This window comes from Tachysurus fulvidraco, chromosome 3, assembly GCF_022655615.1.
Source record: "Tachysurus fulvidraco isolate hzauxx_2018 chromosome 3, HZAU_PFXX_2.0, whole genome shotgun sequence".
NCBI lineage: Eukaryota > Metazoa > Chordata > Actinopteri > Siluriformes > Bagridae > Tachysurus > Tachysurus fulvidraco.
Genome location: NC_062520.1, coordinates 9,499,849 through 9,571,937, shown reverse-complemented (window position 1 = coordinate 9,571,937; position 72,089 = coordinate 9,499,849). Strand labels below are relative to the sequence as shown.

Below are 72,089 nucleotides of genomic sequence, written 5' to 3'. Positions count from 1 at the left end.
AGGTCCGGATGAGGACATAAGGTTATCACGCAAAACTTGAACAAGAACGCAGTAAGAGTGAGCAATACTTAACAACCATGCACATTTTATCACCCTAAATTATTACAGAGTCTGTTTTTTTTTTGTGTTTGACAAGGTTCATGATTACCATAATGTGACAATGAAGTGTCAAGTACACAAAGCTACAAAGCCAGCTGTCATCATATTCTAATTTAAATCTGCCCAGAATCTGTAACAAGACAACCTTATATCAAAAATAAATAAATAAATAAATAAATAAATCCATGACACCAAATTTGACAAATGCAATCTTCATGTCAGCCATCACTGGCTTTTATACATGTATACATACTACCAGTCATCATGACATGCATACGAAGGTATTATGCAGCAAACAACAAATACTTCCCTTAAATGTCTTACTAACTCTTTAGTTAAAAGCTGTCACTGTTCCACCTTTCCCTAAAAATCTAGCCCATTGATAAAAGCATAGATTCAGTTACGAAATGGTTCTACAAGAGCTTTTTTTTCCCCTATTATACAGATACAAGTACAATCCACACATTTGATCACCTTTTAAGTTTCTGCCATGCACAAGCTTTCCACTAGCAAACAAGTAGGTGGACAATGATAGCCTCTTGTATATTAAAGATTATAGTGATTATATGTTGTGAAAGTGTTTACAATTTAACTTTGTTTTACATTACAAAATCACAGCCTTCCTGCAAACCCCTCTGTTTGTCTGAGTAATAGCATAAAGTCAGTGCATGTGTTTATAGACAATGCAGTTCAAATGTTCTCAAATCCTTTTATGTTCCATCTGGATATATTCATATTTCAAATGCAGTCATCATTAAAACATTTTTTTTTAAATTAAAAAACAAGAAAAAAACTGCCTGTTGAAAATTCATTTCTTTTTTTAGGTAACAGATGAAGCACTTCTGTAAAGCTATTTTATGCAGATTTTCATAGATTCAAAGATTAACTTTAAGACTTTTTCTTGATAATCGCATAAGCATCGACATAGCTTACATGCTCAGCACTGTGCAGGTAAAACAAGTTTCTGTTTCTGGTCTGTATTATAATGCCACAGTACACAAGGAAAATACGATCCTATGTGCTTTTGGTGTTCTGTTGATGTTTTTATTACAGATTCTCAGAAATGTCTCAATATACCTTATGTTTCATGTTCATTTCTGAGGCTTGTGTAGAACTCAGATAAAGGACAGCAAAGCCCTCACAATGATGGCACCTTCCGAACTGAAATGACCCATAATTTGCACTCCTGTCTACCTTATCTCCAATCGTGGTTGCTTAGATATGAATATCTAGGGAAGGCTTTATAGAAACATACAGCATGTTAGACACTATACCACCTTGGCTAATGTTGCAAAAAAAATAAAAATAAATAAATAAATAAAATACAAATACAACCAAGTAAATAGGAAAACATCTAATAGTAATGTTAATAGCATATATATATATATATATATATATATATATATATATATATATATATATATATATATATATATATATAAAATAAAAAAATAAAAAAAAAACTGCATGAGATTCTCTACAAGGACTTTGAAAGTGTAAAAAAGTCTCCATAAAGTTTTAAAGTAAAAGATTCAGTTAAGGTTAAGGGAGAAGAGTTTCTCAGACGATTACTTAAACACTGAATACAATCAGACAAAATTAATAATGGAAAGGTTTAAAATGATTTGGAAACCTTTTTCTCCTCCTCATCTAGCAATTTGAAATCAGCAACTGAAAATATTTTGGGCAGACCGTTTCCAGAAGATATCACAAAGTCTACACATAGGCCAGATGAACTATATAGCCAAATGCACAAGGACACTGAAGTATTGGGTATCCTGTTCCAAAAAATGGGCATTAAAAATGAGAATGTCCCATTGTATTGGTGTATCGGTTTGTATTGGTTTCAACGACATCAAATCAGAGTGAACAACCGGTTAGGTCACTTAGTTCTAGTGAAATTCTAGTGAAAAACCTTATTGCTAAAGCAAAAGACATTGTAGACAATTGTCTGCTTCCTACTTTGTGATAACAGTTTGGGGAAGAGCCACATATGATGTCCTGGTCAGATGTCCACATACTTTTAGCCATGTAGTGTGTTATCTTGGTGCCTGAAACATCAAGATACTGTAGGTAGGGGAAAAGGGACAGAGATGCTTAGTGACCATAATAGACTTTTTATGGCCTTGGGTTATTTTCTGTGTGAAACAAGTTTTGAACACACATCCTCTACCCCTTACATATCCTATACCCCTATACATCCTATACCCCCTACACATTTAAAAGGTTTTTGGGGCAATTTGCTAAAAGGTAACAGAGGTCAGGGTAAATATGAAATTAAAAGTTCATGTGAAAGACCTAATCATATCCAAATAACCATATATTAGAGAAGAGAACAAATCTAAAGTCCTGAACATCTACTGTACACTCAAGCTTACCCAGAACTGCACATCCCAGGCTTCCTTCACTTCCTGTGCCTAAAGTCATTTTAAGTTATTTTGTGATCAGTGTGTGAACATCAGTATTAGTTGTCAAAGCATTTTTAACATTGTACTGTAAGTTGCAGCTGATGGCACTGTCAGTATTTCATAGAAGAAAAGGTACTGTAACAAACACTATCTATATATGCAACAGGTGCAATATAAGTATTCCCACACTGTTCTCTTTATCCAGTGTTATTTCAAAAGGATGTAATTTATTTTTTGTAAGCATAAATGAACAAAAAAACTTTTTTTTTAAATCTTGCATTTTTGGCAAAGTCAATAGTATCAATATAAAAAGATTGTTTTAATATAAAAAATGTTACACATTTGTTGATTATGTTGATTCATTGCTCAAAAGCTGCTACTGCGAGGCTTTGGAGCAAGGCCCTTGACCCCATACTGCTCAGGCATATAAATGAGACACTATGGAAAAGGTAAAATATCATTAATGTAAACATCACCCTAAAAAAGATGACTAGCATAGGAACATTTCAAATATAATTCATAGTCTATAATTCATCAGTCTTGTTTATAAGTGTTGACCATATAAACACTGAAATTATTTTATTCTCTGTGGTGTTTTTAACCCTTGGTTATTTCCAAAGGATTTTTTTCCCTCAGAATGACCAGTCAATGGAAGCAGAAAGTCAAATCTGCACAAGGGTTAATCATTTTAATAACAGTACCACATTGGCCTAATAATGCTCACAGTTGAATAGATTATGTTAGCCTTACCTTTTCCCTAGAAACATCCTACACTATTTTCAGTAGATTCTACAGAAAGATTCTACCTACACATCAAAGTCAGTAGAAGCTTAGATGGGAACAGTACAGACTTTCCAAAGTTATTATTCTGTTGGTGAAAAGCCTTATCTGTAGATACTCCTAACTCACAAATAAACATTCTGAATAAAGTATCTAAAGATCAACCCAACCTATTTATTTTTCCTGAATTTCTAGCAGAGTGCTTCTTGGAAGCAAGCATGGCAGGGGTGAGTGTGTAAAGTTGACATGAACAGGTGTGTTTTTTAACAGTTCTAAAGTGCTCTGTACCAACACATGGATTAACCACTAAACTAAGGTTCTCAAAAAAATAAGTTGAACTTAGAAAACATTACAAAATATAATGGGTCGAAGTATCTGAACCCAATGTTCTTGGTTATTTTAGTGTTTGGGCATTTAATGTTTTAGTCATGACTCATGTGTGCTCTGTGCTTGACGTCAGCATTGAAATACCAAGAGGAAAAAGGTTTCTGCTTATTAGAGCTAATTTTAAAATAGGAACAAGCGGTGAGAATATAGAAACATGCAATGAAATGTGACTTTGTTAGTGAACGATGAAGGAGTGACTTAGTGAGTGGATAAAGGTGAACTGCATGAACCATTGACTGCTTTAGATAAAGGTACATGTGAGCAGACTGTTCTCTCTGTGATATCATTCATTCATTCATTCATTCATTTTCTACCGCTAATCCGAACTTCTCGGGTCACGGGGAGCATGTGCCTATCTCAGCCGTCATCGTGCATCAAGGCAGGATACACCCTGGACGGAGTGCCAACCCATCGCAGGGCTCACTGTGATGTGTTAATTCTATATCAATCTTTTTGCTATTTGCAAGCACACACCATTCACTTATGCATCTTGCTTTAGTCTAGGTGACTGATAACCTGTACAGCTACATGTATAAAAGAAAATCAAATCAGAAATCAGACTAATTACATGTCATTGGTGATTCCATATTATAACCTCAACTGCTTAAACCCATTGAGTCTTATTACCTTTATGACTATAAGATAAAGATATGAAGATAAGTCTTATCTTCTGCCTGATCTGTGTTAAATACTTAATCTCAAATAAAGTTAAGTATTCAAACAAACAATGCTAGATCCAAAGTCACCATAGTAACATTTAACACTTTACGGTACATCATTTCCATCAGACTGTCGAAATGTCTACTATATCATGTGTAGGAGATCAGAAATAAGTGTGGGCTTGGGTGGGTGCGTGTGTGTACACATTTTCAGTCAAGAGAATGTCTCAGAATTTGTGGTGACCATTGATTTTTCTTGATGATTCCTGAGTTCTGACAGCGTGAACACTATCTGCAGCTGTGCTCTGGGAAAACGGTCGCCAATGTCTCTGGCAGTGCCATGTTCTATCAGAAATATCATTGCAATCAAAAACAGAGCTCTCAGAGTTGCCCACAGAATTTTAACCATCAGCAAGAGCTGTATTACCTCTGGTGCTTGTTGGGTTATAGGAAATGAGAGTCATTGTTTTACAGTAGCCTATTTTTTGAGCATTTTCACTTAAGCTTCCAACATTACGGTTGCTACCAATGCCAATAGTACCAACTGCTATACAGAAGTAAATGAATGAATCCATTTCCTGGACATTTGGCTGAATTTAAGACACTGGCGATATAGTGTATCACTGTTTGATGCACACAAACAGATACAAAACATGGAAATAAAGCTTAGACTATAAATAAGAACAAGTCTACTCTACTGTTTTTAATAAAACCTGAGACATACTGTGATATCAAGTGTAAGGATTTCAATTTGAATACATGAATGCTGAACATTTATGTACTTTCAAAACCAGATTACTTGATAGTTTATCATATGATGTATTCACCACAATGGGCCTCATTTATCAAGCCGGTTATGAGCGGATTTATTAAATCATAAATCTTTCACTCGAGCATTTACACAAGAAATTTGCTATTCATGAAAATCCTATAAATTCGGACATTACAAAAAACCTTTTGCATACTAGACATGCTCCCGAGTGAGTAAATTTAGACACAATACAAACTCATCTTGATCGATTAATGCATTTTTATACATAGAATATACTATTTAGGTTAAGTTGCTTATTTTATCACATTTACAGCATTTAGCAGACACACTTATCCCAAGCAAATTGTGGAACTGCTTTGACATCTCCAAGGCATTATCCACGTCACAGTTCACTAGGTCAGGGACAACCATTAGGAATTTTGTGTTTTTATTTATTTATTTATTTATTTATTTATTTATTTATTTATTTATTTATTTATTTTACTACAACTAAGTGCAGTTTTTTTACTATCAGCATTAACTAAGCAATATTAAAAAATATATAGAAATCAAGTCACCACAAACTGAATAAATAAGACTAATTAAACCGGACATTTAATTTTAACAAAAATTTCACCAAATAAACAGAGGACAGGTCAGTCTTTATGCTTATAACAGAAACCTATAGTTTAAAGGAGGGTTAAGCATTTACATAATTAATATTACAGTGTACATGATGAAAAAATTGTGCTAACGGATATAATCAAAATAACTTCCACTTCTGCCTTTTAGTCTTTACTCTTATCATTTATTTTGTGCCCCTAGCTGTCTGTGCACTTGAACCTAAATGGAGAATGGAGTTTTGGGTATCACTATTAATGTTATACTAAAATGGTATGGTTCTTTGGAACTTTGCCTTTAACGTGTGCCTGTAAAGATCATGCTGACCGAGGAGTTAGTTTAACACCAGTATTCTCCAAGCGTGCTTCACACATACAATAAATGCTATGATTCAGTAAATTATTGAATAAATAACTCACTCTGGGATCACTTTCTACTGAAATGACTTTTTACAACTATTTTACACTATTATATTTTAACACCATTTTAAAAAAAAGGCTATAGGTCTTTCACAGCTGGACTGCAGTTATTAGGAAGCTAAGCTCCAAGATCAGCTTCATGGACAGCTGCACCTTTAAATACAGCAGCACATCAGTAAATCAGCACCGTGGATGGGCTCTCCAGCTGTCCTCCTGCAGCCAACATCTGTCTCACCAGCTGAACACAAGCAGCAATTAAAAACATCTGATACTGTATGCCTACATTTAAAGAAAACTTTTTAAAAAGGCCAGTGTGCATTTTAAAGTCACCAGAATGATAGATATTACTATATACATTTTACCCTATAAAGGAAAAAACAGGTCAAAAACAAAACAATATATATTTGTTTTTGTCCGAAGCGCTTTGTTCATGTTCCCTCTAGTAAAGCTACTAATTATCGTCACTAGACATGGTACAACAGAAAAGCTAATTTTATAAACCTCAAAGATAAATGGTGGCTGTATGTAAAATCATTATAATTAGACATCTAAACAAAGCATGAAAGTAGCCACTACCACAATTGAGGTAGTGTGTCAATCATTGAAATCTATGATGCAGAAATGTCAGAATCATACTGGCCTCGCGAACCTGCAAGAATGCTGGAAAGATGAAATGGCTGGCAAATTGATGGAACAGAAAAAAAAAAAACAATGACAAGGAAATGTGCTGAAAACCTACTGAAAGGGAAAGATTTTGAAAACGTATTGAAATTCGGTGTCATTACAGTATTGAAGTCAGTTTGCATACTGACTCGCATGTTAGGCTAAGCAACATACAAAAATTAATAGGGAAATATTTTAACTAACGAATGAATTTGTAGTGGTGACTAACAGATTTGAGGTTAAAAAATTTGATTCTTGCTCATATACGTGAATTTCAGGTGTTTTTTCAGTCATGCTGAAAAGTGTTCAAATATTTGATTTTCTACACTTAATATGATTTTTCTTTTAGTAAAAAAAAAAATTACAAGAACTGAATGTCAAAATCAGGTCACATTACTGCTGCTCTATTCTACAGCACATGTTCTCATTGTAATACTATAGCTACAGTTCTCATCAACATGAACATTCTTACAAGATTTTAAAATGTTATTGGTTTATGTTTGGAGTTTTTCCAGGCAATCGTAGCTCAGTGGTTGAGACATTGGACCATTGATCGAAATTTTGCGAGTATGAATCCACCTAAAGCCCCAACTACTCAGTATAAATGATATAAACGAAAGTGAATCTGGATAAGGCATCAGTCAAATGCCAAACGCAAATGTTAACTGTGTGAATTGATTACTCACTCTATACAATACAACCTAGAAGATGGATATAGTTATGTATAAGAAATTAAATCATGTTTAGAAAAAAACAAATTTTTTGGTCAACTAAAAACAATATATTCCCATAAATCTGACCAGCCACATACTGTACCCCTTCCCTGCCACCACAGCCGACTGTGGGGTACTCTCATTAGTGCATTCTTACTGTCTCTCAATGTGGACTTTCCTCTCAAGGACATTGAGACATACCCAAAAGCCTCTTCAGTCTTGTATTAGCGTTGTGCTTCAATTTGTTTTAATGATCAGCAATTTCTTTTTCCACCCTAGTCTGTTGTCCCTTACACACTAAGTTTCTTTTTTTTAAGGCCTTTCTGTATTTTGCTCTGTTCATTATTCCTGCAATCCTGAGTTGTCTCCCAGCACTTGCCTCAAAGAATTTGGCAGTATTTTTTTTGCCCCTCTTTTCCAAGGCACGTCTGTCTTGGGCACCAAGTCTGAAGACTAAATACCATTGAATCCTGGCTAAATCAAAAATCCTTCTAACACAGTACAAGAATTTAAACATCAGCTTTTAGTGATGGGGCAGAGAACTAGAACTGTGGTCTCCTTGAGACAAGTAAGGAAAGACAAGCTGACAGGAATGGCTGGAAAGCTTATAATAAAACACTTTGCACTGAGGCTTCAGGCAGAGGGAGAGTAAGAGCAGTTTGTGGGGGTCTGGATGAAGCCACAGAGCATCCAATGTGCGTTTTGTACTGGACATGTCTCTCACAGTGAATCAAATTCTTATCTTTACCCATCAGTCCCTGCAGATTTCCAGAGTTCAGCACCGGTTCTGCCAGGCATGTTTTTTTAGGCGAACCTGAATAGACACACACGTTATTATCCTTCCACTGGCATAATTATTAGCACAGCTAATTAGGACTACAAGACTATACACCTAACCTATTCCTAACCTTAAACTTGAACTAAAATGACTTTTTTTAATTAATTTCTGGTAAAAATGAAGGCTATAATCACACCAAAATCACAAATCAAACTATAACAAGTAGAAACAAATATATAAAATAATATTTAAAAAACAAAACAAAAGATACATAACCAGACTGTTAGTGTTTCTCTGTCTGTTGGAAAAATATCTGAGATAATAAGGCTCTTTGGACACTAACCAATTATCACCAAGTTAATTCCTATCAAAAGTCACATTTGCTTGGATGTCACATGAGAAAAGTAGCCTATCTTAAATATAAGAGTACGACAGCAACGTGGGCTACTGTAAAAAAGCAAACGATTCAGACAAGAAAAAGACAAAGGGAACAACGTTGCAATCACAAACAAACCACTATCCATTTCGTTTTGTCTCTTTGACTCACTCATCTCTACATATACACATTATTATAACTGTACACTTTCTGTTAAAATGTCAAAGATTGCTTTTAATTTGTTTAACAGGCAATGCTTCATGTGAGAGACCACAATCAGGAAACCATTTCACTGGGGTTAAGCAAGGCCAAAGAAATAAACAAACCAAACACTATCACCCTAAACAAAAGTACCTTCACTAAACATAAAACAAAAACACATCTGTCCCACAAAACCTTTCCTAATCCAACACCCAGAGAAACGTTATAAAGAAATTGACACGTGCCGCCTTCAAGCAGAGTTGAGACGAGATTATTCACAATTCATACAAACAGCATACACACAAAAAAGCAAAAGGATTCAGTGTGTTCTCCTCTCATTTATACTCCATGCACAGGAAGTTCCCCACCTGTAGCAATCAACAGCCAAGCATGGTGATGGCTTCCCCCTAGGGTGAGGGAGGACTGATACAAACTGACAAGAGAATACACAAAAAAGCACATGCACAAAATACATTCAAAGCGTTCAGTAACATCGACTAGTATGTGGTTTGAATCTTGGCTATCCCTATCCTTTACATTTTTGTGATGACAAATCATATATTCCTAACACAGTAAAATTCCAATCTGAGATTACTATTTTGAAGCAATAAGTAATTATGTTGAGGGCACGGTGGCTTAGTGGTTAGCACATTCGCCTCACACCTCCAGGGTCGGGGTTCAATTCCCGCCTTCGCCTTGTGTTCGTGGAGTTCTCCCCATGCCTTGGGGGTTTCCTCCGGTTACTCCGGTTTCCTCCCCCGGTCCAAAGACATGCATGGTAGGTTGATTGGCATCTCTGGAAAATTGTCTGTAGTGTGAGTGAATGAGAGTGTGTGTATGTGCCCTGTGATGGGTTGGCACTCTGTCCAGGGTGTATCCTGCCTCGATGACGCCTGAGATAGGCACAGGCTCCCCGTGACCTGAGAAGTTCGGATAAGCGGTAGAAAATGAATGAAGTTATTATGTTTTGGGTTTTTTTGGTTGGTTGGTGGTTTTGTTTTTTGAGTGGTCTTATAAGACTTTCTCCACAGAGAATGATGCAATGAAATTATATATAATGCAGTAAATGGCATCCAAGAAACCACTAACAGTAATTATCTCCAACAGGAAATTTAGCACTGAAATTAAGCCAACACTTCAATTTGTACTTAAGTATATTGCTTCCAAATGGAACATGAGTCAATAAAAATAGGAAACAATCAGAGCCAAGTAATCGGCAATCAAATGCACTTTATTAGTAACAATAAGACCCTATTTACAACTAAATTAATCCCCATGGAAGCAATTAAACACACACTAGCTGCTAATATAAATGATTGGCATTGACCTCAGTGTTTGCATTTAGACCAAACATTTGGACACATTAATGTGACTTTATAGATTTCAAAACTAGGAAGTAATTATGAAATATTACAAAAGCTTTTCATCTCCGTTTACCCGAGATCGAGAAAACTACGTCTTGCTTTGTTCATCTTCTACCAGTGCACATATGAGGGATTTCATGATCTCTTTTGTTCTTTGAAATATCAGCCTCTTTATTAAGTAACAAAGTTGGAATTAATTTATAGAATCTGCTATGACTTCAAGAAATGCAGAGGCCAAATTTAAAAATAAAACAAAATTAAATGAGCAGTGGGATATGCTGACATCGAGTGTTCATTTAGAGAGAGTCTGAGGAAAAGAAGATTAAAGCTTAAGGCAGAAGTGGCTTGGATCAGGACTTGGAATATGCAAATTAAAGGAAGAGTGAAACTAGATTACTACAAAACATTTTATGCTCCATGACATCATTAGGGACATACCCACACTCCCTGTGCCATGCAAAGAAGGCAGATTAGTTAAAAGCTAAATGGGCTGTGTTAAAAAAATAAATGGACTGCTAATGTATTAATGTGCAATGTTTATTTCTGCAGGCACAAGTATATATACTCATTACAGTCAATATATATTTGCAGTTTGAAATGTTTTGCATACTCTGTGTATGCATGTAGTGTATATACTCCTTGCTGTGTGAATCACTGAACAGTGATCATGGTCAGTGTATGCAGTGTTATATTTACTGTTTATTTTGTTAGTATATACTGTATCTGTTTATTGTACTTTTATCCAGTTAGACTGAAAGAAAATACGTTTTCTAAAACATACAGACAGGTAAAAAAAATAACTACAGTATTTGGTGATGCATTTCTGTGTAATTTGGCAGATTTAATGTTTCTGTAGAATTCATTCAGCTACAACCATCATGAGTTTCATCATCAATAGAGATTAGTTAGCCTGTTCCAGAAGCAGCCATGCAATCACAAACCATGATTCTACCTCCACCGTGGTTGACTGATAAGCTTGTGTGTTTTGGAGCAAGAACACAGCCTTTCCATCACTTTATTAGAGGTTCATCTTGGTTCCAGAACTTCATCTTGGTTCCAGGCTCATTTCCCTATTTCTTTGCAAATTCTTATCTAGCTTTCCATTTCTTACAACTGATGAGTGGTTGGTGTCTTGCGGTATGGACTTATATTTTTGCTCTTAAAGTCTCAAATTAAAAATGAGATTCAAATTCAGATTGTGGAACTATCATACCGTCAACCCTTCCCTTTGAGGTTGTTGCTGATGTCACTGGCTGCTGTTTCTTTTATTTATTTATTTATTTATTTATTTATTTATTTATTTATTTATTTATTTATTTATTTATTTATTTATTTCAGATTGTTTTTCTGTCTTGCTTTTCCTAATATTACTGTGAAACCATGGATATAACTAGACATCGGGTTTCTTCCCTAGTCAGACTCTACCAGGCCTTTACTGCAACTGTTTGTGGACCAATAAGGCTTCTGTTTTGCCTTCAGCAAGTGAATGCATGCTCAATTTGATTCAGGTCAGGTGATCGACCTGGCCATTACAGAACATTAGTCCTGCTTTTGAATTATGTACTCTGAAGCACAGCTGAGCACAAAATGAAGTCTAAAGCATTTGGCAGAATCTGAGCAGATATTTTAGCCATAATATATTCAAGTTGCTATTTGTCTTATTTGTCTCACCTGTCATTGGTTCACTGATTGTCCTTCTTTGGACCACATTTGGTAACTGATTCACTTTATAACTGATCCTTTGGATATTCCCTGACCCAGTCATGTAGCCATCACTATCTAAAGGAGTGCAGATCCTTAAACTTGCCCATTTTTCCTGCTTCCAACACATCAGCTTTGAGAACTGTCTGTTCACTTGATATCTAACCCACCCTTTGACAGGTGCTGCAGAAATGAGATAATCAATTTTATTCACTTCACCTACCAATAATTTTAATGTCACAGCTGATTTGTGTTTGTGTGTGCATGTGTGTGTGTGTGTGTGTGTGTCTGTGTGTCTGTGTGTGTCTGTGTGTGTCTGTGTGTGTGTGTGTGTGTGTGTATGTGTGTGTGGTAACTAAATGTGAACTTATGATGATGATAAATGGTGAAAACTATTTATACTTTCATAACTATATATATAGTATATTCATTAAAAAATATTTTTGTGGCTTTATGTTATCTGATAAATTGATTTCTTACTAAAGACCAAGAACAACTATATTTTATTTAACTTCTACGGACGTTCATCCCATCAATAATCTGTAATAATAATATAATAATAATAATAATAAATAAAAAAAAAAAAAAAAAAAAAAAAAATAATAATAATAATAATAATAATAATAATAATAATAATAATAATAATAATAATAGAAAACATCATCTACTTTATTAAACACCTATATTCCAGGTTTTACTATGATGCACAGGATTTATCTCTTTTCCTCTCTTTTTTATTAAAATATTATGGACTCAGCTGGCAGTTATATGAAATATATGATAGAAATGTTTCATCATACAATAACGGTGATCAAGCAGAAGAATGTTATATTGATTTGCAGCGACTCTACTCTCTAAGGGTACAAGTGGCGCCAAACCATGTCACCGCAATTTTTCACAGAGCATAACAGGCTCACCATTTTTGCTTTAATTTGTCACCCAGCTGTAGTATTCATACATGAATTACACAGACAGGGTATTGAAACCAACAGTGGTAACATATTGCAAGGAGCATTTTAATTAGGAAAAGCAAAGAAAACAAATCAAGTTTTCATCGTATATTCCTGCCAGGGTCTATTAAAGTTCCCCTAGAATCTGTTGGGGCAAAAGCTATTCTATTGCACTACATCTACATTGTCCTGCCTGCTGATCAATGCTTCTAATTGCTCCCCGTTTAAGCTTTAGTTGTAACATAGCAATTGACTTAATGAAAAATGAGTAGCAGCTATCATGAATAAAGGAAATGGTGATGCATTAGATCTATTGCATCTGATTAACCTGCGGTCAATCAACTGGAAGGTCTTTCGTGTGGCTGAAGTTGCAGTGCAGACCTCCCCTGCTATTTTCCCTCATTGCAAGAGTTATGATCGTCTGCCACTTGTGAAATGTCAAAGCCTCATTAAGCTTCCAGCACTCTGAGACACTTTTCATGAGGAAGAGACAAAAACAGCAATATGATAATGAAGTAAAACATGCAGATGAGCAAGAAAGTGGAGTAGAGCTAGCTGGAATAGGAGACAAAAAAAAAGGAAGAAAAAAATGTCTGTGTGCTCTTCTTTTCAGTTGTGAGGAGTCCTGCAGAGCTAATTTAATACCCTATGTTTAACAGTGTGTCAGTCTGTTTACAATTCGCTCTCTGCATAATACAGCCCACTTCAAAGCGGTCGCCTTCTGGAACAAATGGTGCATGTGTGCATGCATGGATGCTTTCAGAAAGATAAATCAAAAGATGTAGGGCTCACCCTGTCAAATTTTGCGCCGTGCATGTACATGTTGTGGTTAGTCAACGGTGTCATACAGTACAAGTGAATGTTTGAAGACTATGGTTTGGGCTCAAAATGTGCACACAAGTGTTGGCCTAAATGGTGAGGCAATTTTACAGAGCCTAGATCTCTGTCTCTTTTGATTACCCAAAAAGGTATGACTAAAAGAAAACGAAGCACACATACACACACTCACAGGATGAGAGAGAGAGAGAGAGAGAGAGAGAGAGAGAGAGAGGTGGGTAGGTGGGTGGGCAAAGGTAAAAAAAAAAAAAAAAAACACACTTGGCATAAATGGAACAGATTTTTCAAGGACATTCCAAAACAATTAAATTGTGCTTTGGCTAACTTTCCCATCAGTCCTTAAAATTCAGAAATCAAAGATTGATTTTGGATGACAGCCAATTTCATTTGATCAGAAGTGCATTATATGGTAGGGAAGAAAGCAGATTGAATTCAACGTTCAATTATTTGTGATGTTATATTAGTTATATAGCCCTATGAAAGCAAGGCAGAAAGAAAAACACTTGTCATGCTGCTCAGTGTTTCTGTTTAATAAAGGAACATTTTAATGTTTTCGAATGTAAACTGACATACAGTCTTGTCTGTATCTCTTTGTCCTGTGTCACTTTAGGCTGCTAATTGTATATATTTATATAATAAATTGTACTCATATATTAATATAAAATGCCCACAGAGGTCACAGAATTTCAATTTGAAATTCAGGGGATGACATGACTTCATTATCCGTGCCATAAATGGCTGAATATTTATAACCTGCAAGAATCTCAGTTTCCTAAATTTGCTGAAATGAGATTAATTATGCTTCATTTTAGAGCTTTTATATGCGATAAAATGAGAGCAGCTGTCATTAAAATGCAGTCTTTAATTTCTTGCCCCTTCTTTAAATCGATAATTATATACATTGATCTGATTAAGTGTATATTTGGAAATTTTTCATGAAACTTTTTTGACTCTTTGCAAAAACAAACAGTAGTCTATCCATACCAATCAAAAACCGGCATATTTACACTTAGTAGGATTCTGGGCTTGTTTGAGGGAGTGGTTCAGAATCACAGTTTTATGTGCTTTCAATACACATTGGGATGTGGTAGCCTAGTGGTTAAGGTGCTGGACTACCAATCAGAAGGTTGTGAGTTTGATTCCCAAGGCCCATAAAATGAGACAAAAATGTAAGTTGCTCTAGATAATTGAGTCTGCTAAATAATGTAGAAAAATTCTTTCCAAGCCAATGATGGATAGAGCAAATACACATGTCATTGTGCTGTTGGGTTTGCAAAATAGAAGGTCACAGGTCCATCTATTTCCTTTTATTACTTTGGTACACTCAAGCAGTAAAGAACAGCACTTTGTGGATGTGTGGCATGTCATCATGCAGGAATATCTCCTGCAAAAGAAGACCTAATCTAGAGTCAAAATGATTTTTAGCCATGGTCTGGTTTTATATATCAATAAAGTGTTTCCTATCCTCTGCTGACCACAAAAATCCTTTCCCTACCATTGTGAAACTTAAAATAGGAAATAACATGAGAAGCTGAACCACTCACAGCACAGAGAGTGGACAGCTTCTACACCTGATGCCACCCACACAGGAGTTCAGTGAAAACTCCATACCATTGTTTTCAAAAGAATCCATGAATCAGTTCCCAAGATTGTTTTTTGGTTCGAAAACTCTTTTTTTTTCCCACTGAAATGGAAAAAAAGTCCAGAAAAAAAAGGGTGTAAAATGACCTTAATCACATTAAGCATCACATCTTTACCTAATACATATACATTCACAGTGACATGCCCTCACTTTCTTTTGTGTTCCCATACACGTTTCACCAATTTCAGGACCTACTCAAGGTCCCCAATACACCGTGTGTCCCAGTTCTGTCTGTTCTTTCCCTGTTGTGTATGCTAGAATATGTATCAGGGGACAGATGCATACACAGTCAGAAAAAAAAAATCACCTGCAGGCTGCCCTTTCACTGTACTCAAATGTACAGGCAGAGGCTTGTGAGAAAGACTACTCTCAGTGGAAGTGTGGTACTGCCATACGATCAGTGCAGAATAATCAATGAAAAGAAATATATGGGACACAGCTCACAAGTAAGTGGATGTTCATAATAAAAGCTTCATGCAGACTGGCTGCTTTTATTTGGGTCTTGTTATTTTTATGTAACCTAGATGCAGAGTGGATGTGTTTAAATGCCCGGGTCTTTTTTTTTTTTTTCAAAGTGTATTCATTCGTCTGTTTGTTTGTTTGTTTAATCGCAGTGTAATTTCAGTGCATTGTGACGATTTTTATCATTTTATGAACACAAGATGTCTTTAATGTACTGTTCCATGTAATATAATGTTCCATCAAGCAAAAGGAAAATACCATATATAGAATATGGTTTTGTCTATAGAATAATGTTTGCTAAATTATCTTGCATTATACATTGTTGTTGTTTGTGGTGGTGCTGGTTTAGTTGTGGAACCTTGGTTGGTCTCTGGCTAATACACACAAGTCATATTCTTGCATGGGCAAGTCATGGTTAGAGATTCTGACGCGTAATCCTAAGGTTGTGGGTTCGAGTCGCGGGCCAGCCACGACTGAGGTGCCCTTGAGCAAGGCACTGAACCCCCAACTGCTCCCCGGGCACTACAGCATAAAATAGCTGCCCGCTGCTCCGTGTGTGTGTGTGTGTGTGTGTGTACACTATGGATGGGTTAAATGCAGAGAACGAATTCTGAGTATGGGTCACCATACTTACTGTAGCTGTATGTCACATCACTTTAAAAAATAAGTTTCACCCCAACTGTATAATATGATTTAAGATTGATAACTAAATAATTAGTTAATACTTCGGTGTTTAGTTCAGACTACTCCATACACAGGACTGGGTTTACGATATTCCATGATGAAGTAGAAACCGTGCGAATTGTTAAAAGATGTAAATACAGTAGATTATATACTATTGTGTTTATAGACTGTGATTACTTCATATGCACATTGTAAACAACGGTTTGTGCTGATAATAAAAATACCTTAAATTGCCTTAGCAATGTCATCTTTATTGATTGTAAATTTAAAACATACAGTACAGGAAACTATTACATGCTAATTTCTTTAATCATCCCCATGTCTGAACACAAATTAATGAATCCAAGTTTACCAGAATCACTAGTAAAATGTGTATAATAATAAATAACTGACTCTTTGCTATCTGTTTTAACCTGGTACTGGTGGTGATGAACCTGAAGCCAAATCCTCAAGGTAGGAGAACTCACTGGCATCCTCATACGGGACATTGTACACTTACACGTTACACTTATTCACACCTAAGGGCAATTTAGCATAGCCAATCCACGTTTGTATTGGGAAGTCATGGCCTAATGGTTAGAGAGTTTGATTCCTAACCCTAAGGTTGTGGGTTTGAGTCTCGGGCTGGAAATACCTTGAGCAATACCAGCATAAATGCTCCAGGTGCAGAGAACGAATTCTGAGTATGGGTCACATGTATGTATGTATGTCAAATCACTTATTTGGACGGTGAAAGAAAATCAGAGAACTTGTAGGAAACCCATGATTACATGCAAAACTTATATAACTAAGCAATAACTGGGGAGCCACTATACCCACTGTACCACCATACACCCATAAGATTTCAGATCATTTTATAATAATAATAAGAAAATAATAACAATTTCCATTTTGAATACTTGATAAGTGATAAGTAATAAGTGATAAGTAATTATATTTTAATTAGCTGAGTTACTGCATTTAATTATGAGAAATTGTTGTCTTTGTCACCCAGAACATATGCCATTTAATAACAAATATTAAATGAACGTAATTGAACCAAGCAAGCTGTTATTCATTGATGGATTATCCTGGTCAGGGTCTTGATGCCTGGAGCCTATCTAGGAAACACTCTGAAACTCAAGCAGAAATACACTCTAGACTATAATACACGGCAGTAGCTGTTACTATATTCCTTATAATTATATAGACTTTTACTGTCGTTGATCTATCTGTAATACCACCAGGCAATAAATCCCCGAGAATGTCTTTATGCTAAGAAAAAGTTCTTGTGTTAAAAGAAAAACTGCTTTAATTTTCACACATATAATTACTATGTGTCAAATCAGTTTAACAGGCATTGAAAAATAATGGACCTGCTTAATAGCTATAATAATGTGACGTTCTTGAAACTAGGTGTATACTGTATGAAGCATATTCCACAATGTTATAATAGCTCTGAAACCATGATAAATTTAAACATAATAATAATAATAAATAAATTAATAACAGAAGTGGAAAATTGTTGGACCCATAAAATAGAGAGTAATACATGAATTGAATTCACTATGATAGTCAGTATTCAATCCTTCCTATCTGACAGGTTCCAGACATGAAAAGAATCTTTTGCTCTCACTTAACACAATAAAATATGTTGGTGGAACGAAAGAATTTCCACATGAGACAGGTATCTAATAAAAGAAAGGTCAAAATCAGCAGCTCCTGCAAACAGAGGTGGACGCTGACAGGTCTGGTATTTACTCTGCAGGAGTTCCCATTGAGCGGGTGAGCAAACTGAAGAGGAGAAACACGTGCTTTAGTAAGGGAGAGCTCACTGTATTTGCATTCTGCTACTCACTGACAGCCTTAGGAGGCAGGACGTGAGGGGGAACACGGTTTAGGTAAGAACTTCATGCTGCACATATTCTACAAATCCAGTGCGCTATTAGAATTTATGGCCAACACACCGTAAAAAAGACCTAGGTTTGACCTGAACTAAACCCTCTAAGGTAAATTCAATATTTATTTTTGACACGGTTTCCTAAGCAGTGTTTACTGCTGTGTCAACAGCATCACCAAAGATAAGAGGCTATGTTTAATTAATTAATTAATTAATTAATTAATGGGTTCCTGATCCTAAGCTCATTTTACTGTTTGTGCAGAGTTTCAAGATTGGACTTCCCTATCTTTCTAATTGATAATAGATCTAACTTTTTATTAATAAAGTGTAAGACATGGTATATTGGACAATAACTAATCTTGAACAAATTTCTGTCTTTTGATATTTCTGACTTTTATTTATCTTTTTAATTTAATTTTTGATTTTATTACTTTAAACATATTCATTTCGAGTGCATAATATCAAATCATTTTTGCTTATACACAAGAATTCGAAATATTTCTGAAGTATGTTTTTTAGTGTTTGGACATTTCAAAATGGACATTTCAATGGAGGTTCTTCATGAAGCAATTAGATAACCACACACATTAACAAAAAAGGTAAATACCTAGGAGGAGGTACAATCCACTTAAATCTACAAATACAGATATTAGAAGCTTATTACTTTGCGAATCTAAATGGCAGGTCATTTAATGTGTTTGTAAAAATCCCTTTCGAATATTGGACATCTGCTCTGGGGGTTTATTATAATCAGATTCTCCACAGACAGGCTGGAATTAGTGTAACTCAATAGCCATGACTTAAAAGTAGGAGTAATTCCTCTGTAAATGGAACCTCCCTGAGCTAAATCCAATACAAAACAATAAGCATCCGGACTTTGTTCTATTTATGGAGGTTTATGCTTTTTCCTTCATTAATAAATTCACCCTTATTAATCAAAGTTGTATAGAAATGAAAATAAATTTGTGTGCCTGGAATAGAGTGTGTCTGAGTCAAGATAATTTGGTTTGATATTTAATTATAAATCTGATGATGATGAACTGTGATGATAGACACCTGAAAATAAAAAAAAGAATATATATATATATATATATATATATATATATATATATATATATATAAATATATATATATATATATATATATATATATACACACAGTGGTGCTGGACTTTATTCTGATGAAACATAATAGGTTTAAGTTCCGTGTAATAAAACTTGTATATCTCTGATGTGGTCACATTGCCACCCTACATGCATAACTCTCATGTAACATTTCAATGTATGATAAGGGAAAAAAATATGACTTGGTCTTTTTTCCAGTCTTCAACTGGCCAGTTTTGGGGTTGTAGCCAGTTCACCTCAAGGTTTGACATCCATTCTGAGATGCGTTTTGCTGACAATAGTGCAATGAATGCATATTTGGGTTACTATAGACTTAATTTCATATCATATTTCATTTTAATTTCAGTTTCATATTAGCAGACCCTAAATTCCCAAGGTGTATTTTGTTTTTCACACAATTTTATGTCAACTGTAAATGCTAGAAGATCAACCAGCTCACCTAAGGTACATTAAATTACCCCATTCACTGCTTCTGATGTTTAATGTAAGCAGTAACTGCAACCACAACATTAACTGCCCATCTCTTTACTTTGATAGCATGTTGTGAATCCTTTGATTTTCAGAGGAGAATAAATTTACCCTGGCTTGCATTCTACAAGACATTGAATGCATCATGTTGTGTAGTAATATTTCACCATGCTGAAATGATCGTATTGTGTCCGTATTCTACCTCATCTCAAAGAAACTTGACAGAGCTGACATCTTGCTATGCACCTGAGACCAATAATTATTTCACACAAAGAAAGAAAGAAAGAAAGAAAGAAAGAAAAGAAAAATGAATTATTTTAATTATTATACAAATATAAAAATATTACTATAATTCTAAAAAATGAAAATAGCCCTGAAATTGAAAAAGTGTCCTAATATTATTTCTATAATCTTCATCTTTCTATTATCTTTGCTAAAACACAAAATGTACACCTTATAGAGCATTACAGATTGAATCCAGGTTCATGTGAATCATATATATTCATTTTGATCTTGAAAGGCAAATAATAAATAAATACATTGTAGATAAGTCTGCATAATGCATGACAAGGTGTTATTCCTGAGTAGTATTGGAACTAAAGTAAACACACTCTCAGGCTTCTCACCTTTAGAACATCAAATGCACCATGTAAAACGTCTGTGGATTTAATGATTCAATGTTACTCACATCTGTAAAAGCATTGCAAAATATGGCATTTTTATGCGGCCCAGAACCCCTAACTGCCAACATTTTGTCCCCAGAATACTGATGCAAGCTCTAAGTATGTATGCATGCTGGAAATATTAATTTGCAAAATCTTGCTAAACGTTGTGGTTGTATATGTGCATGAATTTTGTTTGGACTGTGGCTCCAATTAGTATGTTTTTCCAGATATTTTTCATAACTGTGTTTAATTTAATGCTTTGCCTGATGTTTGGATTATTCTTTTGTATTGTCCTTTGGATTGTGCCACGACTACCCATGCTATTTAGACAATTGTCTGGGTTGTAAGCCATGGATCCTTAATCTCTCAAGGTCTGCTACTAAAACCACACGTTCAACAACTCTAGCAGATCATCTCCAAGTTCCAAGCACAAGCTTCAAAAATCTTTTCCACATATTATTTCTCCGAGAGTAATCAACTCACCATGGTGTTGTAACTGTTTACAGGAAGAGCAGGTGTTGTACTAAAGTACCATCATCTATGACAAGCAAGAACTAGTCTTGCAAATCTATCATCAATTTGTACTTGAATATTGAAAAGTATTCTATGACCAGGAAAAGGAACGTGAAGTGCTCTAGACTACCACTACAGTATGGAAAACTGTGGAATAAACACTAATTGCTTAGAATGCATTTGATTGAAGCCATTCAATAACAGGTACCAAATCCTCAAACTACAGTACCCCTGTCCTGTTTATTTCAATGTTTTCTCTGAACAAACATACCCACTTGGAAGGGTGACTAAATTACTGATTAATTGCGCCAGACATGTTGGAGGCAGAGAAAAATATAAAGCATCTGTAAGAAATTAGGAACTTGTGATCTACAGCAATCAAATGATCAAAACCATGGGAATGGAAACTGTGTGTGTAATAAGAATTAAACACAGGTCACAACAAAGTTCATTGTTGAAGGGAAGATTTGTGCTGTGGAGGAAAGAGCCATTTCTGGGAAGGATGTCAAGCATGTCCCAAGTGGCACTGCCCCCGGTGGGAATTGCTGTCACAAACTTGTTAGAATGTACACTCACTGGATACTTAATTAGGAAAACCTGTACACCTACAAATTCATGCAAATAGCTTATCAACCATTTATGTGTCAGTAGTGCAGTGCATAAAATCATAAAGATATGGGCCAGCAGCTTTGGGTAATGTTCACTTCAACCATCAGAATTTGGAACAAATATGGTCTCATTGATTTTGACCATTGCAGACAGGTTGTGTATTTCTGTAACTGTGGATCCTGAGATTTTCAGGAACAACTGTCTACACCCATAATTCCAAGAAAACATACTTCATAACTGATTTGGAGTTTTCAAGAAACCACCACCATAATCATCATCATCATTAACCGTTTCTCTAAGATAGGATATAATATTCCAGAGATTACAGAATGAACAATTAGTTTAAGTATGGATAGCATTTCATCCCACTATCTTTAATTACAACTTGGTTATGTTAATTGCAAAAATGAAGAAATATGAAGAACATCTTGTCCTAAAATACTTAAAAACAGGCAAGGGTTAGGGTTAAGCTAACCCTAACCCTAACACTAACCCCTAGGGACATGGCTCGCTAGGAGGATGTTTTTCAATTCTCCATTCATAATTCCCATGACCCATTTCAGGATTGCTGGGATACCTGTAACATTATAATTTTCATTTTAGGGTAAACACTTAAGGGAATAACTCGAAGATAAAACAGGAACCTGGCCAAGTGACTCAAGGTATAAAAACATGGATTCTTTTGGGATACAGCTTATATGCATGTAGCATTAAGTGAACATGAGATGGTCTCAGATGGCAAAATTCTAGATTTAGCACTGCGGTAACTGATACCAGCATTCTCTCTCTCTCTCTCTCTCTCTCTCTCTCTCTCTGCCTTTCAGATGCTGTTATGCTGTTTAATAATACATATGTTTTTTTGTATATAAACATATACTTTTTTGACATTTGCTTATGATGTGTGAGCATTGCTTTATGGAATTTTTGGTGTAAATTATGGGTAATTGTCATTGATCAGCATACACATGTTCACATGTGAGTATGAAGACACTGTTTCTAAAACTTTTGTAAACATTTACACACATTTATACAAAACAAATTTGACAGGTTGATAAATGAGTCCAATTTTGTGGCCAGTGATAATTTCTTTATGATCTTTGAGCTTTATACCTATGAATTGCATTGATTGATTGATTTGTTAAAACCGTTCCATTTACATTAGGCCACATAAATGCGTCTTGGCGAATCGGATATCAATCCGATCCTTCTACTCCCGTCCAAAATGTAAATATATTTTACCTCATTTTCGGGGTAATTGAAATGGAACACACTTTGGTGTATGCGGTTTTCAGAATGCAATAAAAAAAAAGATAAAAAAAACTGGCGGTTATGCTACAAAAAACAGCATTTACTTTAGTGCATTTTAAGACCCAATGAGACACCTGGGTGAAAGACATAGATATCTATGGGTGAATGATGGGAGCCAGCACTTGCGAGTGACGTACTTCCGTTTGGGAGGAACATAGCGCTGACGTATGTGGCTTGAACAACCACATTCATTTACACCTGTCCAGTTTCATCTGAAACCCAGACCACCTCCTGAAGTGGTTTGAGCGATCGGATTTATATCCGTCTCGAAAACGTTTTGGAGGGCATTTAGACCTGGTCTTTTTACGATCAGGTAGCAATCGGATCACAGAAAACACAAGAAGTGACCAGGTGTAAAAAGCCCCATTGTTTAATTTCGTTCCAAGAGCTCCCACATTTTCCACATCAGGATCACTGTCTTGCTCATCACATAGCAGCCAGCCATATAGGAGCCCTTTTGGGAATGTTTGGAAATGGTCTGATGGAACATTGATATAATGAAATGATTATCTTTCTGATTCCTATAGCCTAGTTCCTAGTATTGACACTTGTCATTTACTTTAGACAGTAGTGGGTTTAGTCTTGTACCTCTGAAGTCAGAACTGAAACTGTAAATAATGCTATGTGGACAGCCTGTTCATTAGCCACCGATCTGTTGTTAACAGGCTCTACTGCTTCAGTTGTAGAGAGACTAACTGACACTACAAACCATTGCCAGGGTCAGTAAAATCATCCCCTAGTGGTTTGATCATGCTTTCTCATGACAGGAAACTACTTTTGTGTTCTGGACTGCCACAGCAAAGCCAGTGCAGTTTTGCTATAACCCTGCACTCCGAAAACTGTGGAAATAATGTGATATCTCAGATGAGAAGCTAGAGGCAATCTTTGGCTTCGTCTGTTTGTACTGTATGTGTCATGGAAAAAATAAACCATTTAACCCTTCCTGTGCCTGCCTATGATAAATCCATTTACTATTGTCACCTGGGGTAGTCCATCCTTACCTGGTTCCAACCTTTTATTTGCTTTTATTGTACTTTCATGTTGCATTTTAGTCAGTCAAACCAACATGTAAAGCCAGTGCTTTGTTTCTGAAATTATCTCCTCAAAGGCTAAAGTTAATAATAATACTTTTTAATATTTAGCACTTTACTTAATAACATTGTTCTGTATCTGCAATGCCCATACTGTTAAGTGTCATGACAGAACCTGAAAAATAGAAATGGCAGTAATACATAAATATCCTGAGTATATTTTAGATACACCTTGACTGTGGCAGAGGTCACAACTGATGCAAATGATGACGACCACAACTGGAGAATATGGATAATTGCTCTTAGGATACAAAATTGAGTTTAGGCACTTTCAATATTTCTTTCTAGAATGGAAAAAGCAGACAAGGGTGAAAACAAGTCAAACTGGTGGCTTTAAAATTGTTGTATATAGTCAAAAGACAGGGGAGCTGATAATCAAGTGGCAGCCAAACAGCAGCTAACATGAAAAGATATGTGTGTATATATATATATATATATATATAAGTATGAATTAGGTTAATGTACGTGTTAATATTTACCCTGGTTCCGATCCCTTTTCTTTAGTGCTTCTCTTATTTGGTTTTTGTTTGCTAGTTTTACCTTTTCATGTTCTCTGCTCATTGGGTTCCACTTTTCCCTGCAACTTGATTAAAGGTGTATTATTTACATATATATATGTCTTCATGAGACAAAGCCGAGTGAGGATCCAAATGCAGTTCCAACTTTTATTGATCCAAGACAGGAAACAAGCGCGCGCGCGCGCGCGCGCACACACACACATAAGCAGGCAAAACAGGGACCAGGAACAGAGACATAAACACACAACATACCAACAACGACTAAAACCCGGGAAGTGAACAAACAGAGTAGATATAGTAAACAGGAGCCAAACACAAAGTGGAGACAATCAGAGACAAAGACATAACACCTGGGAAAGAGATTGAGTGCAATTAGTGTCCATGGTAACAAATGAGTGGGTGGGGCCAACAATTAACAGCAGGGAATGACAGCAGACAGAAACAAAGCAAAACACAGACAGACTCATTACAATAGCATTTTAGTGTTTTTATTTTTATTTTTTAGATAATGAGTTACTTTAAGCCCCTGTTCTTCTAGCCATAAGCAAACATTTATGACTACAAATGCACATCCAAGTTTTCAGAATCTGTACCATTTTATTGCACATTTGTCATGGTAGACTTCTGCCAAATATTAAGCTTTGAGTTGAGCCAATATTTAAGCAATGTAATCCTAGGCTATTTTGGAGTAAGCAACAAATGGTGTTGCTTTAAGCAAAAAGATATTATCCTGCTTTGCAATTGCAGTCATAACACTCAGCATATTTGGATCCAATTTACCACCCTTTCAGCTGGATGATACAGAGTGAGCAACATGAAAGTACAATAAAAGCAAATAAATAATTAAATAAACTAGTAAGGCAACAGTAAAAAAAATAGGTATGGTTAAAGAAAAGCCTTTAGACAAGAACATATTAAGTTCTTATATGCATGTTCTTGTAAGTTCCAAAACAAATGACACAAACAAGCTCAAATTCTTTAGTTTATTCCTGTTCTTCTGATGAAGTTGTTCCATTTTCCCTGCTTCACTGAAGATGCCACTTAACCTCAATACTCCTCTGAGGATGTCGCTCCACCTTTGTGATACTCTTGAAACATCTCTACTCCCTGCTGTTGAAAATGCTCCACCCATGGCTTTGCAGAAGATAACACTTCCCTTTGAGGTTTTGTGGAGACCATGTTGCTTTCCTCTCTGGTTTTGCAGATGATGTCGCCCAACTGCCTGACCTGTACAAGTAGTTGTGCTACCCTCAGTCTTCACAGAGGGCAATGCTCTGCCACCGTACTGTGTTGTGGACACCCCTATACCTCTGTGTTCTGCTGAGGATGTCATAATATCTATCTGCTCTGCTGAGGATGCCACTCCTGTTGGCCAATGCCTGCAACGATGCCTATAGAATGCCCTGTCTAGCACTTCCCTCAGATGCTCAGAGTATTTAACCCTCTTGGAGAAGGCATAGTATGCATTCTGGATGGTACTTCCTATTGACTTAATAGTCCTACTGTGGGTCTTAAGTTCTCAATCTAAACATTTATTCAAGCCATTGAATAGAATTATCAATAAGCAAAATTGTGTTTGAACACCAGGTTTATAATTACAAATGTACTTGAATTAGATTCCTCTGGAGCCATTCAAGGTGTTGGACACGGCTGGTGATGTGGACTAGCAGCTGAATTTTAATTTTAGTGGAAATATATACCCTACTTTCCCTGGAGGTCTTTGCAATGTATTGTCTGTCTGATAGTTCTCTAGCCTTGCACTTTGTCTATGGTCAAAGAAGTAAAGTCTATATGTGTTTGTTAATGGATCTATAACCATGTGATTCAACATTTTTTTGTGAGAGCTATTACTGAGGGGGTAACAGATTCACTGCTTTCTTGTCATTTGGTCTCTCTTTCAGTGCAGTGTCCACATTCTTGGTATTAAGTCAAAACCATTTAGGGTGGATATTGGACTTCATCAAGGGTAGGTGTTCTTTCTACTTCTGTATGATTTTTGCGAAAACCGTACACTATCAAAATGAAACCATTAATAGCTTTTAAGGAACAATAGGTAGTACACTTTCCATTTACTGTTTGAAATTAAATGTTACTGCTCAAGTCCACGGAGGACTTTTTGACCTCCCTATGTGAGCCATCTCCTAATGACAACTTTGCAGGATGAGAAAACTGAACCGCTATGAGCTGGCAATGTAGACAAGACTATTGTCAATGTGGGGCAGATATAATCTTAATCTTGATATAAAGGATAGCTGTTGCATTTTGATTTTACATGAATCGTGACACAGGTCACATGGGTGTACTGGATAGCTAGTGCTCAGTTTTACTTCACAACTTCTCCACTTAACTTTCTCTCTTCTATCTTAACATCTGCCTGTGGGATCATTCTGTGTTCTTCCAAGATCAAACTGTCAGTTAAAGCCATACATCTTAAAACACATGGCCTGTATATGCTAATGGCAACACTTCTAATATGACAGTTGTGTTAAGATGGTTAAACTTATGCTTGACTTTATGATTATGTTATAGCCTCATTATATTATATTATTACATTATGTTATATATTTATGTTTAAGATATTTTAAGTTGTTTAAAAGACAGGGATTGTAAAAGTTCCTCTCTTTTTCTTTATTATTTTTTTTTTGTAAGAGCTACACTGAAGTTGGCAGTTTGATAAATGCAAGTTAATTTCAGTCTTCGTGTGCTAAAAAGGCACAAGTTCCTGTAGAGATAACAATACACACTTTTTTTGCCAAATAAACGAAAAATGTCATCATCAATGTCTTCTCTCTTGCTGTATCAAAATGTCACCTAGCTTTTACTCAGAGATGGTCCCAATAATGTGCAAATTCAGTCAAGTCAAATTCAGTTAGTGCATGATTACATTAAAAATGTTAATACTGTATCCTAAATTGTGTATAATTAAGCTAATAAGCTATATATCAAATGCTGAAGGAAATTTCTGGAGTGTTGAAGACTAAAAGAAAAAATAACAACAAGAACCGTACAGAACCGAAAACCGTGACCCTAAAACCGTGATACGAACCGAACTGTGGGTTTTGTGAACCGTGCCAAACTGTGGGTTTTGTGAACCGTGCCACCCCTAATATATATGTAGTTTATTATCAAGTTCCACATTGCTGTAATGGCCAAGACAGCCTTATGGCTCTTCTGCCAGAGAACTACTGTATCTCTGGTTGAACTCTCCCAGTTCCATTGCATTGACTTCTACCCCGTATCAGCTGATTTCCCAAACCATAATTGCTAAGGTCAGCCATTCCTTGTCTGACACTTTTCTGTGCCCACCAAGCCAGGAATTGCCCAAAGGAATATACCTTATTGCAAGTTCCTGTTATCCGGATATCCTGATAAGGAGTGGCAGTTTAACTACAGTAAAACCTGATTCAATAGCCAGCAGACAGGGTATATACACTCTAGAAAACAAGTTTAGGGGTTTTCAGTTATCCCATGGGGTAACCTGTACAGGATTTCTTTAGAACCATGCTGCAGGGTTTACCTGTCAAAAGTAGTTTGAATTAAAACTTGTTTGAATGTACAACTTTGTAAAATTGCGTTAATGATATAAATATTTTCTGTATGTACGAATGAATATGTCAAGTGTCAATATGCCAAAATTGTTCTATAATGTTTTAATGTTGGTTTGTCAGTTGCTCTCTGTTTGGGGTCACCACAGCAGACCATCTGGTCCGCATATTTGATTTGGATGCCTTTCCTGACATAATCCTTCTATTTTATATGGGCTTGAGACCAGGACTGAGCTTTAACCCCTCAATGGCTGGGTCAGTTCCCTGCCCAGGAACCGAACCCAGACCACAGCAATGAGAGTGACCATGCCTCTATACTACCAGTGGACTAGCATGCCCTTTTAATCAATGTGTTAAACCACAGAATTTGTCAGACAGAACCTTATAATTTAAACATCTAGAATTTAAAAATCTACAATTTTAGATGTACAATTGTAGAAGTTTTTGGTATAGAAAATGCGTTTACTCTCACAATTTGTTTAAGTGAATGCAAGTACAGTGTAGTTTATATTACAGCAGAGCAAGGAAGCAGAGGGAAAATCCTCAGTGAATCAAGGAGGCAGTACAATGTTCTTAGCAGAGCAGTTACTTTAGCAATCCTCTTTTTTTGTTATGTGAGCGTCCTCTTTGGGGCAGTGGGGCAGATGGACATGCTCAGGAGAGCAACAAGGCAGCACAATAACCTCAGTGGTGCTGAAGTGGTGAGAGATGGTGCTAGCCTGGCCAGGAACAGGAAAGGTGTTGCATTGCATCCATTTAATCTTTCCTTGTTGCTCCTACATCAGGTGCTGAAATTACAAAGGTCCTGCAGTATCAATTGTTTGTTCATTCTATCGGTCAGGAATGGGTTGTAGAGAGAAATGCATGTGCAAGACACAATACATATCAATGTGACAATGATTAAAGACCAACAAGGAGTGCTTTAAAATGCATGACTTAAATACCAGTGATATTCAAACAACAAAGTAATTCAGGTGCGCATAGTCCTGTGCAGGTGATGTGCAGTGGCTGATGGAGTCCAGGGTTGCCAGGTTAAAGCAAAATTAGCTCTGTAATATACTGTATAGTCATTGAATGTTTTTCTTCATTCTCTTAGTCATTGCAGCATTGTGCAAATACATTTCGTATGTACAACCTTATCCACTTTAATCCCTTTTTCTTTTCTTGCAATATATCTTACAATAAAAGTCTTCTGTACATCATAGACAAACTATCTACAATAGCACTTTGCTTTAGCAACCCTGTCAGTCAGCATTGTTCAGCAACCATATCATTAAATGTCTCACCTAAACATGCATTGTGAGCATGCAATGTCTTTCCTACCCCAGTGGGCCTCTACTACTGCTTGCTGCAGTGTCTATTTCGGTGGAATTAAGTGAAGAAGTGAGCACACTGACCCATGATTACACAACATCTAGAGCATTAGCTTATACCGCATCATTGGAACATCCCTTTTTGTAAAATAGAGATTTCTTTAAAAAACGGTCACTTAAAAGAGATATTTAGTATGTAGGTCTTTGTGAAGATTACCATTTGTGGAACAGATGATATGTTGCTATCGCCCCACCTTCCCCTGTGGACAAGACCCTTCTTATGTGTACCGTAAATGCCAAATAAAGATTTTTAAAAATTATGCTTCTTTTATACTGGAATATTAATTCACCACTTCCTGTGACCCATGTTAGTCTCCTTATGTTGCACATCTGTACTAACACCCAAATACATCTGTGTACACATTCGTTCTCCAATTCCCAAATGCTTCCAAATAAGTATCTATGTATGAACAAAAGAAATCAGTAGGATGTGGATTTTCATGCTTGCATTCATCCTGGAGAGTCATTTAGCATGCAGTGAGGGGCAGGCTGTGACGTAACCATCCCTTTTTTAAAACCCCACAAGCAAATGGCACCTTATATCAAGTCCACTTCGTTGCTTTGAGGGCTTTTTCAGAAAAATCACTGTTGAGAAAAAAAAAAATTATATATATATATAAATATATATATATACTGTATATGTATAGGTATATTCTTGAGTATAGCATTCTCCAGGTATGTTTTTTTTTCCTCTTAATTTACTTACACTAATACTGTTCTCAAATGCATTTAGTTTGAAACCTTTGCTAGGTTCAAGCCTATCGGTTAGCAGTCTGATGAGCAGTCAGTAGCTTGGCGCCGTTGGCGGGAGCCGCGCGCGCTGACGTTTCAGCAACAGCAGCGGTTACGCGCGCCGACAGGGAACGGCATCGCGCCTCTTCTCACATCCATCTGAGCGGCTCGCGCACACAGAGCACCAGCATCACCAGCGCACAACTTCACCGGGAGTCGCATCTGAGCCTGAAGTTAGAGCCATGCAACACAATCGCCATTTAAACTCCAACCATTTCTCATCGACTTCTTTTTAACAACCAGAAAACGACATTTTCTGTTCCTTCTTTTTTCTTTCCTTCTTTTTTTTTTCTTTCTTCTTCATCGGAACATATTGTTTTTTCCCGGTTGATGCGAGACCTTCTCCGTCATATGGAAACGATGTGGAGCTTACACGACTCTGTTGGATTGGTTTTCTTTTCCTGTTTGTCGATCCAGATCGGATTTTCTCTTCAAGGTGAGCATAAAAAATAAAAGAATTAGATCATATTTCTGATCCCAGTTCAATCAAACTGATGTTTTCTTTGATCATTTGGGATGAAGGTCTTTAATATCCATCACAGAATTCATAAGGATTGATGTGATTCTCAGGTTAAATGGCAGAATGATGATTTTTTTAGGACATGTTTCCTATTATTAGTAACAACTGTTGCTTTTGGTAACTGAATAACGTGCCTTTTGTCCCCGGTAGAGACTGTGCATGGTTCTCGCTCTGCCAGAGCTCGTGATGCTTTTTTCTTCCCGTTAAGCGCGAGGGAATAAACTTTGAAGGGGCGTCACGCGCGAGCTGCATCTCAAGTTGTCGGATGTGCAGAAGCTAGGCTTGATTATGGGCTTCGGGGTCTCACATGCAGCCAAAAAAATCTTGAATGCAAAAGTCAGTGTCGACCATGTAAAAGCCTATGAATGTGTTTAGACCTCAAAGTATTTTTTATTTGGTGTAAAAAGAATCATATGAAAAAAAATCCACTGAAAATATTTGCCTTTACTCGTGCGCAAACAGAACCGCTATTGATCTTGAACCGTTATTGAGCAGTTTTTATTGTCTGATGGATGATATAGTTAAGTAATCAATAAAGAGTATCAGCGCAACAGCCTGCGCTTTTCTACTGCGCATTTGTGATAGCTTATGTATGGCCGCATTTGCTTCGCAGGCAGATTCACCGATTTGCCGTCAAACATCACTGCCAGGGAGGGACAGAACATTGAGATGGCGTGCGCTTTCCAGAGCGGCACCTCCTCCGTTTACTTGGAGATCCAGTGGTGGTTCATCCGCGCTCCTGAGGAGCCGAGAACGAGCGAGGAGGAGGAGGGGGAGGAGGAGTCGGAGGAGGAGGAGACCGAGGTAATCACGCGCGTTATGGCGATACAAGATGGTGAAAATCTGTGATTTGTGGGGAAAAAGTATTTAAAAAAAACAAAAAACAATGATATATAGTTTTTATTGTGTGTGTATAGTGTGCTAAGGTGGGTGTGTATATTTACACTGAACAGACTTTTAACAGAAAAAAATAATGAACGGTGTATTCTCACTGGACCAAATAATAAGGTTGGGTAGACATAGATATCATATTTGTAACAGACAGAGAAGACAAGACAGACAGACAGACAGACAGACAGACAGATAGATAGACAGACAGACATAGATAGATAGATAGATAGATAGATAGATAGATAGATAGATAGATAGATAGATAGATAGATAGATAGATAGATAGATAGAATTTATCATTCAGCTACTATTCTGTAAAAAGCACTATGAACACTATATAATTAATTAATTATCTCTCCTTTTTTTTGTCTAAAAGTTTAACACAAATAATGTAAAAGGTATGTCAACACCATTGGCTTTAGTGAGTATTCATTTACATCGACTAGCCAAACTGATCATGAAACTACTTTCTCCTCTAAATAATTTCACTTTGTAAAGCGGATTTGGATTTGTTCTTGATATTAAAATGATGAAAAATGAATAAATATGTATAAATTGATCAATCTTCATATACAGATATAAATAACATTCATATACTGACTTGCTTGACTTGAGCTGGAAAAGCCATGCTTTGCAAAGTTTCCATATCTATCGTGTAGAACTGCTCTGAAATGCAAAACCATCCATTGTCTCTCTACTGCAGAAACAGTTCTTATGTCTTTATTCTCCTTCGCTTGACAGAGCTCTGAAACCTGCAGCGTTCTATAATCTTTATCTATGTATGTATGTTTTGTTCAATTGCTAACTTATAATTTTAAATTTATATATATATATATCCTTTATATAATTGGCTGTTATACTGTCAGATTTCATGTCAGTCAGATTCCACCAGCATGGTTCCTACCAAATTTACCTCACCTTTCTTGAGATCCCCATAGATTTGTGTGACACACTCGCCGTGAGGCAACTGGACTCATTTTGAAGGACAGGATGTAGGACTGGGGCATATCTGGAGATGGCATCTTAGGCTTCCAACCGGCTTATTAGTAATGGCATTGCCTGAATGACAAGAAGTCTGTGTGTGACAGTGTGTGTCTGTGATGTTTCTAAAAAGAGCTGATTCTGAAACATTTGTGACAGCATTACAAAAGCTCTGTGACACTCATTTGTAGTGTGTGACATGTTCTGTGTTTATTTATAAAGCAAATTGTAATCTGTGTTATACCTTATCATGTCTAAGATTGCCTTGTGGCTTACATTTTAGAGAGGCACAGATATACCTAACCTTGTCACAATGCTTCATAATCACTTTGAGCAAATGCCATGGCTTGTTGTGACATTCCATTAAGTCATCAGAGCTGTTTTTTATTACAGTGGAATTGCAGTCAATGGCACTGCAGTAATACCACTGCTTGCTCATATTAAGCCTTCACTCAGTCACCGTGTATTTGGGGCCATTTTACAGTTTGTCATCACTGACACCAAGCACAGGATTGCTTCCTTTCACAAGTGCCTTTTCCTTCACCTGGGCTACACAATGAGGTGAAGGTGCCTCCTTTTTTCTCTTCCCAGAAAAATCTGCTTGGGTTTAATACCACTATTACAACACTATTGTTGTTACTCATCATGCGCATATTGCTGAGGCTTTGATCCACAATTTCTATCAATTTCAGATCGGGTATGACAGTAGCTGCTGTGCTGTATGTGGTGTTGTTCATAGAAACTCATTCTTTTCAGACCAGCATGCTTCACATGACATGCAGCTGGGTCGCTGGTGAGCTGAGGCTTTGACAAAAACAAGGATTGAAGAGGTATTCTATAAAAAGCTGTTATTGACAAGTCAGAGTAATAAGATGAGTGACTACTGCAAATGGGTTCCGAGATGTTACACTAAAAGCGCTCACCTATGAAGGGTATCCATTAAGAACATGAATATGAATTTGTGTTGAGCATACTGGTGGTGTGGACTGCAGCAGTGATTTTCTTGTGGAAGCATAATATAAAGCATGTCAGAGCCCTTTGAGATCTCACACTCTTAATGATGAATGAAGAAATATTTATTCAGAGATTTGTAATTGTGTATTTATGAATGCTTGTGTTGGGATTTTGTCTGGTCTGATACGTGCTATCGTAATCCTAATGGGTGAAACTGATTTGTCTCAAAAAGGTTCAGTGACAGCTGGTGATGATATTGAATGCCATATAGCATGGGGTGTCATCGTAGGCACTTTTGTGCATACCCATAAGAACCCGATATTAATTGCTTTCTTTTTATAGTTCAAGGGTTCCAGGCTTGTAATCATGCCAAAACACTTTTAAACAGTTCTTTCGTTCACAACGTTGAACACCAAACATACTTTATGTTTCTGTGAATTGTGCTTTTGCATTATTTGCACTCTGACTGCACAAAGTACCTCTGCATCTGTATTTTGTGTGCTCATTCTCAGTTACTGCTGATGATATGTTTTCGATGTTTGACTTTTAAGTGAAAAAGGCTTAAATAAATCTCAGCGGACACCAAATCAAAGGAATGAATTATCTCGATACTCTGCATGAATCTATAGTCAAGGTTATATAGAAATCAGCTCACTCTCACTCCTCTTCCTTATATCATTCTGTATATATCTTACTTAGCATCATTAACATATTGCTTAGCATAATTATTGTATTTGTTCCAATAAAAAAAGATAGATAGATAGATAGATAGATAGATAGATAGATAGATAGATAGATAGATAGATAGATAGATAGATAGATAGATAGATAAATAAATAAATAAAATAAGTAAACAATAATCCACTTCTGTAAAACCAACATTCAATAAGATGATCTGTATGTCAAAAATTAATTATTATTTAATTATTAAATATAAACAATAAGGCCCTCCTAGACCATTTGTACAACCCATCCATTACATTCTATATTATACAGCTTCTCCTTTATTGTTCATCGAATTCAAGCCTCTTTGTACTAAGTAGCAGTAACTATCTAGCCTGAGAGATATATCAGATAATAATATTATCAGATTGAAATAACTGGTTGAAAGGAACATTCGTACATAAATAAGTAATAATACTATTTGAAATCATGTTTACTATACCTAAAAATATCGTTGTATCTGAATTCTGGGAGCTGATTAAAGCTTGTCCTACCATGGCAGAGACACATCAACAGTTCGTCTATGCATACACAAAATGATTGCTCAATGTCAAAGGCAAATTCATCCCCCAAGGCTGAGATTTGGGCTGAGATTCTCAGAAGCATATCCATGTTAAGATTATTTTAAGTGCTACATGTGTATGTTTAAAAGAATCCTTTTTCTCCCATCTCCTTGTGATCTTTTCCAACTATGCTTTTGGGAAACCATATTCACAAGAAGCTGAATTGAGGAATTACCTTTCTAGATCAAGAGATTGTCATACATAATACACTGCATATTAATTTTAAAACCAGATAAAGTATGCTATCTTTTTTATATTCCACTCTTTATCAAGTCCCCCAAATTACTTGCATTAAAATGTCCATTAGTGTATTCATGCCTTTTATTAATATACAGTAAAACCAAGTGAGCTCAATGAACCAGTGTCATCGGCAGATTACCGAAACAACCTGCTCGTCTGTAACATTGGTATGTTTAGATCTTGACAGCAGACACATTTGATTACCCTGACCCTAACCAATTTTATGTCAATGGTGTAATTTGCTATTACAGTGCTTCTGACTTGTAGAGTAAACAAGTGCCTAGTGGTCAAGGCCATGAGCCTGACAGCTGGGGTTTAGATGGCATATGTGATATCAGATCACCAAAAACACATCTGGAATTTCTGAAAAGCATTGGCATGGGTCAAGTGGCACGCTTGAATCTCCAAAATGTGGCTGTGTACTGGTTATGCAGGCTTGCCTACCTAGCATGTTCAAACACTTGACAAATACATCTGGGTAAGCATTTAATATTATGTACTGGCAGGATTCATAAACATCAATGTCAATATTCTACAGTGAGAAAAGAGAGAAACCTGCATCACTGGGAATTGTTTATGACTCATGAATTAAATATTATGCCTTGTTTATTACATTTTAGCTGATGATGATTTTTCATACAAACATTTGTGATTATTATGTCAATTATATGAATTTTTGTTGGAAAAATATAGCTATAATAGTAATAGTAAAAACCTGGTCTAAGGAAGATATATTTAGCAATGCCTAAAATGTATGTAAGGTTGATTTCTGTCTAACATTTTGACCGTAAAAAATTGCAGCTAGAATCGGGAAGAAAATAATAAACTAAAGGAATAATTTAAACCCCGCGGCTACTAAATATACGGTTACATAAACAATGTACCGTAGGAAGAAAAAAAAGCGGTAAATAAATTAATTATTAGGGCAAAACAAGCCATTTACTTTTAGTAAAACTTACAAATCCAATAAATATTACTTTTAGGTAACAGAAAACACTTACAAATAGTGCACAGGTCAAATCATTTAAGAAAAATAGAGGTTAAACTATTATTCTTCAGTGATTTGATACAACTGATAAAGTTAAGTAAAAATCATGTATTTGCAGAGACATTCTGCTTAACAGACTATGTATTGTTCTGTGGAAACGTGATTTAGAAAGCAGACCCTTCACAAGCACAAGTAAATACAAAATCTATCTTTCAGGCTTTCTCTTGGTTGATGACAATAAGGATGGCAGCTCAATGAAAACGCTTGGCTCTGATAACTGCTCCTATCGACCAGCTCCTCATTAAGACGACACATTGACAATCAGTGTTGTCGCTGTTCTGATCATTCTGTTACCTGCAGATGGGTTTTGGGTCTCAAAAAATGACTTATCTTATGTTTATCTATCACCAGCTATTTCATTTAAAGCAGCATATTAGAAACCACAAAACCAATCTGGCTTTGTGATTAATGCATGCTACTGTTTTACTTCTGCAAGAAACAGATCTGTACAAATAGTGCACAATTACAGTGAAACTGACAATCAAAGTAATGACAATGTTAACCTGTGATAATGGTTTTTCAACATGGAGTATGTTGTCTTTCTGAAAGAACATCGTCTATTAACAACAACACAATCAAGTGTAACTGCTTTACGAATTTAAATGGATCATTAATACACTTAAATATATCAAACATATTAAATACATCATTATTGGGCCATTATGGTTCGTTAGCTGTACTAAGGGAAGGGGGCATCCCCTAAACAATTTGTCAAGAAAACTTTTAAAAATCTATCCTTAAATCTACTGATTTAAGAATTATTTATTATTTCATGTTATTCTTTAAACCAGCAGTTTTCATACATATTGAAGTCAAGGACTCCAGTATCTACAAAATAAATTTCACTAACTCCCTAAAAACAGATTTCATTCATGAACATGATCAAACCTTCCAATATGAGCTTCATTATTTAAACGCAAGCAAAAATATTCCGCTGGCTATTTTTCACGGACACAAGGTGCTCCCCAGGGCTCACTATGAGTGGCACTGCTTTAATGTATACATAATATACAGTATATTGCAGAAACACATCACTTGCACTGATATTCATACATCTAATGACTGACTGGAGACTACATGCCTGGAAAATGGGAACTGTAAAATTGGGTTTATTTCTGTTCCTATTACTTATAAACACTTCCCAATGGACATGTGCAATGGAATGGATCTCACGGTCTTTGCAAATGCCACTTAATAGAATTTGAACTAAGAACTGATCCAAGAGGGAGCTGTATTTGCACACGTAGACATAGTTTACAATACTGCTGTGTACTACAAAAGAAAGTGTCGGAACAGCAAAAAAAGAGAACAACAAGTCATTGATCAGGGCATTTTTGTTTGTTTTCTTTGTTAGTGTACATAATTTCATTAGAACTTCTTTGAAAAGTTTAGTGGAGCATGTCAATATGATATATAGCTGGCCTAATTTAGGAACACACAGTACATTTGACCTTTAAGACCCGGGCTGGAAAATATTGTAAAGTTTTAATGATGATTTAATTGAAATAAAACTATACATCCTGTATTTCCTATTTTGTACTGCTTACAGTATGTGTAACAATTAGAAGATAATTGGAAGATGTGATTGGGAACATTAGTATAGTACCATTTCTTCATTTAGATGACAGGGATGGATAAACATATTGGATAAAATATAAATATTTTTCCTTAAATCTTGTTAAGTGTTGGTACAATATTTGGCATGGCTGATTAGCTTTGATTGCTTCTAAATGTCATGGCATTTGACCTTAATAATCTGAGAGTGTGCCAGCATGGCAGGATAAATGTTTGTCCTCCATGTAGAATGCATGCATGCTGGTACAGGTTGAACTTGATTGGCAAAGAAATGATTGGCTTTAAAAGCATAATGTAATGTAAATAAATAAATAAATAAATAAATAAATATTTTTTAAGGAAAAAATAATGACACCGAGAATAAACTCTTATATTTAGAGTTAAGTGCATTTAACAGAGATTGAATATTAAAATTTGTTATTCTGACTTCAGACATAAGTACAACCTTTCAGACGTTTTGGTATATTTATAATAATGTCAGACTAAAATTGTCACACTGGGCTGTAAATATACCCAAAGAAGGGAGTTTTAATTACATAATCTCTTATGCCACTTTAAAGTCTCAAGTATTTTTTTTCTTAGGTGAAGCTCGGGTTTTTCAAGAGCATGTTGATAATAATAATAATAATAATAATAATAATAATAATAATAATAATAATAATAATAATAATAATCTCTGGAAATTTGTCCGTAGTGTGTGATTGTGTGAGTGAATGAGAGTGTGTGTGTGCCCTGCAATGGGTTGGCACTCCGTCCAGGGTGTATCCTGCCTTGATGCCCGATGACGCATGAGGCTCCCCGTGACCCGAGGATAGTTCGGATAAGCGGTAGAAAATGAATAAATGAATGAATGAATGAATGAATGAATGAATGAATGAATAAATAAATAAGCACAATGAAAAACCTCAGCATTAATATATAGAGTTAACTATTAAATTTATTAATGCATGATAAATTAGCTTATATCCCATGCACCCTTTACAATTTCATGACCTTTCTAAAATAAAATGCACAATAATTGGATGTACAGCCAGATTCAGGATGCCACACTGTTGTTATTAACTGTTACAATGCTTGCCATTTTGTCATCCATATATCACTGTATTATAATTTTTAAACAGTCTTATGATTTTTTTGGTTTTTAATTTGTCCATATCTCAATGTCCGTGATGTATTTTATTACATTTAACATCAAAGAGGAAAGAAAAAACATTTTCGATTTTCTTTGCCTGTCTACATTTTCATACAGATGTCATACATCTGTGATTTCTGGGCGGCTTAAAAGCAAGAGTGTGTTTTTGAAGGCACTGCTCCAAATGTTACTGAAAAACACAATCTTATACACCTCCTGTATAGGAAGACCAAAAAAATTAACATAACTATGAAATCTATCAATGAATATACATAACCTTACCAGCATACATACTGACTTTATGTCGGTCATTCATTTCTAAATATTGCACGGATAATACAAAAGTTTACTTTTTACTTTTTATACTCCAAAAGGATCAGATTGAGAAAACCTTCAATGAGCAGTTGGAGAAAGACTTAAATGTTAAAACCATCTTCAGATATAACTTTTGTGATTTGATGAAAGTCTAAGATTTGTTTTAGTAGCTACTTCAGTGAAGCTGCCCATACAGTATATCATTGGTGAAAAGTGAGTGTAGTGTTAAACCTGGTCATCTGCAGCGTGTGTGTGTGTGTGTGTGTGTGTGTGTGTGTGTGTGTGTGTGTGTGTGTGTGTGTGTGTGTGTGTGTGTGTGTGTGTGTGTGTGTGTGTGTGTGTGTGTGTGTGTGTGTGGTGTGTGCTTTCTTAAATTATAATGATGCCACAAAAGTGATTTTCTCACCATACCCATGGTGCCAAGGATACTGCAACAATCTAAAGAGAGAAAGTGTGTGTGTGTGCGTGTGTGTGTGTGTGTGTGTGTGTGTGTGTGTGTGTGTGTGTGAGTGAGAGAGAGAGAGAGAGAGAGAGAGAGAGAGAGAGAGAGAGAGAGAGAGAGAGAGAGAGAGAGAGAGAGAGAGACTTGGAGGAAGGGGTGGGAGAGAGAGTAAGAAAAGGAGTGGACAGAAGTATGGAAAGGGAGGAGGATGGGGATTCAGTGAACATACACTATGCAGTGAAGATGCCAGCAGCGTGGTCCAATTCAATTTACTAGATCAAAACAAACGTTGCTCTCTTTGAAGACACTGGGCACAAGGGCATCCAATTAGTGAATGACTTGCATTTGATCTGGCTCAGCCCCTTACAACAACATGGCTAGAGCTGTTCTTGCCACGTGTGCAAATGTGCATGTCTGCATTATGCTTCATAAAACTGCTTGCCATAACAACCTATTGTATTAGCAATGGGTTATAATGATTTATTTTTTTAATTTTAAAAAGCAAAAGAAATATGACAGAAATGTTCATATGCTGCCATAAACCCTGTTGTGTTGATTGCATTGTGCCAGAAAAATCTGTATTCAGTCATCCTGCTCTGCCTCCCACTGTTCATGTGTCACTCGTAGAGAGGAAGCGGAAGATACTGCTGTTTTGTTCAATTGGTAAATTAGCACCAGACTAGAATCCAAAGATTAGCTGAAAATCACTCATGGACTTATATCGATCACAATATCAAGATAATCAGTGTTCGATTGCACAAGATCAGAGGATGTCTGTGTGGTAGGCGTGTAAATGTCATGAGCAGGAAAAAAAAGTGAGCTTGGATTTCTTTGTCATGTGTAAAGTGATGACCTCTCATTCATGTTTATATTAATGTCTCTCAGTGAAGGTGTCGGACTGAACGCAGAAAAAACGTTGAAAGTTTCTTTGAAATTTATTTTCAATTTATGCATAAATGAGATAAAAGTATGAACGACAGAAAACACAAGAGTGAGCCGTGCTCTCTGTATTTAATTTACACCTGCAACAACACAGAAGAAATCTCATAATACATACAGTAGCAGTGTGTCGATGCACAAACACCGAACACCCACAAACTCCTGTTTAATGAGTGAAATAAACTAAACAATTGGTGTTAATGCATCATATTGAAAAAAAAAAATGTAAAACAGCTTGATAGTTCTCTATGTAGTATTATTTTATTTTTCAGCAGTACCAAAGTTAAACAAGTCCAGTTAAGCTTAGCTTGTTTAATTTTTGATAAATATTTAGATAAATATACAGGCACAAAGATAAATATATTTGCAGAATGATCTTTTTAAATACACAAATTTCATGTTTCATGATTTTATTGTTTGATTTTGTTTTCTCTTTGTAATTTAAATTTCTTATTGTAACAGGGGCATATTAGAATTGCCCTAGTGGAGAAAATCAGTAAAGTAAAAAGATGTTAGATGTTAAATGTTAAATTGTGCCTCACAATAATTTTACAAGGGGGGCACGGTGGCTTAGTGGTTTGCACGTTTGCCTCACACCTCCAGGGTTGGGGGTTCGATTCCCGCCTCCACCTTGTGTGTGTGGAGTTTGCATGTTCTCCCCGTGCCTCGGGGGTTTCCTCCGGGTACTCCGGTTTCCTCCCCTGGTCCAAAGACATGCATGGTAGGTTGATTGGCATCTCTGGAAAATTGTCTGTAGTGAGTGAATGAGAGTGTGTGTGTGCCCTGCAATGGGTTGGCACTCCGTCCAGGGTGTATCCTGCCTTGATGCCCGATGACGCCTGAGATAGGCACAGGCTCCCTGTGACCCAAGAAGTTCCGATAATCGGTAGAAAATAAATGAATGAATGAATAATTTTACATTTAAATTATATTAAGAAAACAATATTTGTTATAGTTGTTCGCACGTTCCTATAGTCCTACGAACTATACTGTTTAGGTATTTTGTCAATAAATAAATAAATAAATAAATAAATAAATAAAAAACTCAAACTATTATAGAATTCAGACAATAAGCTCATTTGCTCCATATTCTGAGCAAATACTATAGCGTGTATGTGTCTTCTTGGCCTTCTATGTTAAGCTATAACACTGTCCCTATCTAAATACCCCTCAGCCCTTTGCTATAATGGGATGAATTAAGAGCCAATTGTGACTCTTTGGAAGAGAAGCCTGTGGACGTCTGCCTGCAGCCGTAAAGGAGATGAGTGCCCACACATAAAAGTGGCAGATTAGATTAAAAACAGACGGCTCAGTTTGATGTGTGGGATGACTTTGACCCCCTTCTGGGTTTAACCTGTTGCCCTCTGCTCTGCCAATGGGCCTCTTGTCTCTCATTCCTGCCACCAAATAAAATGCATTCACTCAGGAGGGCTTCGGTTCATGTAGCCTGCTCAAATGGAACTGCCACACTGTTTTGATTAAGGATGTCGATTTGAAGCTGTAATTGCCACTGTGCCTCATTGTGTGAAAGTCGTTTGCAGAGGGTAGGAAAAGCATATTGTATTGTGTGGCAACCGATGAGCACTGATTAAATGGTATTGTGTGTATTTGTGGGTTTTTCACAGCTGTGCTTTATAAGTACCATGTAAATAATAGTCTTAAAAAGCTACAAAAAACATCAGTGAATGGTTTTTACCGTGTGGAGAAAAACCTGTTGTATTTTGCAGCTATGCAATCATGCAATCAGAATATTTAGTATTAAAGAATGGCATTAATATTCACTTTAATGTGGAGAACATAGATCAATCATGAATCATGGATTTCAGATATAAACAGGGAATTTGGTGATTTAGGAAAGATTATTATTATTTAAAAAAAAAAAAAAGAAATATCTTGAAAACACCTAGATATATAGTATAATAACATTAAGTTTATTTTTTTATGCCAATAGAGTATACCAATTTAGTATTTTTGCTGGAAAATATCAAATATAATATTCACATAGAAAGTTTATACTGTTACATTTCATTTACAGCATTTAGCAGACACACTTATCCAGAGCGACTTACATTTTTATACAACTGAGCAAATTGAGGGTTAAGGGCCTTGCTCAGGGGCCCAGCAGTGGGAACCTGGTGGACATAGGAATCAAACTTACACTTTCCGAGTGGTAGCCCAACACCTTAACCACTAGGCTACCACATCCCTATATACTGTATATAATGACTTTACCAAGAGCTGCAACATGGGACTCATGGCTTGGTATATTAATATAAATTCTCAGCCATATAATTCCAAGGTCTCAAATTGTTGTTCTTCTAATAAGGAATAAAACACAATGACAATGGCTGCTATTTTAAAAGTAATCAATGCCAGGTTTATCTTAACCAGTCCGCCGTGACGCATGTCTTAAGCTGTTTCATTACTTTTATACCACAAGAAAAATGCCAACAATATATTTTTTATTAAATGTTGAATGGTACATTGCATCCATTACATTGTACATTACATTCTTTTAGATGATCATGTAGTAGAAGAAGCACATTAATATAAACATGTTGTTTATATTAATTACAGCTATCTCTCCTGTCATAGCTGCGATTTTATAGAAAGTAAATCAACACCTTCTTTCCAATCAAATATTCAGCAGCGATGGAGCTCAAGCAAACATTTGTCTGGATTCATTCTGTCAAGCTTTTGTGTCTTTGTCTGTTTGAACAGTGGATTAGCTAGTTACATATGAAGAAGAATAAAAATAATTAGCAGCAAAGTACCCTAAAATAGGATTTCTTTGTTTGTCTAGTAGGGTTTTTTACTGCATCTCACTTAGTTTGTATTAGTTGTTTTTAGCTCACCTTGTTTGGTTAGTATCATGGCCACAAACGTGTAGAAAATGTGTTGCTTCCGTACAGTACAGCTATAACCGAATCACTTTATATTCACAAATACTCAAGAGACATAATGGTTGTCTCAATGTACAGTAAGGTCAGCTTCACCTGCATCTTTTTATTGACAGTTTTATTTTACACGCATTATATAGAGAATGAAATGTTTGAGCAAGGATTACATGTATGCAAGCAAGTCTTCAAACGAGGTTAAAAGATTGCATATTTGAATCTCTACACAAAATACATTTGATCAAGTGGCAGATTTCTTCAGCTTACAGAATATATATAAAAATAGGGTACTTTACTATGAATAAGCTCTGATGAAATCAACCGTCTGAAAATATTCAACATGAAAATACTGTCCTTTCACCGTCTAGTGCCACAACACTTCACGGATGACCTGCTTTAACACACCTATATCACCTAATTATCAGCACCTTCAACAGTTCAAGCATAGAACATCATAGTACAAAGTTTCTATAGTTTGTATATTTTTTATTTACTCATTGAATGCAATTTATGAGAAAATTAGCATAAACTGTGCATAAAACTATGCCCTGCTATGGGTTGGCAATCCGTCCAGGGTGTATCCTGCCTTGATTTGATGCCCGATGACGCCTGAGATAGGCACAGGCTCCCCGTGACCCAAGAAGTTCGGATAAGCGGAAAAAAAAGAATGAATGAAATGATATTGTTTGTTTGTTTGTTTAGTTAGTTAGTTAGTTAGTTAGCTAGTTAGTTAGTTAGTTAGTTAGTTAGTTAGTTAGTTAGTTAGTTAGTTAGTTAGTTAGTTAGTTAGTTAGTTAGTTAGTTAGTTATTAAATAATACATACATTTTATGTGAATTCTGTGAATTATGGTCTGTCTTATGCACACAAATTCAATGCCAGTAATCATATTAGTGTCTAAGACACAAGCATTAGTGAACCTGTTTGCAGGCATCTTATATTATAAAAAAAAAAATACTTAGATTTGGAATTGGAATTCAAATGATGTATTGGACAGACAATAAGCAGGTCAGCAGAGAGCAAAGCCATAAGACACATATAGAACGCAGACAAAAAAAATTGTGCTTCAGGGAAGGATGTGAAGCGAAACCACTCCAAATCCAAGTGAAATAATTCATTCCAGGCTGTCAGTCATGAGCAGATAGAATGTCTAGTTCAAGGCTAAAGCCATCAATCATATCTGGGGTGTTTCTCTCGTCATAGTAAGTCACATCTGCAGATCCTAAATGCCCTCATACGGAGCGGTGTTAATTGCACATGCTGAGGCATCTGCTGAGTAGCCAGCATAAAGTGTGTTAGTAAGGAGTTGGGACACGATGAGCTGCCACAGCAGCTTTGATGTTCCTTGTCATAGACTCTACAAGTCCCTGAAAGTGTATTGGTGAGCTGAAACTATTCTTCCAAAAGATATTGCCTTCATTTTCATTCTGGGTCTTGATGCCCATTCCAACATTGTTTGACACAGATCGTGTATATTTGTCCTACCTCTTTGCATATACCTCATTATCCATATCCAATTTCCATTTAATGACCATCACACTCATATGTGGTTCTTCCCCATCTATTTCCACAAAGTTTAAAGCAAAGAATGTCTTTGTATGCTGGAGTGTTACAATTTCTTTTCACTGGAACTCAGAGGCTGAAACCTGTACCAGCAGGCCAATGCCCCTGTACTGTACACTACAAGCAAGATCCTTGGAGTAGAACTCGAATGGCCTGCACAGAGTCCCGACCTCAACCCCACTCAACATCTTTGGACTACACGCCAGGCCTCCTGACACAACATGAGTATATGACCTCACTAATGCTCTCATAGCTGAATGGGCAAATTCCCCTATACATGATCCAAAACCTAATGGCTATTGTAAAGCCTTTGCAGAAGAGTGGATTTACTGTATCTTTGTTTTTCCATGGCATGAGGAATGTCCTGGTAGACAGAATAGTTTCGCTGTATTTTTTTTGTCCACCATAAAATATTGATAACGGTTTATTTCGTTTGGACTCTACTGAGTAACCCATTTATCTTTTAAGCATCAAATGATTATATAGTCTTGCCTATGTGAGTATTCCAATGACAATAAATGTTTGGAAATACCATTAAATGTAAGCATTTAGATGAGTTGAATAACCAGATAACAGATATTTTTTCAGATTTAACACTTTACTTAAATGCAGCCATTATCAGATTGAAATACAGTGAAAAAATTGGAATTTGGCTGCAAGTATTAATGCAGACATTTCCTTCGTTGAGATTTTGATGAGGGAGGGGGTGGAGGTGGTCTAACTATGTGTATCAATAGTCATAGCTTTTTATACATGGTATATCATTTTTAATCAATAAACCATGAAGTTAGCCCTGGTGCCCTGTGAATGTAGGATGGTTGAATAAGTTTGCAGTAATTCACAAAACATAGCGAATATAGTTTTTTCATATATATTTTCTGTATAAAAAATTACACTAACATTGTATTCCTTTTAAGAATTATTTATTTTAATTATTTATCATTGATTTTATTTTGCATGTATATACTCTGAGCCAATCTCCAGCCCACACTTTTTGCAACCTCTGATATGAATAACATAACAGAATATATTCTTCATTTTAATAGATAATGGATATTAGTTTAATAAATGCTTGATTTAATGAGAAATGTATATTGCATTTGGGGGATGCTTTGAGCATTGCATTGCAGCAGTGTTTCCTAAACATGCACTTAATTAAAATTGTGCAATTAGTATGTAATTTGTAATGTAATGTTTAATTAGATGTGTATTGAAACATATTTTTGCCGTAGCTCTTAACACATAATGAGAATGAGTGAGCGAGCAAAACACTCAATTAATAATCCACTTAAAAAAAAACCTTCCTTACGTATCATACTCTTCTTAAAATTCTAAGAAAAGGCATTCATATCTTTCATTCTTGGCTATGAACTTTTTATAACCTATGAAAAAAAAAATATATGATTATATTTAGACTTAACCCATAAGCCCAGCTTTTAAATAATGCAAGACATGCACTTTCTTAGAATATCAAGTGAAAAGAAAAAAGAGCAAAACGAAACAAAATACACTCGATTTATTTGATTCAGTACAATGCTGGCAGACAGTGAAAAGGAAGTGCTCCAGTGTGGTATTTGATATTTGTACAATCATAAATCCTATGCGCTTATATGAGCTTAGTTTAAGCTTCCTGCAAACTTCTAATATAAAACATTATGTTAAATATAAGTACTAATTTTATTATGACCAAATTTTTTGCATCGGGGTTATTAAAGTATTCTGATTCTGATGATTTTGATGACATGGCCATCATGTTTCATTTTGGACCTTCATTGAGATGAGGTCAAACCTGTGAGGATCATGAGGCATCTAAAAATGTATCATCTCCGGTTGGATTCCGCTTCATGAAGTATTCAAACGTTATATGAGTAAATGCCAACTTAATCTGTTCTTTGAGGACAACAACCTCCTTAAAAAATACACAATTGTCAGACTGTATATTTATAATCACACCCTCCAGTGTCACCCAAATGAGAATGAGGTTCGCTTTTGAGTCTGGTTCTTCTCAAGGTTTCTTCCTCTTCCATCTAAGGAAGAGTTTTTCACCTCAGGCTTGCTCATTTGGGATAAGTACAAACACAGGCCATATGCCTGGTGATAGTAGAACCAGTTACAGTCTGCTTTTGCATTTTCTCTACCTAAAAAGAGTGATGCAGCAGAGCTTTGGTCCTGTTTCAACTCATCATATGTGCACGACAATTCAGTTTCCAAAGGTTCAGCTTTAATTCTAATACCATGTCAACACCATCATTTCTCCAGCTTTCATGCTAATACCAACGTCAACATTATCATTCTTTCCATCTTGTAGATCACTAACTAGTCAAGTGGGTCTCTGCTTTAACTCAGAACAGTAACTTTAACTCAGTGTTCCCTCTGCATTCATTTCTGGAACTTTAAGTACAACATTAGAACCAACATCTCCACTAATTTATACTTAGATTTTCTTATTAATATAAAAGGTTAGTTTAAGGAGCTTTTGCTTCTTCCGTGGTTTGCTTTTAGGTGCTAACAATGAACCCCCAACCTTAATACGTATGCGTGTTGTTTGTTTTCCGATTACACTGCATTGTGTCTTTTCTAGAAAAGTTTGCTAGTAATATCAGCATATCAGACAACAACTAACCTCTCCCAGGGATAAGAAAGTACAGGACTAACCCACAAATCATTAGACACTTCACAAGTTTTTCAATATAAGCATATTTACTGTGTGTCAGAGTGGATTTTTTTTTGGAGGTTAATGTTCCTCAAAGGCCTAGCTGTGGTTTTCCTACAGTTTTTCTTGCAACATTTTTTATCCGAAATTCTTAACTGCAGTTCCACTCCCCATTGAGTCTTTGTATCTAGACAATTTAATATGCAACTAAAACTATATTTAAGGCAAGGCATTCTACGTGTCATTTTATTAAAGCTATGATTTCTCCCTGTACTCTCAATGCAAGTTGCATTTTAGTGCTCAAAGCCTCAGCAAATTGAACCAAGCATGCGAGATTTGTATGCCATGTTACACCCTGAAGTCATGAACAAATGTGACAAGTATTCCCTTGTTCTATACCTGAGATAAAATCAATCACCAACATCTGTCTCTTCCTAGACTCACTGGAGTTAACAAGTCATTTCCTTCAAGATGTCTACATATGTATAACAATTCTCTGCAGCTTAGAGATTTATGGCTTGAATCAACAGAACATCAACACAACAAAGTGCAAAAGAAATATGTACACACACACACACACACACACACACACACACACACACACACACACACACACACACACACACACACACGCAAACAAACACACACATGTCTTCAAGCTAGCAAAATTCATTAAGTTCATAGTTGTCAGGAGCCGCCAAGGAGTAAGTTATATGTCTGAAATTTCTGTGGATGTGTTGCCAGTGTTATGAGGGACTGTCAGTAAAAAAAACATACATTTGATGGCTTGAAGACACACCGAACACTGGAAACAGGCAACTGAGGAGATTTCCAACAGTGAAAAGAGTCTGAAAATGTTGACAAGGGTAGAACAGTTCAGGGCTCTACCTGTTCACTGAGCAAAGCATCTGATTCATGGATCACTTGGGATGACTCTCAACATTTACCAGTGAACACTGAATGATCATGCAGTATCATCCAGTGAAAAAGAACGAAGGAATAACATGACTATTATAAAGCATACCATGGGCTGAAGTTTCTCAATGCAAAGAAAATAACGCACTTAGGATGTAATTACATAAACTGTTTGCATTGATATACTGTAGTGCATTAAGACAATCTACGCATTATAAATCTAGATGTGCTAACACGATTGACAAAATCGGTCTAACGGGCCACCCCTGATGAAACGAGATAATTATATCAGAATCAGCACAGATAAATGTTATTAAATGTACATCCTGATGTGTGATTATTAAGCAAACTGCTTAAGTGCATGCAAGAGCTTAATTAGCTCTTATCTCCATGCTTTTAAAACTGCAAGTCCAGAGCTTGTTCGCGTCGAATTAGACAAGGCCATGATGTGAAATTTGCAGATGCACACACATTTGTTTTATTCCACGGAGCCCTGAGGTCATTATGTGTGAACAAAAGTATGTTTAGCATATGTCTACTCAGCTGTGGTTCATCTGGTCCAGGGGTTGTTAAAGCCCTGGTGCTGCCATTATAATGTATCTTTGCTCCATTTTGCATACACAGGGCAAACCTCGGCAATAAAAGCTATGTAACGTTTATTTGGTCTTCATCTTTTCATCAATGCTGTTTAACAGTCTTTGAGCTTGCTTTATGTTCTTGCTAAAAGAGGGTCAAAGATTTAGAAATATAGCAGAAGAATAAGGGGACTGTAGGCGAAATTTCATTGTAATGAAGTACAAATGCTACACAACCACAGCCATTCATCAGCACTACGCCCCTTTTTTTTTTTTTCTCACCAGAATTGATGCCATTCACCTTTTCTGACATTAATTTAGCACTCAGACTTCAGAGCTTCATGCATTATGCAAAATGATCATGGGGCACATTTTAAAAGAAGCTAATCTCACTGAACACAAGGCAAGACAGGGTCTTCTGAATGAAGCAGCCTATTGTAAAGGGCCGACAATCAGAAGTGGTCCATCAAGAACATTCAGAGACTCGTGGCTCCATAGACGCTAACGAATTTACATTTGAATGGTAAAAATATTTTTGTTGTTCTGCATAGGGCTAGGAATAATAGGATTGGCTTGCAATTCCAAAAACAACTGTATTTGAGTGGTATATATGTACATATCTATATGAAATTTGCATTTGGTAGATTGGAGGTCATCAATTTCATTCCTGCGGGGACAGAAGTTAGTTATTCAACTTGCCGGTACATGTTAGAAACCAGGGTTGCAATTAGAAATTCATTGGATCATAATTAACTTGTATTTGTTGTACTTCTACAAATGTATAATTATTATAAATCCAATTTATGACACATACTAACTTTTTTTTTTATAATGAATACAATATTTAAAAGGAAGTGGTAGGGATCATGCTCTTCAATGTGGCTTTATAGGTTTTGCTCTAGAACTTTTATAGCCTTCAAAAATGCTAACACTGGCATCAGGCTTGATGCTCGCCATTTTACAAGAAGACTTTTTTCAGTGTTCATTCATTCGTTAACCTATGTAACCATTTTATTCTGGTCAGGGTCACAGGATCAGGAGAGACACTGGGTGAGGGGGTAAGGCAATTTGGGTGTCTTCTCAAAGCATTTTTCAACCAGGAAAGTGTTAGGGGATTTCCCCAACAGCCTGGTAGCAGTAGTCAAAGGAAGAGCACTTAAACCTAAAGCTCTCCAACACAAGCTCTGCATCCATAGTGCTCATGCAGGGATAAAACCAGGAACCCTTCAGATTCACTGTCCTTTGTACTCCTCCTTTGTGACAGGCTTTCTTTCCTGATGTTGTTTCCTCGTTGAAGTACTTTTTGAATATTTTAAACTTCCTAAATAGCAGAAAAAAAGGTTTTTGAGCTACCATCTGTCGCTGTGACTGTTCTAATGAACCAGCGTTCCCTACAGCTGTCAAAAAAGAAATGCCTTGTAGAAACTGCGTGATGTCTTTTCCTCTCCCTTGAACAGAAAACGCTGCAGAGTCTTTGAAACGGTTACAGTCTACGTTGGTACTATGACTTGGAAATAAGTATTTCAGACCATAGTTATTAAGATGAAGTAGTCCGAACTTGTGAAGGTGCAGGGTGTTGATGTAAGATTACATCATGTATTAAAATGACAACCTCAAGGCAGCCTTTCATGTTTTTGATGCTTCCATTAAATTTTAGATGGAGCTTATACCGGAGCCAGACCCAGATGATGAAGGAACTAAAATAAGTGTAAGTTGATGATTTTGATTAACATTTGATGATACGTGTCAATTGGAAAATGCAAATCAAATTGAAAATCAAAATGAATGATTGACAGATTGGATGCTATTTAAACCCCATTGCGTGTTATTCTTACAGACGGTCAAGGTCCAAGGCAATGACATTTCCCACAAGCTTCAAATTGCACGGGTGAGCAAGAGCGATGAGGGTCTGTATGAGTGCCGAGTCACAGACGCCAACTACGGAGAGCTAAAAGAGTACAAGGCCCAGGCCTACCTAAAGGTCAATGCAACAGTCCGTAGAGGACTTATCAAGAAGACTTCACCTCTGCACCTGACCAATAAGAAGCCTCGTAAGAGCAGCTCGGCTTTAGGCCAAGACAGCAACGGTATCAACTCAGACCAACACTCCCAGTCCTCCTCTACCTCTCAGGCATCACAGTCCAAAACAGTCAAACACAGTGCTGGATCAGGTAAGAGTAACTACCAGCAAGGCATCTGCATCCACAATATTCTTTGCATTGACAAGATTATTTAAGGTTTCTTTGGTTGTGTTTTTTTTTATTGTTTTTTTAGAAGGCTTCCAACACCCCAATAAATAATAATGATTAAAAAAAAAAATCTGAGAATACCAACAACCAACCAACAATTTATTCTCCACAGAGAACTTCTCACTAAAACCATACCAGACTTCTTACTTTAACCTTACTGCTACAGTAAATTAAGATGAAACAGCCATTGCACTACTGTCCAGCTCTAAATATTTAAGTATTAAAAGTGTGTTACATTTTATAACAGTAACATTTATAGCATTTGGCAGCCATCCTTATCCACACTTACAGAAGGGCTTTATTATCTCCATCAAAAAGAACATAATGCTAGTACAAATAGGTCAGATTTCTGACAGCTAAATAATGCTGACGAGTAAAACGGTGTTGGAGAGAAGTTAGTACAAGGAGTTCATCATTTGAATTTATTGCTTATTTAAGTGCTTACTGAAGAGGGATTCAGTCTTTGTTTGAAGAGAGGCAGTGACTCAGCTGTTCACACAGCAAGAGGATGTCCAGTCCACCTAAAGTCATAATGCATGTCTTCCATTTATCTTCAGCTATAATCAAGTAGACCCCAGACTTTAACTTGTGTGGTGATATACGGCTAATCTCATACAGAAACTGCTAATTTAGTTTGATACAGCACATTTTTCTGAATGTCTCAGGCGTGAAAGTTTTCATCTGGAGCTACTGGCAAAACATTAAATACGAGATTTATTCATAAATTCAAATTCTAAAAGTAACTTTTAAAACTTAATAGCTTTTGTAATTTGCTTCATACGAACTTCAGCAACTTATAATGGAATTTATTGGAGTTCCTGTAAAGAATTTTATAGGCCATTTCACCTGCCAGTAAAAGCCATACCTCTCCTCATCAATTTGATAAAGTAGATATTGCATAAGGGAATAGTGCTGATCCTAATAGAAAATTTATTTGAATCCTTTTGAAACGGTTGCTTCACACAAGACTGTAAAATTAAAAGTAGGTTGTTATAGGATGGTTTTATTAGACAACCTTTATCTTTTAATAAATATGAACCTGTAAGGTGCCTTTTATATCGATCCACAATTAGACTGACAATATTTCAGATTAAAACATTACAGCATGTGTTTCAGTGGTATGTTAGTAAGAGTCCTACAAGCTGACAAGGCAGGGTGAAAGGCTATTTGTGCATGTTGTCAGAGACAGCTGAAAGGTTGGAAGGGCATTTCAACATGGTGAGCAGCTTTGCTCTAACAGAATATCTGATATTCACCTCAATCTCACATGGGGATGGCAGACAAGCTTCACACGCTGTCTCTCATGCACACACATACACAGGCATACCCACACCCACACATACACACACACACAAAGCCTCATCTATAAAGAAGAAAATGGCTATACATATATATATATATATATATATATATATATATATATATATATATATAGATATATATATATATATATATATACACACACACATTTATACATACAAGAAAAAAAAAATCATCATAGTGAGAAAATACCTGGAATGTAATCAAATTTAGCTAGTATTTGTTTTTCTAAGCTGACAATATAATTTTACTAACTATAAATTTGCAAGGTTGGATGAACAGATCATTTTGCTCACAGAATCTAGAAAGAAAGAAGAAAACATAATAATATAGCAATATAATTAGAAAATGTAAAGCTTGAGATCATTAGAAATATTTAGAATTCGCCATAATAGTAATAAATATGTTTTTTAATGTAATCATTTTTTTTTAAAGCACTAGTTCATTTTTACTTCATAAAATGAAATAATGCAACATGTGAAATCCTTATAAACTGGCTTGGGAATATTAATCATAATGACAGTAACACATAAAAGTTTAGCTAACATTCATAATTACCGCTAACTTCGGTGCAGATCCAGAATGCCTCAGGCACATTTACCAAACTACACCTACACAGTAATCCATCTAAAAGATCAGCAAGCTTTAATTACAGGCCGTGATATTCTGACATGACTCTTGACTCTAGTTATAGCTAATTGGACAGAACTGGTTATAAAAGTGCAGATGCATTGAGTAATTGACAGACTCAGAGAGCAACAACAGCCCGCAGGAAAGATGTAACATCAGGTTACATTATTCTTGTCACAGAGTGTCCTATAGGTTGGAGAGTTTGAGACAAATGATTAATTATTCCCTATAAAGAGGAGGAGGAAACCATGGGATGCTTCAGCCAACTGTGATTGCTTCTCCGCAGCAAAGCTTCTGCTCAGTTGATCAACATGGTCTGAATGAAATCTGGCAGGGAGGAGCATGAGGTCGCATGCTTGTATCTCTCTGTTCTCTTCTTGCTTTTTCTCTGCTCCATCCTGATAGAGACTCCCTAGACACTCCTCCTCTCAAACAGTGCTTGGTTTAAAGGAAGAATCCCGTAAATGTCACAGTGATTTACTGAAAATTTCATTTTCCATTTCCTCAATGTTGCCTTTTTATTAGGGGTTTTATGGCCACATATACATCTCTCTCTCTCTCTCTCTCTCTCTCTCTCTCTCTCTCTCTCTCTCTCTCTCTCTCTCTCTCTCTCTCTCTCTCTCTCTCTCTCTCTCTCTCTCGCTTTCATTCTAACTTTTAACTTCTCCTTTGTATTTGGATGTAGTGCACCTTATCTAATATTTTTCCCATCATTTTGAGGAAGCAATACATTCATTTATCGATTTAATGAATAATCAAGAACTCCATGACAAGTTCCTTATTCCCAGTCAACAAGCATCTCTTTTAATATATGCACACATTTAAATTGCCTATACTTCATGTTGTGATTTTCCTGATGGAAATTCATGAATGGATGCTCCAGTTTATGAGTCCTATTACAATATCCATTAATTCACTCCCTCTTATGCTAAAATGATCATTCATAAATCATCTCTTTACACAATTTGTTAATAGAACCACAAACATATATTCAGGAAAGCAGATATGTATTTGATGAATCCATGAGATTTCCCCCAGCTTAGACATTAACAGAGATCTGGTATATAATAGAGGGGATTATATATGAATAAACAAATAAACAAGCAAACAGTGCATAGCTGAAAAAGTGTAATTCTTTGTCTTTGGCCTTACTGACATGTAAAATATTGGTACATTTCCTAACCTGCTGACACAATTTTCAATTCTCCGAGAGGGAAAAAAATACAGGTCTTCCGAATGACACGTGTTAGATTACACTGTTAGATAAAGCCTCTGCACTAGAGCACTACCAGAATTGCAGGATTGCTAGATGTTCAGATAGAGCAAAGTTTCCAACCCATAACAACATCTTCTTTTGTGTAACTAGAAGTGGAAATAGGTATCAAAATTCATGCCTTTCCAGGGTTTCACAACATGTTTATTTGAAGTAAATTGACCGGTTTCTAGCTATAACAAGATCTATAGCTTGATAAATGCATGTGCTTCATGATACGTTGTGAATGTTGACTTAGATGTAATTGATACCCATGACTCACTGTTTACTGTTTGCTCTGTCAGCTTTAGGATAACAAATCTGCCTGTAATTTCTTCTCCAGGTACCAGGATAGATACGAGCTATGGACTCACTCTCCTGCTTTTTGCTAGCATTTGTGTGACGGGAGCTTTGCTATAGTCTGGGACTCTTTTTCCCCCCTTCACTGTTCTTTTAAAGCCAAGAGAAATATCATCTGCTATTTCCATAGCACGGACGCCACCGTTGCCCCAGTTTTTGCACCCAGTGTTATAATTATCTATACCAGAATCACCTTTGGTCAAAAATATAAGCCCTAGAGCATAAGACTGTATTCTTGGACATGTATTTGATGATCCTGATATTAAAATTGGATGGACACGAACTAATTATGGACTTCATCCAGATATTATTAATAATTTGGTTGTATTTTCTTTCTGTTCATATCCAGCTGTGAATTTAATATAAGATGCTCTAAAGCCTGGAAAGAATTTATATTTGTGTATTATATAAATATAAATACAGATAGATATATAATGATATGATTTTGAACCTTCTTGGACTCTGTACAGCTTGCATCCATCCTGGAATATTATGTGTTCAAGGACACTGAATTAAATGTGAATATAACAGCACTGACATTTAAGTAAATATTGTGGCTGGATAGGAGTTCTGCTTAACTATGTGATGTTCTGCGCTGTTTAATCTGCTTTGAAGTTTCCTAATTTTTCCTGGTTTTTATGAAGATTGTTCGTGCTCAAATGCACATCCTGTTCCTTTGTTGTTGTAGGGTTTTTGTTTTGATATTTTCCTTTTCCTTTGTTTTATTTTGCATAATAAATGTGAGCTTATTTCTGTTATCAACCTGTTAGTCTGGGTTTGTCTTCAAGGACAACGGAACTCTTTTTTACACATCATGTGCATGTCTACAGAAATTAACGCCAGGACATGTACTAATTAGCTGATAATTATCTCAGAAAATACTGACCTCTTTCTATATTGCATGAAAGTTTCCTTTGTTTTTGGGAAGGAGAAAATATGTGACAGGAAATACTCAAGTCAACGTCTGTGGACCTATGAATATCTTATTGTCTTATTGACTAAAGATGCTTAAGTGCATGTGTGTTTTGGTATTTCATCCTATTTCCACCAACTGGAGTGTGATATGGTGATATTCCTTTTGATATTCTAAGCATACTCTCATTTCCACAAAGTCTTGACCATCTGCCTTTCTGCTTCAAACTCCATTACACTCGGTCATTGAATTTGCACCATGGCTAGCCAGATGATATTTGATTTTTCTCCCCTCTCCTAGTTGGATTTGACTTCATAACATTTATAATGGATCTATCATCTTAGCACAATATATCAGAAAAATATCTATGTCGTACTGCCCCAGTGAAAGCGAAAACACGAAAGCCATGGTGTATTTTAGATATTTAGCTAATGCAACACTCGTCCATTAACTCATGGAGATTTTCTCCCATTTATGTACCAAAATACATAGGTACTTTTTTCCAGAATGCTATTTCATGTGAAATGCTAATCATTAGTAAGACCATTAAACATCATATTTGTTTTACAATCAAGCACTAACTTAACCCAATACACCACCTACTAAGCTCCTGGCATATTAAAATCATGAGGAAGTTAGGATTTGTAAACAAATCATTATGACAAGATGGCACCTCTTCAAAACTTCATAAAGGCATCTGGACATGACCTTTCCAACCGTCATCATTATGCAGTGTACCCCCTGTGTACATTCTGCGCTCAGTTCATACAATAAAATGCCACGTCATTGTCTTTGGGAAGACTTGGGTTCAGTTTATGAAGCAAAGGCTCCAGTGTAGCTTAAGAAACAAGCCAATTCTTTTGTACATGCCTATGAGAAGGTATTTTGAATATGATTCAGACTTGTACAACTGGCATTTACGTCTGTTTAGTGTCTTTGTAACAGCCGCAGTAAATTACGTAAACAGCATGATTGTCTTCATTTATTTCAGTAACATTAAAGTGTGTTCACCACAATGCTGTCCATGATTTATCAAGATGGTTCCTGCAAAGGCTTGACATCTCCATATCCTCTGGGTTTTCAGATTTTGCCTACACATGTCTAATACATTTTTAACCCCCAGAACGAACAGTGCACAGGAAAGTTTGTGGGTTATATGGAATTATTTTTTCTTCTTTAAAAAAAAAAAAAAAAAAAAAAAAAAAAAAAAAAAGCTGAGATGTTTTTAGCCTTTTCATCCAATTTTTTTTATATTGATTTGGTTCTTTCTTGTGAATCATTATGGTCCATTTGCCAGCGCATAGAGATATTATGATTTTTTTTTTTATTGACACTCTGAAAGGCAATGTGGCAGTCTGTGCTGCAGTGTCAATAAAGCTGTAATATGTAATTAATCATAACTAGTTGACAGATTCATTTGACATTTATCAACATTTTAGAGCCCTTTTTTTATCTCTGGTACAAAATAAGAGTTGCATGATTTGCAGTTTTTATAAATATGGCCATGACAATTTGGGCAATGGGGATTCAGGCAACGGTGATTTCTGTACAAAGCCTCCAAAAGGTTTGTGTTCAGTGAATTTAGAACTATGTGTAATTAAATTCCTCAGTACATTTCACATGAAGGAAACACAATTAACTAAAAGATTGATGTTAAATCAGTGTTTCTCGCAGCTCCATGCTACAAGTGTGTCAGTGGTTTTGTTTCAAATCTCTGTTTGAACAGGCATTCACGTCAGAAACAGCTGATTAAATATCACTCTTATCTTGTCCATTAGGGCTTCACTTGACATTGAGGTCATATCAAATTACAGAATGCAATTATTCAGATGAGTGGATGAAGCACACGTTGCACATGCAGACACTAAAACAATAAAAAAGGAACAATTACCAGAACACTGCCAAAAGTATTAGTTATTAGTTGTTGCTTTTACAGCATTTGGCAGATGTTGTTGTTTTTAAAATGCCTTCTATATTCAGTTGAAATATTGATTACTTGGATAATAAAACCTGTCTCCAGACACCTTCTTATCACTTTAAGTGAAACTTGCTATGCATGTCTCTTGGTACAAGATTACCACATTAGCAATTTCACATCCAGTATTGCATACCGACCCGGACTATTAAACACTCATCCACTGACAAACACTAATACAACAAAGCATTACTAATGAATGTATACATGACCCTTGAGTCAAAAACAAACTGTATTAAAAAGTAACTCAAGCGACCACACGTTTCGTTAATTGAGCTCGAAATAAAAAAATTATATAACGAGAGCTAACGGTACCTTTTTTTAAATATTTATTTACAATGGGAGAGGCAGTCTTCTCTTGTCCAACATCTCAACCAATTATGCAGACTTTTCATTTTGACAGAGATCTTGTTATTCAGTGGAAGTCCTGAAGAAATGAGCCTGTCACTTTTCATCCGATCTTTATTTTGTCGAGGGGAAAGAGATAAAAAGCCACTTGAAATTCACATTTGATATTTGCGAGTGCCAGAGTCATTGGGTTTGTGTAATCAGCAGGACTGGGAAAACGAGGGCGAAGGGAGATTGGCAGAGTGTGAAACGGGACCCAGGGGGGGAAGTGGCGAGTGATTTCCAGGGTCTCTGTTTGTTAATTTGGTCAACATCGCATGGTTATTTGTGTGGAAATGAGCAACCTTTTCCCCTGGCACTTTCACTGGGGTTCTGGCTCCCCTTCAGCTCTCTGCAGATATGAGCTGGTGGGATATTGCAGCATGAATAAATCAGCACAGTATGCATGATTTTTTTTCCTGTTAAAAAAAGCTTTTTAATCTGTTGTAGGGTTATGGTATTTCTGCAGTTTAAACCCCCAGATATTAGCTTTTCTATATATTTGAAATGATATTGTGGACTGCCAGAAGTCACGGCTGTGCAACCATAATGCAGCCTTTATCATCTAAGGCCTAGATTAGATATCCCATCTAGATCCCTTTGTTCCAAGTTGATTTGAAGCTTTTTGAAGTTGAACTTTTTTCCCTTCACGTTCAAAATCATTCATTATTTATATTAGACATCATAAAGTACTTGCAGTACTTTATATTTAAATTCCTAAGAAAAATGTTGCTCTGTTCATTATAATGCCACAATCGATCCAAGAAAAGCTCCAATAGCACAGTGCTGATTTTTTCTTAGTATTTTTGTGAATGTATCATGATTGTTTTAGGTCTTTGAAACACTGTGACATTTTATTATGATACATATGAGTACATTTTTCTTATATACTTATTTCACATTAATATTTTACTGGTATATATAACCCACTGTCTGACAGATGGTCTTTCGCTTGCAAGAGACTGCATAACGTTTAAACTCCCCAGTTCTATTTTTATTAGGACATTATATTTGTTTCATCTGGTAGGTATTTTTTATTGTTTTATTGATTAAGTAAAATATGTGCTGTTGTTTAGTTTGTAATTTTGTCCAGATAAAATTACTAGGTGAGCTGTATTTAGTTAGTAACTGGTTGAATACATATTTGCCATGTGTGACATAAAAACATCCTCAAAATGGCAAAGCTGATGTCAGGAAAATACCTTTTTTTCTTTGCACAGGTCCCAGGTGGCCATAAAAGTGAACACAATTTTGGACCAAAGTAGGTTTGAAAGAACCATTGGCCTGGCTGAAAAAAAAAAAAAAAAACACACACACACAACAGAAAGTGAATTCAAAACCCAGTGATGCCACAGCCAGTCATGAACAGGAGCGCTCTGGTTGTGAGGGATCTCCTATTCTGATATATTGATCAGAAAATGTGGATGACTGGAATCACATGTCTTGGAGGAAGTATGTATTAGCCTTCACCCTCCCTGGCTGTTATCTGTAATATCACAGGGAGAACTGGCCTGTGGATAGGATTGGCAGGTGGCCAATTTGGGGGGAAACTGAAGAATAAGGCTCAATGTACTTATATCTTATACCACTAAATTGTTTTCTGCACAAAAATTGAGCCATAATCCACAATCCTGTAGGAGAAAAAGTGCCCATGGGGTTTATTGGAAAGTCACAGGCTCTTGGCTTCATTACAAGGTTCTACTTGAAATCTGTTCTGCTATAAGGTTAAACATAATCCTTTAATAACCCTATAAGGGATAGACTGCGAAAACACATGTTATTCTCAACATGACATGCTGATGTTCCAATAAATAATATTCAGCGATAACATATTATAATATCAAAATGTGACAAATGTAATCAGATTAAACATATCTTATGCTCAGTTACTCACTTTAATGACTGTTAAGAGATATGAACTGTGCTCGTAATGAAATGCAATGCAATATATAATATCGCTCAACAAAATCAAGATCCTCAACTTCCTACCTGGTTACATTCTCACACACATAAAAACGGCTTGCATTATTTATCTGTTATCTGGAATTGCAATCAATTGCAGCTGACATTGATGTAAGGTCCCTTAATGGCACCTCAGAACCCTTAACATTAATGAACTGTGGCTCTATCTGTCAGCACTGATGTAATGACTCTCTTCGCCATAAAACAAAGCCAGAAGGAGAGAAATAAGGTGAAGGTGATGAAAACCGACAAAAAGCAACTATTTTCATTTCTCCCTTGGCATATTAATAAAGAGTGATACAGTGTTTTCAAATTCTTTGAGCAATAAAGAAATGACCTTGCTGTGTTAAACAAGCGCAACACACAGGAGCAAGTAGGCCAGTTTTTGTCCCTGCGAGTCTGATGCAGTGGCAGGGAGAATAGGGAATTGGAACAGCTGCAAGTCATGAGTGGGTGTTAGTTATATGAGAGAGAGAGAGAGAGAGAGAGAGAGAGAGAGAGAGAGAGAGAGAGAGAGAGAGAGAGAGAGAAGAATAAAGAGATATATGGAGGCTTTGGGAAATGGGAGAAGCACTCAACAATGCAGGGATAATGCATCCAAACATATTTGCGCCTTTAGAGAGAAAATAGAAGAGAGGCAGAGAGTGTAGAGAGGATTAACATGACACATGATTGATAGTGAATTAAAGGCCTGGTCCTCTTCTCATTAAAGCTAGCACTGACACTACAATGGAAATGACAGTGCAGTGAAAACTACCATTTGAAAATGCATGCAGAGAGCTGAACTATAATGTCACTGAGTCATCATGAAATATAATAACACTGGTTTTATTTGTGAAATGAATAAGCTCTGCTGATGTCAATCATTTTAAACATGTATTGTGTGTTAAAGAGCGAGGCATCTCATCACCGACACTGCTACAAATTTGTCTCCGCTCACTTTTTTTTTTTTTTTTTGATTTACTTCACAGAGACAAATGTGTCAGATACTGTATTCCTATCCATGTGAGGCCATGTGGTCCCCACTAAGATACAAAAACATGGCAACACACAAATACAGCCCGTGATACAGAACACGATGAGCTTTACGAAGACTTAATACCGCAAAAAAGAACTGAATGCCTGGATTTCATTTTTGCTGCAAATGCAGTGTTTTATTAGATTCTTGGGGGCCTATCACACCTTCACAGAGATTTGGAAAATACTGGTTGTGGATAGCACATGATGCAACTGGGATTTAAACTCAGATCGGTAAATGTGCTGTCTGCACTACTCAGGGATATCTTGTATATAATATACATTCCCTGAACTGCTGCCCATCTTTCTTTACTTTTCTTCTAGTCGTTCAAAAGCAATCACTGCTGACGTTAAGAAATTTCCCTTTTATTCTAACTCTAGCCAACAGCTTTATTACACTCTAGATGTCATGAGTCAGCCATGGAGCCATGCAGAGGTGGTCCAGGACATTCAAGATAGAAGGATAAGGACGGAACTTAATATATGGTCATCTCTTCATTCATGTCTCTCTGCAGAGTGTAACTTATCTGAGGCATTATGAAGCAATTTAGAGCAAGCCCTTCCTCTTATTTAACTTTTAGGATGAGTTAAGCATTAAAGTGCTGCTCATAAAGAGCTAAACTGTGCATATTAATAAAATGAAATGACTGGCCATTACTTGATGGATATTTATTGATGTGAGGGCTGTCAGTGATTGTCAGTTAATGGTGATAACTCTGTAAGTGGAAGATAATTAATAGCTATATTATTAGAGCAAAATGAAAAATGAGTAGGTGCTGTTAAGCATAATGCTTGGGGAAGTACTGTAAGTAACTGAATCTATGAATATATGAATAAAAGTTTACTGATTTTTTCTAAATTTTCTGGTAGTATGTACTTTAATTAATCATTTTATACGAAACGATTAATTTAAGGGTGTTATGATGAATTTAATTGGGGAGTTAGATGTTTTATTGTGATGACAGATTAATTACAGCTAGTGTTAGGAATGTAACAAACACACACGTGACATGGAGCAGGACATTTTTAACCGTTGATTAACCTTTACAATTTGTTTATGTTGATAAATAACTATGAGTCTTCCTGTGGAAAAAGAAATTAGCATGCCATGACTTTCAAAGTTTTGATTCTGGTGGTTTATTAGTGTTGGCAGAGTCCAAGGAAGACAAGCTCATTTTGACCTAAAAAAGGTCTCTGACTCAGACACTGGCTTCAGGGATCCTGTCTGATTAACATTTTAATTAACACAAAATATTGCTAACTCTCGGCCATTCTCTGGGTCTCTACTCAAACAGATTAATTAATGCGGTGTTCGCCCTACTCAACTAGCCTACAAAGTGATTATTAAGAGGAAGGAGAAAAAAAAACATACGGAGAGATAAATGTCATCACCCACCCCATTACAATATACGGTGGTATTTTTCCAAAGAGAAAAAACAGGCATCAACTGCAGCTGTTTGCAAAACCACCGTAAAAGCACCTCCATTTTGAACATTTTTTTTTTTACTTAATCTACAAGATGGCCCGCTTACCATGGCAACCAGAAAAAAAACCAGTGGGATACATTTTCGCAAAATCAGTGCAATTTTCAGTTCGAGATCAAGTCAAATCTATGATGTATAAAAACTGTAAGAAAATTAGGTGTTAAAAATTGGATATACCCATAGTTACATTGATGTAGGTGCTATATGTAATAAACAAAAAGAGTGCTATTGTAGGAAAATAATCAATGACAGGAATATAATCAATGACAGGAATCCATGCCTCAAATTGTTATAGATTCTTATACTATATAGCAACGTGCTAAAAATTACAATGTTCAATTCATTAAAAAATTCTTATCCAAGTATAACTACATTTGATGTCGTAAGACATTTGCTAAACAAGTTTGTTCCTGTTCTAATTTACATTATAGCAGCTATAAACTTGTCCTAGTAACTCTTTAAATTAATAAGGCATTAAAAGGCATCTTGTTACAGGGAAACAAGGTGCAAAGTCCTTTGTGCTGCAGACTTTGCTGTGGCTTAAATTTATTTATTTTTTTTTCACATTGTATTAATTTCAAAGCACATAAAGGTCACATACAATGTTATACACAACGCAGAACAAAGTAATTACTGCCCACAACAATAAGCAATATAACAGTCAGGATAATGTAAGGTAAGGAAAAATAAGGACAGGACAAACATTAATGGAAATTTGTTCACAGATATTGTTATTGCTGTGGTGGAAATCTGTACTGTACCTCTGTTACAAACGCACTGCCATTAGTGTCTCCTTCCATTAATGTCAAATAATTTGATTTCCTGTATGTCTTTCTTGTATGTGTTACCACAAAGCATACAGTAAGTGATGTCCAGGAACATGGTTTGTGAAGTTCGAGTGGAAGAACTCAAGTGTCCTGCACAGTTCTATAATGTTAAGATAATGTATACAAAAAATGTTATTAAAACTAGAATTTAAATAACTATACCTGTGAAGGTATATTGTTGCACAGTGAGATATGTTGTTGTACAGAGGAATTATAAAGTCTGATCAACACGGGTAGAAAGGATTTCCTGTGACGCTCTGTTGAGCACCTTGGCTGGAGTCTGCGACTGAACGTACTCCTGTATCTGTTCAGGACATCATGGAGCAGGTGAAAGATATTGTCTGAGATTGCCAGTAGCTTAAACAACATCCTTCTTTCTGACAGTACAGTCAGAGAGTCCAGCTCCATCCCCACAACATCACTGGCCTTACAGATGAGTTTGTTCAGTCTGTTGACATCAGCAACCTTCAGTCCACTGCCCCAGCATGCAAAAGCAAAAAAAAAAAAATAGCACTGGCTACAACAGACTCATAGAACATCTTCAGCATCTTCCTGCAGATGTTGAAGGACCTCAGCTTCCTCAGAAAGTTGAGGCAGATCTCGCCCTTCTTGTAGACAGCTTCAGAGTTTTTAGTCCAATCTATTTTATTACTAATGTGAACTCCCAGGTATTTGTAATAATGAACACAAATCCTCACAGCCACACTCTAAAATCTAGTGGGAAGTCTTCTTAGATGAATGGAGCTTATTATAACATCAAAGATGGAAAAGTTTGAAATGGGAAGTTGCACAAGCTCATATGGGTGTGACGGTCATGTATTCACAAACATGCAATCACAGAGTATACCTGATATGAGATATTACTGTAGAATAAATAATATATCAGACTGAGTGAATTAATATAAGCTTATCATTTATATTACAACCAGAATTACGTTTAACGTCTGACCTAAAAAACTGAGCATCGCACACTGTTATGCATCATATAACTGCAATTATTTTATCAGTTCAAATCACTAAGCAAGTTAGCAAAATAAAGACCTGTCAGTGTATTTGATTATTAAAAATCATTGTTGCTGGTGCCATCATTAGCTTTCAGAACATTCTCAGTGAATCTATGAATCTCACCTATTAATCAAGGACATAAACTGAAATACCTCTGAGTGTTATAGTACAGTAGAAGTCTTACAGGGTGATGAATTTTAAAGACTTATAGAGTCAGAGCTGCTTATTACAAAGTGTGGATACATGGTATTAGGCACTTGATTGGGCTTGCGCACACTTCACCAACACCATTAACAGCAACCTCAAACAACAAATTTACCAGTGTTAAATTAAAACCTAAAGCATCCCTTTGAAAACAACACTGCTTCACTGTACACTGGAGGTATTAATTTAACACCTGATTTTGTTGCGCTCCAGCTGAGAGTGTGACTTGAAGCACTGTTGTTAAGACTGGAACATCTTGTTACCGAACTTGTTAAAGAAGGACCTGCAGCACACATGGTATTTTAAGATGCCCTGATACGTCAACATAAAAAGACGGTTTTGGAAAAAGAACAACGCCTGCGAATGCAACATGCTCTTTTTTTATTGCCAGATTTCAAATGTGGCACAGAACACAGTGAACAGAGAGAATTGCATTAGGAGGTAGAAAATAAGAAGCAGAGGAAATGAATTATTCAGGATTCATGAAGAACAGCAGCAACACTCTGCTAATTAGAGTCACACTTTCTGTATACTTTCTGTGACTGGTAATATCATTTTATCCAAATTAGCTTTATACTTTACCATGCTGTACTGTAGGTGAATGTGTGTAAATCAATAACAATAATAGATACAAACTACACAAGAAGCAATATTCTTTAAAGAAATTTGTGAGTATTAACCCTTTAATGCTTCAAGGTCTTTTACCACTTCTATCTCTCATCTATTTAAGCCTCATTGTATGCATTTTCAGTTTTTAACCATACAACACCCCGTTGGTGGCATGAATGTGGGCATACAGTGTAGTGTATTATAATTAATTGTTTTTTTGTTGTTGTTGTTGTTGTTGTGTTTTTGGTTTGTAATGAAATCTGTCAAACCAAAAAATGAAGTGAAGTCATTTAAAATCATTTAAATGTGAAAAGCACTTTACAGGTAGCTGTAAATGCTCTTGTCATCCTTCAGGTTGATTGTCAGATTGTCATATGTAACTGCTGATTCAAAAAGACATGCAATTTTCTATTTCTTGCAATAGTAAGCGTAGACATCTGGACTTTTGAATCTCAAAGCCATTTTTTTCACTGATCCGATGAGGCCTCATCAGTTATATTCAAGACAAGTCAGGATTTTCTGTCATCCCGTCTCATCGCAGACAGTCACGAATAAAATTCAGTTTACCTGGAGCTACATTTTACACCGGGCAGCAGCGGCAGAGAAGAGAAGACAGCAGCAGAATATAATAAATACAATAAAATCATTCATTCATTCAACATTCATCACTTTCAAATGACAGAAATAAATCATGGAATTAGTTACTCTGTACTATAAAATGTGCAAAACAACATCACAGTACAAATGAGGATGGAAATATATAATACAGAGTATAATCCAGTGTCTCCTAATTCAATGCCATTCACACTTTTAAGGAAGTACATATTTGTATGTTATTATTATTATTATTATTATTATTATTATTATTATTATTATTATTATTATTATTATTATTATTATTATTATTATTATTAACTGTAATCTCTTTGCCTTAATTATAAACATATGTTGGTAATTACATCATGTAAGGATTTTTATTAAATGCCTAATAAATCTCAAGTAATCATCTATAAATTATTCCTTGACAACCACATTGTTTCATTATAAATGACATATACTGTATGTCTCATTATATTTAAAATGTCAGCACTTTGTACTTCTAAATATGACACATAACTAAGGAGAAAAAAGGACACATAAGTACAGTGTGTGTGTGTGTGTGTGTGTGTGTGTGTGTGTGTGTGTGTGTGTGTGTGTGTGTGTGTGTGTGTGTGTGTGTGTGTGTGTGTGTGTGTGTTTTATTGGATATTTTAATTAATTATAGTGTATCTGTTTTTTTTTATAATTAATCTTGAATTAAGTGTGACACGATTCCATTCCAAAAATAAAAGTTTATCAATATAAATTTTTTATAGTGTTTTACAGCTTAAATGTCATTTGTGGAATATTTAGTTTATATTATATTATATTTATCAAATATCTAATTTTCTTTCAATTTGTGCTCATGTAGTAATTACCTAGGAAGAAACACTTAAATGACATTTCACTTAATTTTTAAGATCATATTATGATAATTGGGGTGAACAGATGTTCAGATCTGACCGCTATAATGGTTGTCATAACTGTGTTGAAAATATTGTTTTAATGATATGTTATTAGATGTTGTTTCTAACATTGATATAGTGGAAATGTGAATAGCACGATTAATCCACATAAATAGTTTGGGTCATTAAAGTCTGAATTTCCTCTTTATTGAACTTACTAACAATCACAATTAATAAACAACTGTAACCACCGTAAATAATGAAGGTGAATATAAAAATGCATTCAGTGAAAATGGATTTCATTTAAATGTTTTGCTGGTGAGAGGAAAGTCTTTGGAATTACTTCATCTGTAACACCACAGCATGAAAATCATAACCACAATAATCTGGGCCAATTAACGGCTGATGTAAACGAAGCAAACCAAACACCATGAAACAGCAGGATGCCTCAAAAAACATATTTGCATGACTGAGAAATCCAGCAGAATGAGAGGAGGTGGATGTGCCACTTCATAAAGCCATATAAACATGCAGCACAGGGGGAAAGCTCACAAATGGAACATTTGAACGTTTGAAGTGAATTAAATGCATCAGTTTTGCATCTGACCAATCGATCGCATCAGGGATTGTGTCAGCATGGATTATAACAGTGAATGGATGAATGGATCTCCTGATCAAATTAGTTAACGATTGTTCAGCTTTTCATGCGGTTGATACAAACCAACAGGAGAAGAGCTTTGAACATCTTATTCTTTATATTAGTTACGATTATACAACGTATAATCGACGCATCAACGATTATAAAACTTTAGATAGTTTGTTATGAGGCATTGTGCATAACACAAAGCACGTTATAAATATATTAGACATAGATGATACTGTATCTAGGAAATTCTGCAAGTTTATATATTCTTACATTTTACTATTCCAAAAGATTTGAACTAAACTTTAGTAACGGACTTAATTAACCGTCAGTTAACTTGTGCATATGTCAGCAATATGTCTATGTGACATCAGTTGAATATTGTCTGCACTGTCCTTCACACAAACATTGTCTGAACTACCGTGTGTCAGATAACGAAGGTTAACTTTAACACTCAATTATTTTACCTACTGCTTGGTCTCATGCACCATGTGGAGCATCTAAGTCATCGTAATACTGCCAAGAATTACTGAAAGCGTGAGAGAGTTTGCTCAATAAAATGTCCATTGAACCAGCTCACTGAAGATCATTTATGTACAATGTCTACAGGAAAGTCTATCTTCATCAATATATGACATGACTCAGTGAACTAACAAAGCCCTGTATTGAGCGAAAACTCAAAGCTGAAATTTCCATTATGGCGAAGCATGAAGTTGGAAAATTTGTTTTATTATCGCATTCCGTTAATCCGATTTCAGCACTGGCAACAATTTCAACATTAATTAAACCTTAATGATTAATTGAAATGAGCAATAAAACATGAAACACTGTTGTTATGGGAAAATAATTAAGAAAGGTGTGTGATACAACCTGACACAGAGCTAAGTTACTGTTACCAGAACAAAAGTGAACTATTTTCCACAGTAATTCTATCAATCTATCTGTTTTTTTTGTACCACTTATCCAACACAAGGATGCAGGGAGCCTGGAGGCTTTTCTGGGGACTCGGAAAAGGCACAAATTGAGCGGACACTCTTCCAGATCCATAGAAGGTCAAAATCACACACCCATTCATACACTACATACAATTTAGAGAGACCATTTCATCTACTGCGCATGTTTTTGGACTGGGGAGGAAACTGGAAAACCTGGAGGAAACATACATATCACAATGAAAACATGCAAAATCTGCACACAAGGACTGGAGGCAAGAATCGAATCAAACCGCAAACCGCAAACCATGGTGGTGCATTAATACCTACATTTACATAGGGCAGTGGTGGCTCAAGATCCCTGGGTTGTTGATTGAAGGATCAGGGTTCAAGCTGGCACTGTTGGGCCCTTGAGCAAGGCCCTTAACCCTCCCTGCTCCATGGGTGTTGTATCATACAGTAGCTGCCCCTGTGTTCCGACCCCAACCTCCTCAGTTAAGATATGCGAAGAAATGAACATCTGTGCTCTAATGTACATGTGGCAATAATAAAGGATTCCCTTTACTGTTGTGAAACGCCTACAAAAGAATGTTTATCTTTTCTGTCTCGATAATAAGTCAGTTAATAATCCAAAAAATAGTTAAGCCAAAAATTGTATACTAATGCAACTTTTCTTGTTAGGGAGAAACCGAGGTCTTTGTTCCTGAAGAATAAAACCTGCTACTGCAGACTCATTTAATGTTACAAATAGCATCTCCTGGGGGGCACGGTGGCTTAGTGGTTAGCACGTTTGCCTCACACCTCCATGTTCGATTCCCACCGCCGTGTGTGTGGAGTTTGCATTCTCTCCCCGTGCCTCGAGGGTTTCCTCCGGGTACGCCGGTTTCCTCCCCTGGTCCAAAGACGTGCATGGTAGGTTGATTGGGATCTCTGCAAAATTGTCCGTAGTGTGTGTGTGTGTGTAAGTGAATGAGAGTGTGTGTGCCTGCGATGGGTTGGCACTCTGCCCAAGGTGTATCCTGCCTTGATGCCCAATGATGCCTGAGATAGGCACAGGCTCCCCGTGACCTGAGAAGTTTGGATAAGCGGTAGAAAATGAATAAATGAATGAATAGCATCTCCTTACAGATAATAGAAAACAAATTATTGATTATACTTTATTGTTCCTTCTATATATTTTTAATTAATTATTTTATTAGTTGCCATACAATTTTATGTGAATTTGCTTTTGCTATATAAATGATAATGCATAAGTTCTTGAAACACATATATGCTTTAATATGATGTGATTTGGCTTGCAGCTGCTCTTACTGTCACATGCTACTGTTATAAAAATGAATCAATCTTCTCATCAGTCAGATTGGAAAATTCAATAGAACTTTTTAATGAATTCTAATGATTTCCCCAGATGGAACTATTAAGACCTTGAAGATTCTGTATAATAAAGTGAAATATAAATGCAAACTGAAATTTGTTTAATTAATTGTCACACTATCTACAGTATCAAGGGCAAACACAAACAACTGGGCAGCTGCAATAATATGATGAGATAAAATGTTTTAATTATCACACACAAGTAATTTTTTAATTATCACACACAAAGATGTTGTGACTTTGGGGAGAAAGTACATGCGGAATCTTTAAGTGGTCATTTTCACTGGGAGTCGTCCTCTGAATCATTTACTATGACCCTATCCCATTACTGCATGTCACATACACAAGGTATGTGAAGAATATTAGATTGTTATTTCTAATCATTTAATATCTCAACACTTAACCCTGGTCCACAATTTCACATACACACCACAGGTAAATAATAATTTACAAATGTATATTATACTGTTTATAGGTTTCAATGGGAATGGACTAAAATAAAATTGTGAATAATAATAATAATAATAATAATAATAATAATAATAATAATAATAATAATAATAATAATAATAATAATAATGATGATGATGATGATGATGATGATGATGATGATGATTTAACTTACCTACCATTGAATAATTATATGAGCTTTTAGTGCTCATAATTACTATGAATGGCAATTAATTTATAAACTATAAATAAGAGTTAAATGGGTATTTTTTATTTATTTATTTTTTTGCATGTTTTATGTACATAAAACAATGTCATTTATCTTTAATTATCGATACATTATCGATAATTAAAGATACATTACATTTATGACTGGACAGAATCTGGAGAAATGGACATCTTTTTAAATAAATAAAAATAAAAGATGTCCAATATCTTTCTTTCTTTCTTTCTTTCTTTCTTTCTTTCTTTCTTTCTTTCTTTCTTTCTTTCTTTCTTTCATAGCTATTTCTTCTTTGGTGTAAAAATAGACATGATGAGATCAGAAAGTGGATATGTGACAGCTTACTGTTGATTTACTATTGTCTTATTATTTTGACTGCAAATTAAGCATTTCTCAATACATTCATTTACAGGTAAGATTCCATTTCACTAGAGCAGATTGCAATACATATTCTTTCTCATTCAAATCCAAAACAATGCAAATTAGTTGTGCACTACCAGTTCTGCAGGGCTATATATGTGTAAAATATACAGTGTTAGATGCAAGATTCTTAAAAAAATTTATTTGAAAAGATAAGCTGAGAAAATATTGTATTCAGGTAGTGAAGAAACTGTAAAGCCACAGCCACATCAGAGATACCTTTTATGAAGGCCTTTTAATGTAAAAAGCGGATCCACTGGCATTTATCCTCAGCACACATTGGATATTATTCCATGCAGTTCAGTGGCGTTTCAGCTACCTTTTCTTTAGTCACTGTTGTTTACCTATTATTCTCTGGAGGTAATATACCAGACAGCTGGTATACACCAGAGGATCTTCACTTTTAGCTAGATCAGTAAATTGCTTCTTGAGAATAGACACGGCAAATAGTGTCTTAGAACACTTAAGATCATTAGGCTGGGGTGATGCATCAGGCAGCTTGGCTGACACGAGCAGATTAACCTCACTGTTTTTAGAGTGCTGCTCCAAAGTGCAGTTTCCGATCACTGATTTGTCTACTCCTAGTTCAGTCCTATGTGTGTGTGTGTAAAGTATCAGTATTTATTTTTCAGTATACTTATTTTTGCCTTTATATGGAAGAGGTATGGAAAAAATGAACAACAGTGTGCAGTAGTTGCCCAATTTCCACGAACTCTAATTCCCAGAATTCACAGTTCATTACCACATCACAATTGTCCTCAAACTCCAGTCCTTCACCTTCATCATTATTCAATAACCCTCAGCTGTTACTCATTTACTTCTCAGTATATACATTAAATAAAGCAATCAAGGTGTGTTTAAAGTGTTGTATTTCAGTTTTAATTCAATCCATCAATATTCAGGGGCTTGGACAATTGACTAAAAAGCAAGTTTAGACCTGTTTTCTAAGTAGATCATGACAAATTAAAAAAATAAAAGGTCTGCAGTATTGAATTTGCATTTGGTTGCTGTTCATGGGAACTCTCAAAATGCTGTGATTAAGTGAAGAAGGACAACATTGAGCT

General features: G+C 35.9%; 1 protein-coding gene across 1 annotated transcript; it reads left to right on the top strand.

Annotated features, from left to right (window-relative positions):
* The first annotated feature begins 30,321 nt into the window (after positions 1–30,321).
* vstm2a (V-set and transmembrane domain containing 2A) lies at positions 30,322–57,100 on the top strand. Its single transcript, XM_027148974.2, has 5 exons — positions 30,322–30,816; positions 31,514–31,704; positions 50,963–51,013; positions 51,143–51,476; positions 55,100–57,100. The coding sequence occupies exons 1-5, from the start codon at positions 30,711–30,713 to the stop codon at positions 55,174–55,176; spliced, it is 759 nt and encodes a 252-aa protein (XP_027004775.2). The 5' UTR covers positions 30,322–30,710; the 3' UTR covers positions 55,177–57,100.
* The last annotated feature ends 14,989 nt before the right edge of the window (positions 57,101–72,089 follow it).

Bases quoted from the DNA above. Each gene is read 5' to 3' on its own strand.
- vstm2a (XM_027148974.2), top strand. From the start codon at position 30,711: ATGCGAGACCTTCTCCGTCATATGGAAACGATGTGGAGCTTACACGAC. The intron at 30,817-31,513 runs GTGAGCATAAAA...TTTGCTTCGCAG, and splicing joins GATCGGATTTTCTCTTCAAG to GCAGATTCACCGATTTGCCG. The intron at 51,014-51,142 runs GTAAGTTGATGA...TTATTCTTACAG, and splicing joins ATGAAGGAACTAAAATAAGT to ACGGTCAAGGTCCAAGGCAA.